The following is a 72,089-nucleotide window of genomic DNA, read 5'->3' on the forward strand; positions in this document are numbered from 1 at the left end:
GCTATTACATACCCTTGAATTTGGCGTGATAGTCCCCAAAGGTATCTTTCCACCTTTTTCGATTCCAGGGTTATCATCCCGGGACATAGTACAGAGAGATCACAGAATCTAGTCGTATAAGTAGCAAGATCAGATCCATTCATTCTAAGAGTCCACAGTTCATGTTCCAATTTTTCCACTTCACCTCTTGGACAGTACTCTTCTAACATTAGAATTTTCAGATCAGAGAGTTACAGCCTTGACATGGCTCTTCCACCAAGTAAGAGCTCTGCTAGAGAAAGTACATGCTGTAACATCCGGAATTCCATGTATCAAATGTTAATTAATTATTTTGTGTCAAGAAGAGGGACTCGACGAGTTGACGCCTAGACTCGTCGAGTAGGATCGCGATTGCTGACTGGATTTAATGAATGGACTCGACGAGTCGATGAGTCGACTCGACGAGTCCGCACTATGGACAGAAACCCTAAATCTTCGGGTCTGAGCCCTATTTAAAGGCACTTATGGCCTTCATTTGCGGATACCATTCCAGAGAGAGAACCCCCATCGAGCTTGAGTGTGTAGAGCGAGAGAGAGAGAAGGCCATTTGAGCTTTTAGTGTGATTTTGCAAGAAAGGAGAGGAGCTCCAACAAGAAGGGTCAAAGGAGGTTGCTATTCTGAGTTAGTCAAGCAAGAAGTTTCATCTTGAGGTACCAAATCAGAATCCTCTTTCTCTCTATTGTATGGATTTCATTATTTGGGGTTAGGGCTTGAATCATTCCTTTTGGGGTTTTGGATGCCTCAAACCCCCCTCATTCGAGTTGTGTTAGAGATCTGGACCCTTTTGGGTCCAGGGAGTCCCAAGCATCCTTTATGCATTTCCAATGGAGTTTTGAACCTAGGTTGCCATTTTAGGAGCTATTTCACCAAAAAGAGCCTTATGAGTGTTGCATGAGTATAAAGGTCAGACCTTTATGTGACTTTCGAGTGTTTAAAGGTCAGATCTATTAGTTAGAGAAGCAGATCTGACCTCAGAAGGTCATTTGAGTATGGCTATGGAAGGAACTCGCTGAGTCCATAAGAGAACTCGACGAGTCGAGTCGCGGTTGCCTCGCGATTCATGACAGAGGTAACCCGTCGAGTGGAAGGTTCACTCAACGAGTCGAGTGAAGCCTTAGAAGGATTCGGAGGACACGCTTGGACTCGCCGAGTCACCCGAGTGCACTCGACGAGTCGGGTCAAAGTTTGACCGTTGACTGGAGTTGACTTCAGTTGACCTTAGGGTTTTGGTCAAGCTGGTTCATGAGAGATCAGGGAGGGGTAGAATGGTCTTCTACCCATCCTTTAGACGTAAGGACATGAGAAGGTATTGATTAGAAATGTTATTATGTTAATAGGAGGAGGCTAGGTCGGGTTATCAAGCATGAGAGGTTATCCGACATCGTACGAGGTGAGTCTTCTCACTATACTTTACCTAGAGTGGTAATTATGTGTGACCGGAAGGTCTTATGTGCTATGAGTAGAATGTGATGTATGCTGTTATATGATATGTATGTGCTATGTATGTTTTGAATAGTATGGTATGGACCGGAAGGTCAATACGATGTGGACCGGAAGGTCAACAATGTATGGACCGGAAGGTCAAGATGACGAGGACCGGAAGGTCATCAAGGTAGGGCCGGAAGGTCTACCCGAGTTGTGGAGCCAGAAGGTCCACTGAGACACATTGGCCGGAAGGCATCATAGATCTATAGCCTCGAGTGGCTAATCGATATGAATGTGGTATTTTGGGGAACTCACTAAGCTTTTATGCTTACCGTTTGTCTGATATGTGTTTTAGGTACCAGTGAGGATCGCGGGAAGGCGCCGGCATGATCTGTACACACTGGAAGAAGAGTTGTTGGAGATTCTGGGATTTGTTATTATTATGACATTTGACATTATGAGATTTTGAGAACTATTGTATGAGTTATGGTTGTTTCTAAAAATGAAAAATTGTTTTAAATTTTTACGTTGTTACAAGTTGGTATCAGAGCCTTGGTTTGAGGGATTCGGATGCACCTTCGGGCGTATCTGAACTCAAACTGAGGATTTGAGAAAGTTTTCTCATAAAAGAAACAATTTTTCTAAAAAGAGTAAAGGATTTTCAAGAAAAGCAGAACGGAGCAGTGTGTACGATCAGCCAACGCCCAAACGGTGATTTCCCAAAATACCCTTACCTTATGTGTTATGAGATATTATGTGATATGCTATGCATGCTAGAGTAGGCTAGGTATTCCCATTAGGGCTAGAGTGGCCTGATTTGTGATGCCTTAGCCTAGGAGATTTCTGCTGCTATAAGATGCTTTGAGAGTGCGTAGGTAGAAGTGAGGAGCTTATGAGAAGTCTACCGAAGGGTAGCCTATGCTTAGCGAGATGTAGAGTACTTGCGATCTGGGATCCTAGGAGGAGGACTTGGAATGAATGCTGATGCGGTGTGGAAGGTAGTATAGGACCCGTACTACTGAAAACACCGGATCAGTGCGCAGTCCAAGTAAGAGTCCTTAGGGTACTAGGGAACAAGTAGGGTTGAGTTATCGAGTGCGAGTATACTCGAGCGAGTCTCTGATATTTTATGTTGTATTTCAGAGATATCATGGTTGGGACACGCCACAGACCAGGGACCAGCGGCGTGAGTGACGAGGAGCTTCGTCAGATGATCCACGATGAGGTGGCTGCGGCTATCCGCGCAGAGATACCGGAGATGTTTGGGTCTATCAAGACCACCCTGATTGAGACGTTTGACGAGAGATATGCAACGGTTACTGAGGCTGCGGCTGCTGCAACTACTGCAGCTGTGGCTGCTGCTAGACCTTAGGGGGGTGACTCATTGCTGTTCCGGGAGTTCAGCAACACGAAGCCACCAGAGTTTGATGGGATGCAGGATCCGATTGCGGCGATGAGATGGATTTCTGATATTGAGGGATGCTTCTACACATGTTCGTGTCCGGAGCATCTGAGGGTACGGTTCGCTCTGAACCAGCTCCACGTGGGAGCGAAGAATTGGTGGAAGTTTGTGACGGCAAACTTCACTCTTGCAGAGATCTCAGAGGTGACCTGGGAGAGTTTCACCACCATGTTCAAAGACGAGTATGTTCCCCCGGTGGAGAGGGAACGGTTGGCACAGGAGTTCTTGTCCCTCAAACAGGGGACAGAGTCCGTGACTGTGATTACACGGATGTTCCACGAGAGGGCGTTGTTTTGCCCTGAGCACGTGTCGTCTGAGCAGACACGCATGAGTCGGTATTTGAGCATTCTGAGGAGGGACATTCGGGAGTTCGTGGCGAACTCGACTTACCGGACATTTGCTGAGCTCCAGGCAAATGCCCAGAAGAGGGAGATTGAGCTAGAGACTCAGGCCAGGGAGGAGGCCGAGTCTCAGGGGAAGGATAGGCGGTCGGTACAGTCTCAGCCGGCAGCCAAGCGGACGAAGTCCGCTGATAAGAGATCTGGAGGCCAGAAGGGCCGCACTTGTGGGAAGTGCGGCAAAGGACATGATGGAGTGTGTCGACTGGGTGCTTGCTACAAATGTGGCAAGGAGGGGCATAAAGCCAAGGACTGCCCCAAGGGATTTATTGTTTGCTTTTATTGCAACCAGACGGGTCACCGGAGGGCCGAGTGCCCACAACTGTCACAGGGATCAACGTAGGGATCCGCCCCTGCTACTGCACGAGCTACTGAGGGTCGGCCAGTGAAGGCCGAGGCACCGAAGGCTCGCGGGAGAGCCTTCCAGTTGACAGCGGAGGAGGTCCGCGCAGCACCCGATGTCGTGGCTGGTATGTATTCTTTCATTTATTTATGCTGAGCTGAGGTATTATGCTTATATTATGATATGTGTAGGTACTTTTCTTGTGAGTTCGGTACCTGCTTTGGTATTATTTGACTCGGGTGCGAGTCGATCATTTGTGTCGTTAGCGTTTAGTCAGCACCTCAGCATTCGACGAGAGGCGTTGAGTCGACCTCTACGCGTTTCCATAGCTGACGAGCGAGCGGTGTATGCTACTGACGTGATTTGAGGATGTGTACTTGAGATCTTCGGTGTTGAGTTCCCGATAGATCTGGTCCTGATTGCGATGGGGGACGTTTGCGTTATAGTGGGAATGGATTGGTTGAGCCGATTTGGGGCGGTTATAGACTGCGAGCGTCAGATGGTGACGATACGAGACCCTAGTGGGGGAGTGCTGACTATATATGGCGAGGGTACCCGAAGTGGGTCAGCATTTTGTTCGGCTGCCAGAGCGAGGCAGAGTCTACAGCAGGGCTGCAGCGGGTTTGTAGCTTATGTGATGGATACACGAGTGGCCGCTGAGAGGCCGAGTTCGGTTGATGCTGTTCCGATAGTGCGTGAGTTCCCGGATGTTTTTCCCGAGGAGTTGCCGGGTGTGCCTCCTGAGAGGCAGGTGGAGTTCCGCATCGATTTGGTTCCAGGGGCAGCGCCTATTGCCAAGGCGCCTTATCATCTTGCGCCTTCAGAGATGCAGGAGTTATCCTCGCAACTATAGGAGCTGCTGGGGAAGGGGTTTATTCGACCGAGTAGCTCACCGTGGGGAGCGCCGATCCTTTTTGTCAAGAAAAAGGATGGTTCACACCGGATGTGCATTGATTACCGGGAGTTGAACAAGTTGACGGTTAAGAACCGTTATCCGTTACCGAGGATCGATGATCTGTTCGATCAGTTGCAGGGAGCATCTTGGTTCTCCAAGATAGACCTGAGGTCTGGATATCACCAGATGAGGGTGCGTGATGAGGATATTCACAAGACGACGTTTAGGACTCGTTATGGACACTACGAGTTCGTGGTGATGCCTTTCGGGCTCACCAACGCACCAGCAGCTTTCATGGATCTCATGAATAGAGTATGCAGACCGATGTTGGATAGATCGGTGATTGTGTTTATAGACGATATCCTGGTGTATTCGAGATCTAGAGAGTGGCATGAGGAGCACCTGAGAGAGATTCTCGGAGTTTTGAGGTCGGAGAGGCTTTACGCTAAATTCTCCAAGTGTGATTTCTGGTTACGAGAGGTCCAGTTCTTGGGACACCTCGTCAACCAGAATGGGATACTGGTCGATTCGGCCAAGATTGAGGCGGTTATGAGCTGGCAGGTGCCGAGATCCCCCACCAAGATCAGGAGTTTTCTAGGGTTGGCCGGCTACTATCGGAGATTTATTAAGGATTTCTCCAAGATTGTCGTGCCTCTCACCAGGATGACCCGGAAGGGCGTTGCTTTTACGTGGGATCCAGAGCAGCAGACCTCGTTTGAGACTCTTCACCAGAGGCTGTGCGAAGCCCCGGTGTTAGCCCTTCCAGAAGGAATAGAGGATTTCGTGGTGTATTGTGACGCGTCGATATCGGGGTTGGGTGTGGTACTTATGCAGAGAGGGCACGTGATAGCGTACGCATCGAGGCAGCTGAAGCCTCACGAGGCGAGGTATCCCACCCACGATTTGGAGTTGGGGGCGGTGGTGTTCGCTCTCAAGATATGGCGCCATTATTTGTATGGGGTTCGGTGTACCATATACACGGACCACAAGAGTTTGAAGTATCTGATGGATCAGCCCAACCTAAATATGCGCCAGAGGAGATGGTTGGATGTAGTAAAGGATTATGATTGTGAGATCCTGTACCACCCGGGCAAGCCTAACGTGGTAGCCGATGCCCTGAGCCGTAGGGCGGAGGATGCCCCGATACGAGATATTTGTATGAGGATGATGGTGACGACTCCGGTGTTGGATACCATCCGAGAGGTACAGGCAGAGGCTGTGAGACCAGAGAACCGCAAGAGAGAGCGGGTGATTGGGCAGGTATCTAAGTTTGTTACCGATAGCCGAGGGCTTATGACCTTTCAGGGTCGGATTTGGGTGCCGTTTACGGGCGGGGCACGTACCATCCTGATGGAGGAGGCGCACAGATCGAGGTTCTCGATCCATCCCGGGGCCACTAAGATGTATTTGGACCTGAAGAGAGAGTATTGGTGGCCCTGTATGAAGAGGGATGTGGCGTGGTTTGTTGAGAGGTGCTTGACCTGTCGCATGGTTAAGGCCGAGCACCAACGTCCGCATGGCAAGTTGCAGCCACTCGAGGTTCCCCAGTGGAAGTGGGAAGAGATTTCCATGGATTTCATCACCAAATTGTCGAGGACCGCGAGGGGTGTCGATGCAATTTGGGTGATCGTTGACCGGCTGACGAAGAGCGCTCACTTCCTTGCTATCAGCGAGAGCTCTTCCGCAGAGATACTGGCAGAGGTGTATGTGAGAGAGGTGGTATCGCGGCATGGAGTACCGATCTCGATTGTGTCAGATCGAGATGTACGTTTCACTTCCAGATTCTGGAAGAAATTCCATGAGGAGTTGGGTACGAGGTTGCATTTCAGTACCGCTTACCACCCACAGACGGACGGACAGAGTGAGCGGACGATTCAGACGCTCGAGGACATGCTTCGAGCATGTGTGTTGGACTTCGGAGGAAGTTGGGACACGTACTTGCCATTGGCTGAGTTTTCCTATAATAACAGTCACCATTCGAGTATTGGTATGCCTCCCTTCGAGTTGTTGTATGGAAGGAGATGTCGGACTCCCATTTGCGTATGGCTATGGAAGGAGATCTATTAGTTAGAGAAGCAGACCTGACCTCAGAAGGTCATTTGAGTATGGCTATGGAAGGAACTCGCCGAGTCCATAAGAGATCTCGACGAGTCGAGTCGGGGTTTCCTCGCGATTCATGACCAGAGGTAACCCGTCGAGTGGAAGGTTCACTCAACGAGTCGAGTGAAGCCTTAGAAGGATTCGGAGGACACGCTTAGACTCGCCGAGTCACCCGAGTGCACTCGACGAGTCGGGTCAATGTTTGACCGTTGACTGGAGTTGACTTCAGTTGACCTTAGGGTTTTGGTCAAGTTGGTTCATGAGAGATCAGGGAGGGGTAGAATGGTCTTCTACCCATCCTTTAGAAGTAAGGACATGAGAAGGTATTGATTAGAAATGTTATTATGTTAATAGGAGGAGGCTAGGTCGGGTTATTAAGCACGAGAGGTTATTCGACATCGTACGAGGTGAGTCTTCTCACTATACTTTACCTAGAGTGGTAATTATATGTGACCGGAAGGTCTTATGTGCTATGAGTAGAATGTGATGTATGCTGTTATATGATATGTATGTGCTATGTATGTTTTGAATAGTATGGTATGGACCGGAAGGTCAATACGATATGGACCGGAAGGTCAACAGTGTATGGACCGGAAGGTCAAAATGATGAGGACCAGAAGGTCATCAGGGTAGGGCCGTAAGGTCTACCCGAGTTGTGGAGCCGGAAGGTCCACTGAGACACATTGGCCGGAAGGCATCATAGATCTATAGCCTCGAGTGGCTAATCGATATGAATGTGGTATTTTGGGGAACTCACTAAGCTTTTATGCTTACCGTTTGTGTGATATGTGTTTCAGGTACCAGTGAGGATCGCGGGAAGGCGCCGGCATGATCAGTACACACTGGAAGAAGAGTTGTTGGTGATTCTGGGATTTGTTATTATTATGACATTTGACATTATGAGATTTTGAGAACTATTGTATGAGTTATGGTTGTTTCTAAAAATGAAAAATTGTTTTAAATTTTTACGTTGTTACACATGCTGCATACTTAACCTTACTTGCTTCTGGGCAAGTACATATTTCAAAGACTGTTTCAGTCTTTTCAAACCACTGCATTAATGTGATTACTCCTCCACTTTCGTTGAAAGTGATGGGTTTCCCATTAGTAAAGTCTTTATATGAACACTCCTTAGGGTGTCCAGGGTTTTCTCCATGATTCGGAGGATTAGCACCATTGCCTGTTCCACTGGCATTGTTTGTGTTTATTTGATTCATAGCGGCTGTTACAGCAGCTGTTACTGCTGCTTGAAACATGGCAGCATCAAACTGAGGTGGTGGCGGTGGATTATTGTTGTTAGGTCTGGGATTCTTTCTTGGCGGCATCTTTTTCTACAAGATTTTATGAGGAAATAATGATAAGTTCCTTATGGTAGTTATAAGTCAGGTGATATTGAACAAGATACATCTTAATTTTAATTCTATCATATCCTGACTGATATAATGTTTTATTTAGTGATTTAATAAAAATCTACTAATGTAAGTAAACAATCGCAAGCAATACTTGTAATGAATTTTGTCATGAGTAAACAAAATTTTATGAAAATTATGCTAATTTCCAAAGAAATAAAGTACTTGTTATTTGATACATGTATATTTTTGTTACATACTGTTGGAAACAAATATATATCTATGTAATTTACATAAGGAAAATTACATCATTGAGAATTACGAGTAGTGTAAACACTACCTACGACGAGTACTACGCCGATTACTGGATTCAGCCTCATCTTTATTCTTCCAATACCTTTCTTATGTAGTCTGATATTCTCGTAGAGCCTTTATCTCTGCTTGGGCATCATTCATTTTCCTTTGAAGTGCTTCAATATGATTTTGGGTATCGTCCTGAAGTTCATCTAAACGGAGAATGTCAACAGTGTTGGTATGTGCAATAGCATTCACTTCCAAGATTCGATTGATCGAAATCCGTGCTTGATCAGTTTGATGGGCTATACAGTGTACGATGACTGGTAGAGCTCTGTCAGCTGAACCTCCTCTGGAGAGGTCATAATAGCCTCTTGCCATTCCATAAGGTGGACGTAGTCCTCGTTGCTGACTCCAGTGGTTCAAGTGTTCGCCCCATATTGGTATAGGTCCTTGAAAGTCTTGTCTTACCACAGGGTGTTGTCCAGCTTGAGGTGGATTGTATATTTGAGGCTCTGTGTCTGTACCACTAGATTCACTATCTTCAAATGGTTCTTCATCCGAATCCACATCCCAACCCCCATCTTGTTGGTTGTAGGGGTCTCCGGGTAAATTATATGCAACCATGTTGTCTTATACGAGAAATAGGGATAAATGTATATATGTATCTCAAAATACTCCTATAGTATTTTATATGATGAAGTTCTTTATATAATTTATTGGTAAGTCTTAGAGTTGTTATTCACTACGACTATTTTTCGGTATATACTAATCATATTCCGGATAAATATAGTTGATCAGGCTATATTCATCCCAAACATGATTATATACACCAAGACTTAATCATAGTGTCCAACTCATCATAAAAACTTTTTATTTTAAAAAAATGTTACTTCAGAGATTTTAGTCCCTTTGTATTTATAATTTGTATATCTTATGTGGTTAGATATACTTAGTTCACTATAAACAATAAGCTCTGATACCAATCTGTCACACCCCCAAACCAAAATGGCGGAAACGTCCGGGGGTGGATGACTTTATGTATAGGATCACAACAATTGCATAATAGTAAACGAAGTACAACAACCATGCATTTGATAAAGTCAAAGTTTTACATATGTGTTCAAACTATTGTATATTGACACCAATATATATATATATATATATATATATATATATATATATATATATATATATATATATATATATATACACACACACAAAAGTTAAGAGTCTTAATGCTCAGTCTTCTCAAAAACTTGAGGGTGTACCTGATTACTGGTTTCCTGAGAATACAAGTTATTTGAGAAAAAGTGTCAACAATTAAGTTGATGAGTTCATAAGTATTTTTATGAAATTAAAAATACTATTTAAAGAGATGAATTCACATTTGTTTCCAGAAAATCCGATATTTTCTATAAAATTGAGTTGTAAACTGCTTGTTTGTAAGAAATCGTATTTATCCAGGAAAATCCTATATTTTCCATAAAAACTGAGTTGTAAATAGTAGTCTTAATTGTATCCAAGACTAAGACATGTACAAGTAATTCACTATACTTGAATTAATGATATATGTATTTATTCGAAAATAAAACTATTTGAAGAGAAGTGTTTATGTATATATTCATTTTCCCTATGTGGATTTTTATAACCATACTAACAAATGATTTGCCTGCTTCGACATTCTTCAGGCGTCGTACTGTCTGATATTTGTCACCCCGGGGACTGTAGCTAACAGTCAGGGTGCGGGGTTATCAATCTCGTATAGATCTATACACAAGTATCACGCTCTCTGGGAGGAGACTCGGGTTATAAAACAGGACTTGCTGTTATACCTTGATAGGTACCATGAAGACGAATGACTCATAATTTACCAACGAAATATATATACTTGTATATGATAATATTCATATAAGAAATTGTTACTCTTTTCGTAATGTTTATAACATATAAAAATAATCATATTTTTATATAACTGTTTTATTTGTCCTGAAAGAGTAAAATATATTGAGAATGTAACCCAAACTATATCTAATATAGTTTAAAATATATTTCAATTAAATTGATAATTGTTGTGTCATAAGATGTTCCATATGTATATGTTTTCATATAAAAGTTATATAAACGTAAAGAAAATATAAACCACGATTTATATTTAAACACTAGTATTCTAGTGTTTTACTTGTATTTTCCTCCTTTGAAATTTATAAAAAGTTATAAAAAGTGTAGGAGTATGAACTCACTTGGTAAGAGTGACGATTTGATGAAAAACTGGGCTTTACGCGGGCAACACTTCGACTACAAAGAGGTTAGCTTCTTGAGAATTTCGGAGCTTCGGGCTTTCGTCAGAGCTTAGATATGTCACCGGGGCGTCGGGGTAGTTAGGAGGGCTTAAAAGTGTGTAAAGGCAGGAGAGAGGTTGTGAATTTGCAACCTAAACCCGGAGCTCTCGGTTCCTATTTATAGGAGGCTGAAGCCTCCGAGTACGTTGGGCGTAGCGTACGTGTCCAGCCTACTAATTACGCGTCGAAGCTACTACGTTGCATGGAACGCATGCGAGGGAGGGGTGACGAAGGGTCGACGTGGCCAATCTGAGGCCGAGCCTTCGGGTACGCTGGGCGTACACCATTACGCGGGGCGTACTCCTTCGAGAATGATTTTTCAAACTTCAGAAATTCATAACTTTCGCCTACGACCTCCGTTTTTGACGTTCTTTATATCCACGCGTAGGTGAGATTATGATCTACAACTTTAGTTTAAACTCCGTCGGCTAATTTTGAATTTATTTTTATTGTTATATTTTTAATAGGCCGGGACAGGAAAAGTCCGTTAAAAATTCATAACTTCTTCATGCGACGTTTGTTTTCGTCTGTCTTTTTATCGTTGTACTACTATTGACGAGACCTTCAATTCTCGTTTAGGTTGTGTCGGCTAAAAATCACTCGATCTTTATTTCGAGTTTTTAGCTGTGTACTGCTATGTCGAATCTTAGAAAAATCATAACTTCTTCATATGAAGTCAGATTTTGGCGTTCTTTTTATGGAGACTCTCAGTTTAACGTATACTATAACTTTCATTTAGACACTAAAGGCTAAAAAGCATTTTATTGAAATCTCGCTTTTTACGCCTAACAGTGTTTTGCCGGTTTTGTCGCGGATCTTCGATTGATCATAACTTCTTCGTTATAACTCGGATTTCAGTGTTCTTTATATTTTTGGAAACCTTGTTACAATCTCTACCACTTCATTCATCCCAATCAAGATTATTTAATACTTCATTTTTGACGCTACTTTTTATCTCAATTAATTTCTATTCTTATTATTTCAAAATAAGTTACAGTTTGACCTAGACTATTACATTGACCTGAAATATCGGGTTGTTACACTAATATTTAACAAAATTTCAATAAAATATTAAGCTCGTGCTCCTCCTAAGAGTAAGATTGAAACTTTAAGTTCTTCAGCTTTAACGAATGCTCCCCTATCAGCTATCAGCTTGGCTCCCCCTTAGAGTTTGATTTTGATTCTCTTCTGATCAATAACACTTAGTAGTTTCAAGTTTCTCCCCCTTTTGAAATCATCAACAAATATGAAATTTCATCAGCGATCAGTGTATCAGAGTTGCAGCTTGTAACTCGGTAAGTTTGTGATGTCTACTGATAGTATAGGTTTGAACTACCATTCACTGACATACTATTGCAAAATTTCATCAGTGTGGTTTCATACACTGACTCATTAATCACTTTTATTAGAAGAAAAGGAAAAGAGTGGTATGATGCGTGTGATAAGTTGTGGTGTTGTAGCTTAACTATCGACATAGATTTTTCAAGCTCTCATTAGCGTATGGTACATTATGTTGAATCATAAAGCCTTAACAAAGAAAATATGGATAGAATCGATTGTTTCAGTCACGCGAAGGTGGAATTAGTGTGAATCATCAACAGTGATAACCCACCAATAAGAAGTGGTTTAATCCTTGCATCATAGAGTTAGTTGTAGTTTAGAATCATAGATCTTCCATCAATTCATAGTGGTACCATGTCATACCTCGGACTAGGAGGTCAAGGACATGAATAACCCGTTTCATATAAGGACCAGACAAGTAACTCTTACACTGATGACTATGAAATCAGGGTAAGCCATTAGGTTATGTTCAATGTTTCAGCAGAACATGAGACTTGATGCATACGGCAGTCATGCTTCCAAGGACAAGAGTCAGGTAAGATTAGACACCCAAGCCTTTCTATAATTTTTTTATTTAGAGCAGGCAATCTCACTTAGAGAGTTTAGACGATGCTAGACAATCAGTGTGAGGGGGTGACTCAATGTCATCTCAGTAGATGGTCTCGCTGATGAAATACTTAGAGACATTTAGGCACATATAGCAGCATGCTTCTAGGGACGATTATTTGTCAAGAGTGACATACTTGGCTTATTAAATCCCACCGTTAAATCTTTAAAAAAATGGTACAAGACAGAATAAATAAGAATACAAAAAAAAAGTTAGTCAAACAAGGAAATATTAAAAGCAATATTTTACAACTTTTTTCAGAGATTCTTTATGTAACCTTTTCAGAAGAATCATAAAGGCATAAAATCTTTTGAGTAAAAACTCAAAAGAAGGATCTTTTGAAATAAATACTCATTAATTAATTTCCTTTCTTCAAAATATCCGATCTTTAAATCTGGTTATAAAAGATAACACAATAAAGAACAAAAACATTAGTATACAATACAAATGACTATAAACAAGAATGATGAAACCATTTATCGTTGATATGTTGCAAATGGATTATAAGCTTCATGTTCATCAAGAGAAAGAGAGGAGCAGAAAATAGTCTTTGTAACCAACGAGTTAACTGGCTCAAATCCATGAAACCATCGTGTCTACAAGATCAACATGAGGGCATTCAAGGTTTTATTACATTATGAATTGGTAGATGAAAACAAGACTCATTGCATTGATGCTTGCTACTTGCATCCATAATAATGAGTGGAGGAGAAGAAAGGCATTATCAATAAGAAGAGGACATGATGCCAATATTCTTCTCAACAACGTGAGCATTCAAAACATTCAGGATAACTCCAGCTCTTTCTAATTACTGATAAGAATAACTACAACTAAACCTTAGATAGGCCTGAAGGATAGATAATAGAAAGAAACTAGAACACTTGTAAATATTAGAAGCAAAGTATGTAAAGTTCTAAAGACATAATAAAAGTAGCACTTGTTTTTTGTGTTTTTTTAGAAAGCAAGTAAAAGTGAGTTAGAAAATGATTAAGTCATTGAAAGCATTCCAAGATCTACAATCAGTTTATTTAGATTCTTCTCGTCTCGTCCAATGCCTTAGTGAAAATTTTAGCCATTTGATCAGTGGATGGGATAAAAAAAACCGCTCCACTTTTCCTTTTTGAACAATGTCCCTGATGAAGTGATGCCAGGTATCAATGTGCTTGGTTTTGGAATGTTGCACTGGTTTTTTATCATTTGAATGGTGCTGGTGTTGTCACAACAGATAGGAGTCTTTGAGAACTTTAGACAATAATCTAATAGCTTACTCTAAATCCATAGAATCTGAGCCTAACACCTTCTAGTAGCTACATATTCAGCTTCAGTGGTAGAGCAAACCACTGATGTCTACTTCTTGCTGGACCAGCTCAACAATCTTTCTCCAAGCATTTGAGCCCCTCATGAAGTACTTTAACGATCAACAACTCATCCACCATGATCGGAGTCAGTGTATCCCACCATCTTGAACTCAGAATCGTGAGGATACCATAACCCAAGATTGGGTGTATGCTTTAAGTAACAAAAAATCATTTTTACATCAAGAAGATGAGATTCCTTAGGATTGTCTTGATAACGAGCACACAATATGGTAGCAAACATAATGCCACAACGACTGGCAGTAAGATAGAGTAGTGAGCCTATCATTCCTCGATACAAAGTTGAATTCACATTAGCGCCATTTAGATCAACACCAATAGATGCTGATGAGGACATTGGAGTCTTTGTCGGATTGCAATCAGAAAAATCAAACTTCTTCAGCATGTCTACAATGTATTTCGCTTAACAAAAAAATTCTCATCAGTTAGTTGTTTATCCTACAAACCTCGAAAAAAAAAGTTAGTTCACCCATCATGCTCATCTCAAACTTCTTAGCCATGATCTTAGCGAATTTTGAACTTAGTTTCTCATTAGTGGATCCGAAAATGATATCATCAACATACTCTTGAGCAAGAATGATGTGAGATACTAAATGCTTGATGAATAAGGTATTGTCAATCTTTCCTCGTTTGTATCCACTTGCAAAAAAATAGCTCGTCAATGTATCATACCATGCTCTAGGTGCTTGCTTTAAACAAAAGACTGTTTTATCAAGACAATATACATGATTTGGAAACTCTTCACTTCCAAACCCTGTAGGTTGCTTTAGAAAGACTTATTCTTGAATAATTCCATGTAAGAAAGCATTCTTAACGTCCATTTGATAGACTTCAAATTTCTTGAATGAAGCAAAAAGCAAGAAAAAAACTAATTGCTTCAAGTTAAGCAACAAGAGAAAATGTTTCATCATATTCTAACCCTTCCGGTTGACAAAATCTTGAGCTATAAGTCTTGCTTTATTTCTTATTACAATCCCATCTTCATCCATCTTGTTCCTGAAAACCCAGCGAATGCCAATGATAGTTTTTCCTTGTGGCATGGGAATAAGATTTCACACACGGTGACGTTCAAATTCATTTAGCTCATTCTGCATAGCCTTGATCCAGTCAACTTTGAGGGCGTCGGTGACATTCATTGGTTCAATCATAGAGACAAAACTCACAAACATGTAGAAGTTGTTGCTGACTCTGCTACGAGTGAGAATCCCAGAATTTACATCGCCAATGACTTGAGATTCAGGATGATCTCAAAGAATTATAGGATTAGAACATTCATTCGTATTATTTGGAATAGAATATTCTTCATTAAATGGCTCAGCTTCTTCAGAGATGAGATGTTGATCTTCAGATATAGGTTGGGAGCTAATAATTTGATCAACATTGGGAAAAATAGGCTCAGTGTCATTTGGCAATAAATCAGGAATAGGGTCTGAAGGACTGTAAGTAAGTTCATTCAGTATTGATAAAGGATGACCAGTCCGATCATGAATGAATGAGTCTTCATCAAAAGTGACATGAGTATTTTCCTCAACAGTTCGCCCTGAAAGCCTTGGATACACTAGAGTAACCTATAAACACTCCATCATCTTTTTCCTTAAACTTAGACCACTGATCTCTTTGATTCCAGATGTAACAACCACACCCAAACACATGAAAATAAGAGATTTTTGGTTTCCTTCCCTTAAGTTTCTCATAAGTAGTTTTCCTATGTCGCTTAACAATGATGTACCTGTTTTGGGTATAACATGCAGTCTTGACAGCTTCAGCCCAAAAGGACAAAGAAAGACCAGCTTCAATGACCATGGTTCTTCCATCTTTAATGAGAGTTCTGTTTCTTCTTTCGTCAATGCCATTTTGTTGGGGAGTTCTAACAACAAAGAAGTTCTGAGAAATTCCTGAGATTGAAAAAAATTCTTCCAGTGATGAGTTTCTAAATTCAGTTCCATGATCACTATGTAATAGCCTGACTTTGTGATCATAGAGAACTTCACGTTGCTTAATGAGTGAAATGATTTCATCAGCAGTATGAATCTTCTTTCTTAAAAAGACTAAACAGGTAAATCTTTAAAATTCATCCATAATAATGAGAGTATACTTCTTCCCAACTCTTGACTTAATCAGGACCGATCCAAAATGATCCATGTGAAGGAGGTGAAGTGGTTTGATAATGGAAGAAAAAGACTTTGGCTTGAAATAAGACTTGGTTTTCTTTCCCTTTTCACACATTGAGCATAAATTATATTTGACAAATTGCATCTTAGGAATTCCTCTTACAAGCTGGCTCCTCAAAATCTTTGATATGTTCTTGAAATTCAAATGAGATAACATCTTGTGCCACAACTAATTTAGATGAGACTGAGCATGAGAGAAGAAGCACTGACGAAGAGAGTTGTCAGGATAAAACATATCCAAAACATAAATGTTATTCTGTCGATTTGCAGGCAAAACAGTGACATTCTTTTGATCAATAATCTTTCCTTCTCTCTTATTGAAGAGAACTTCATAGCCAGCGTCACACAGTTGGCTGATTAAAATGAGATTATGTTGAAGACCTTTCACATAAGAGACATTCTTGAATACAACGGAATTACACTTAATGGATCCATATCCCTTTGTAGCTCCCTTGCCATTATCTCCATATTTAACAGTAGGACCATCCTTCTTTATGAAATCTTAAAGAAGAGACTTGAATCGGTCATGTGTCTTGAGAAACCGCTATCTAGATACTAAATATATTCTTTACCCTAATATGTTGAGGTTACATCCCATTCTGACTTAAGGTCTGTAGCAGCTTGAGAAGGATCAACATCAAGAGTGCTAACGCTGTCAACATCAGCGTGAGTGTGAGATTCAACGATATGGGCTATGAGACACTTACCTTTTGAAGCTTCATCATCTAAGAGGTTTTCTTTTTCAAAAGCAGATGACAGTGTGATCACCAGCTCTTGAGCAGTATAGCAATTTTGAACCAATCGATAGACAGAATAAGGGAGTGAGTTTCCAATAGCAACTCTCGCCTTTACGTCGAGATTCACCACCCTTTTCTCTTCCTTGTTGTATCCTGGAACAGATTTATTCATTAGCTTACTATCGGATTCACCATCATTGGATGAATGATGCAAAACGGCGATGAGACCTTTGTTGACGATGTCGAGCATGTCAAAGTCCATCATCTCAAGAGCATCCATGGCCTTTGATTTCCAAGTAGTGAAGTTGAATTCATCAAACAGAGGAATCTTGTTGCAATCAGTTGATTTAGGATTATTGGAAGTCGATGTAATTACTTGAGTGTATCGCCAAGAAAGGGATTGTTTTCACGAAGAAAACAGGTTGTCACAAAGAAGGTCACCATGACGTTAACATTAGGGTTTCACCCTAATGTTGAATATATACTAAACTATACTACTATCCCTTGATTCAAGGGATTGTATCTAATCTATACTAAGAACCGATCCTCATCACAAAGATATCGGATTTGCTATCTATTTTATATACATCCGTATAATTACCTAATATACAAAGATTACATAAGATTACTATCTACACGCTGACGTTGATAAGGCTTGAGGGGATGACACTGATGCTGATGTTGGCGCTGGCACTGACACTCAGCGTATAGAGTGTTTGACTCATCAGATCATAAGGTGTGACTTACAAGTAGTTTGCTATTTGTTGTATTTAGTAAAAACTTACAGATTTTATATTCGATGAGGTAATGGCTGAATATCGAGTGAAAGATGAATCCAATAATGTTATAAATAGAGTGATAAATTTGTTTAGGTTTGGGATTCTTTTGAATGTTTCAATTTATCCCTCTTCTCTATAAATTAAAAGTTGTTATAATTAATTTCTCTCTCTCTCTCTCTCCATCTCTCAAAAGATAATTATTCAATTATTATGATATTTCTGAACTTATACAAGTCTTTAGCCCTATATCTCAACAAAAAGATTTATATGAACAACCATTATTTCCAAGTGTAAATGAAGTTCTAGAAGGCTTTAATTGCACCATTTTTGTTTATGGATAGATTGGGACAGATAAAACTTACACCATGGAAGTAGAGATGGCAAAAAAAACCCGTACCCGATGGGTACCCGAACCCGAATTGACCGGGTAAATCCCCGAATTGATCAGGGATGGGTACGGGTATGGGTATTACCCGAATGCAAAAAACGGGGATGGGGACGGGGATGGTTCTACCTATCGGGTACCCATACACGTACCCGAAACCGTACCCGATGGGTACCCGAAATATATATATATATATATATATATATATATATATATATATATATATATATATATATATATATATATATATATATATATAATTCATTTATGTTATATTTTTAATCAATTCAAAAATCTTATACGTAATTCAAATTGTGAAAGTGAAAATTCATTTATGTCAAGTGTAAATTCAATCAACCTTCTGTCAAGTGTAAATTCATTTACGTTATATTTTTAATCAATTCAAAAATCTTGTAATGCGTCGCCGACTCACCTCACTGTGAATTGTGAAACTAAGTCAAATAGTCAATAGGGTTTTTTTATTCCTTAATCAAACTTGTAATTCGCTATGGTAAATCATAATTCATAGATTCATAGTCATCGTGTCTTCAAGTCTTCGTCGAGTCCCGCTCCCGCTCCTGTTGTGACGTTGTTTGCCCTCGCTCCTGCCTTCCTTCATCTGCGAGACTGCGACTCTGCGTTTCGACTTCCAAGTTCTAACCGACGTCCGGCAACCATCTTCATTCTCCATCGACGATGTACTGTACCACGACTCCAGTGTAACCATCAAACGACGGGTAATCGGCGGTCAATCGAGTACATTGACGTTCAATCAGGTTTGTCCGTTCGATTTTTAACTTACTTGATTTGTAACTTTTGAGTTCGGTTGATGATTTTGCATCAGTCGATTGTGTATGAGTGTATGTGTATCAGTGGAGATTAATTGTTTTCTATTGTGAATGTCCATTGTGTATTTATGTATGAGTGAATTAGTGAATATCTATTGTGATGAATGTTTATATGCTGAAGTGTTGTGTGATTAATTTGTTATGGGCAGAAAAATGGAAAAGATTTACTCAGGGAGTGAACAACCGTCAACACCAATTGGTTCTACAAATTTTAATGTTGAACCTGATAATACAAGTCCAAATGTTCCTTCCTTTGAAGAAGCACTTCAATCAGATGCGGTAAATCCTCCAAACAAAAGACAAAAAAGCATTGCTTGGGATCAATTTGTTATTATTTCTATTTGTTTTTAATTTACTAACTTTTTGTTCTATTTAGATGAAGGTGTGCAATGTACCTCGGATAATCATGCAACTATTTTTGATGATTACGATACGGATAGTGAAACTTGATGGTAATAATGAAACAATTTTTTCATGATTATAATCGATTAAATTAAAGTTTTTTGTTTCATACATTTGTTTATACTTTGTCTTTGTTTTGTTGGTAGGTGAATATATGATAAATGATGATTCAATGCGAAAGTTGGAATTGAAATTTGGTGAACTTGATTGTTATTGTTTGGATGATAGGCGATGTTTGACTACTTTTTGGATGACTTTTTATGTTTATGTTTTTTTTGTTGCAAAAAAGTAGTTTAATTTTTAAACTTGAATGTTATTGTTCGTTTTTTAATACATTCGATGATTGAAGTGCTTTAGATTATTTCTATAGGTTTTTTTTTGTTTGTTAATATATAGCTATGACTTATTTTTTCATAAACTTTCAAAACCTTGTAATGGGGAAAATTCCCCGATTACCCGCTGGGGATCCCCGTTCCCCATTAGGGATGGGGATGGGGATGGGGTCGGGTATGGGTATGGGGATGGGGAACATGAAACCCGGTACACCCGTGCCCATTGCCATCCCTACATGGAAGGTTAAATGAATTATGCTTAGATGACTCTAAATGTATCTAGTTGTCAGAAGTAATTTACAAGTAGAAGTATATTTGATGTTTATGATTCCTAACTTTTCTGATTGATTACCTTTAGATATGTATCGTATTAAGTTCAAAACAAGCTGGTAGAAAAGGATTTGACCAAGTTGGTGTGTTGACTCTTAAAGCAATGCCATGATAGAAGTCTTTAATGATAATAAATGGTTCTATTAAGAAAAAAACACCATATATTTTAATGGTGGTTGGCTCTAGTTTAGGAGCTATTTTAGGAATTCAAGTTGATCTTAAAGCTTGTGCTGCAAGATGAGTATACTCCTGAACTGTCATCGTTGTTGTTATTGCCAAGAATACCTTGGTGTCCAATTTTAAAAGCAATTTTTCTTTTTATAGTTTTATAGTATGATGTAAATGTTTCTTTACACTTTTTATTTGTTTATTTATATATTTAAGTAGTTTTTTGTTTTTGCTATTTCTTAGGATGTGATCATTCTTTTAGAGGAGTTTGTTGCAGTACAGTTGAAATCTTTCATTTCAGATATGCAGGTTGAAGTTGTAAGTTAGTTGTAAGAAAATGTTAATTGTATGACAAAATTATCTTCATTCATGATTTGTTGGATGATGATTCCCAATATTATTTGATTTTTTGGTAGTTAAAGTATTTGGTGGGTATGATATTTGAAAAGATACAATTTTTTCCCAAAACTGAACCTTTTAATTGAAACTTATTCTTACTGAAAAAGGATGTAGGAAATGGTATAGTGATGGAATGATTTACAACTAATTTCTATCACTTTCTGATATCAAACGAGAAGGGTAGTGTCTGATTGTTTGGTAAAAATCAAGGGGTATTTTTTCTCATTTCATCTAAAATTTAATAGCTTTGTCCTTTGAATGTTTACGGTTCATAACCAATGGAAAGGTATAAAACTTTATATATGGATGTTAAAAGGAATAAAATAATGAAGCATCAGAATGGTAATTTTAAATTATAAAGTCGATTTAATTATATAATAATTGGTATGTATGGGTCATGTTGTGATGGTTTTGTAGGAACTCATTGATCTGCTCATTGATAAATCGTTATCGACTGAAGATCAGAAGGATGCCTTCAAGATAAACAAACTTCTTAATTGCTTGAGTTGTCATGGCTAAATGCAAAAAAGCAATAACAATAGCAATATACTTACAATAATTTCTACATTTCTAGGGCTATAAATGAACCAAATGAACATGAACGAAGCTTGTTCATGTTCTTTCGTTTAAGTTATCCGAAGAAATTAACAAACACGAACAGATAATTGAATGAGTTTTCTTTTTCATGTTCATTCGTTTAGCAAATTATATTGTTCATGTTCATGCGTTTATGTTCATTAACATGTTAAACGAACATAAACGAACATAGATAAAAAAAACATAATTGAACATATATGAACATAAAAAAAATATAAAATATAGTATTGTAATTAAAGACAATTGAACGTATATGAACATAAAATGAACTTAAATGAACAGATACATATGAGCATAAACGAATTTACATAAACAAATGTTCAAGAATATAATTGAACGAACAAGACAATTGTTCTGCTTGGTTTAGTTATTTAATTAAACGAATAAAAATTTGTTTTCATGTTCCTTCATTTAGTAAATAAACGAACATCGATAAACTTCCTGTCGACCGATTCACGAACAATTTGCTGAATATTCGGTTCATTTACAGCCCTATGTATTCCTATTACAACATTGCACTTTCTAAAATCCATCCACCTTGACCTTTTTCTATTAAGTCCTTCTTCCAGCATTGGGTCAAAGGAAACACCTATATATTGCATACCTTATTAAGTCCATCCATATTCCCTTGTTAAGTAAAAAAATATCAAATTTTTATAGTTTAATTCATTGTATTTTTTGTATAAGAACATGTCAAGGAAAAGGTTGAAGAATGAAAGAGAGTTATCCTGCTTGCAAGGGTAAGGTGGGGTATCTTCGTCTAATTGTTGCTGATGAAAATCTGTACACCTGTTTTGCAGACTCAACAAAGTGGTTAGAATATATTTATGTGCAGGAGACTCTTCTTAATTCACTTCCTAAGTTAGTTAGTTTGCTTTCATCAAATGCCAAGGGGTAATTTTGTAAATTGTAACTCTTTCTATCCTTTTCCTTTAAATGTTCCATTAATCATTGATTATACTTTGAGGTCAAACTTAGAGAGATTCTTTGTATACATGATATTTTTGTATATTAATGAAATTATTGAATATGATTCCGTTTGAATGTTAGTACATTTATTGTATGACATGGATTGTTTGTTATATATGTATTTTATTTTGTATTACTAGAAACTTCCATTTAATTTGAAAATTAGTAAATGTATAAAAGAAATTTTAAAACAATTTAAATTGTGACGTGCAAAATGTGTGTCTGAAATGCATGTCGTAAATGTGTGTCGTAAACTTATAACATGAAAATGTGTGTTGTTTTCCTTTATGATTGGGGATTTAATTACACATATTTGCATGTCATATGTATCCTTTTATGACACATAGTTAATGTTATAAAATGCTTTTTTTTTGTCTAGTAGTGAGCTGATGAAGTATCAATGCTTATGGTTATAACTACAAATAATAGTAAATGGGTGCTTTGAGGTAATCGAAGTGCAACACCCCAAAAAATTTCAACAAATATAAACTTTTCAAAACAACCCATTTCCTAAAAGAAGTGTTTACAATGCCATTGTTTCCAAAACGTTGTTTAAAAATCAGAGTCCCCCAAGATCCAATCAGACGTAAAATCAAGGATGTATACAGTCACGCCTTCGCCTTGCCACAATCATCTGAAGCACCTGAAACAATAAATTGAAATTGTAAGCACGGAGCTTAGTGAGTTCTCCCAATTCACCATCAAATACACATAACAAACAACAGCATACATACAGATCCTTCAGCCTGAATAAACGTTGCGTCGGCCTACAAACTATCTGGACCGCTCACAAAACCTTCAACATGAGTGGACGGCCTTACCGACCTTCATTCTATTCGGACCGCCCTGGGTCTATTGGCCTTCAGTCTCCGCTGGTCTGCCTCAACCCAGTCACACATAACGACATATCGATATAAACATTAGCGAGTTTGTTGACTAACAACACAAAGCAGTACAGTCTCAACACAACCACACTATGTCGACACATGCAACAAATAAACATATAGCTACTAAACAGATAACAGGCAGATCTAACACATCACTACAACATAGAAACATCCTATATACCAGGATACAGATCTAACAGATCACTACAGCATATATACATACGGTAAAACAGGTTATCAATCCAATGGGCCGGCCTTGGTGCCTTCGACCCATAAGTACAGTGAGGAAAACTCACCTCTCGATTTGATCAATAATTGATGAGGTCCTGACTCTGAATCTTAGCTTTTTACCAACACCTATCCAACCAAATACCAATTCTAAATCACCATCTAAAAGACCAGTTCTCAAATACCAACCAAATTACCCAAAATACCCCTTGGTCAAACTTGGTCAAAGTCATAGTCAAGCTGATCCAAATCCATAAGTCAATTGAGTCAACCCAACCGAGTCAACCCAGTCGGGTCAACTCAGAAGACGTATGCGAGGCGTACCCGGTCGTTAAACATCATCGGGGCCTTGACTACGTACGCGGTACATACTCAGATTATGCAGGGCATATGCCCAGATCTCCCAAACTTCATTAAGTGCTTAATGCCAAAAGCCCTTACATCCAACTTCCAGATCCAAGGCTAAAATACCCTCCAGAGTCATAAATTTTCCAACTTTATGAATTTTCATGTCCATTAAGAGCTTAACTCAACATCTTAATCCATTAAGACCCTATAAATGATGCGTGGAATAAAACCAACCATTTAGACCCCATTTTATGACTTAAGACCCTTCATATGGTCTGAAAGGACAACTTAATGGGTCAAGAACATGCCATGTTCATGTGTCACCATATTTGGGAATTGGGACAAAAGGAACCAAAATTCAAACCCAACACAAGATCTAAATGAAACTTCACCAAGTCTAGAACTTTATACCTCCAGACGATGCGAACACATGGTGAGAATCTGGATCTAAAGAGCTTCACTCCTCCATGATGGCCTTTACTTCCTTCCTTCTTCTTCAAAGGCACAAGAACACACTCACTCAAGTTTAGAATTGTTTCACAAGAAGGATTAGGGTTGCAAAAACGATTAAAGAGGATGGAGGCTGATGAAGTGAGGGGAAATAAGAATATAATGGGGTTTAAATATGAGCCAACCCTTAAAAATTAGGGTTTGCATGTCTGACATGTACGCCCAACGTACTAGGGCACGCTCTAGTACTCTCAGCATACATACGTATGCATGACATACTCCCCTCTACAGCCCAAATTATGAAAATGCCACTAGGGCATATTTTGCACTCTTTCTTTTACTTAGGGACCAAAATGCAATAAATCTTAATATAAGGGTCAACAATGAAAGTGCCTCAAAACAAGATGTTATAATTCTCCCCACTTGACTTAGACTTCGTCCTCGAAGTCTCCTGCTACAACTAACCCAAGGTAGTGACTCCATATCTCCACCTCGGGTCATTCAGACGGTCCTCCCTAGAACCCGATCTGAACTAAAAGTCGGCTCAATTAGGCGGCTGGCTACCCCTTCCATCCTTGACCTGCTAACTTCATCACTGAAGAAACCATCACAACCTTCTCAAAATCCGGAGATCCAATACCTCGACTGACTCTTAAGCAAGCAAAGTTATCTCGGAACACAATTATTACGATACCTTACCATCCGAACAATATAGAACCCTTTCGACCCTGACTTACCTTGTTGATTCGACAGGGGAATCAGGACTCCTGTGGAACCCTTCATCCGATAACAAGGTGGCTCCAAACACGAGCCTCGACTAGATAACCACTTGCAGAAAGGCACAAACAACGCCAACATACTCCACTATTCCCGGCTAAGACTGAAAGTCCAGAGAGGGATCCATAAACCCGGGGACTCTCAAGGATACAAAAACCGAATTAAGTCTATCAATATGCTCCCCAAGATCAGAAGCTTATCAGATCTAAATTTCAGAACCTATAATCCAGGACTGACATTCATCCATTCGTTGAATCCACCCCTTGCCCTTGAGTATGGCCACTACCAAACGCACTGAAAAGAACCCAAACACATCAATCGTGGATTTACACCAATTCCAAATCCATAATATGCATCAAAAGCCGTAAATAAACCGTTAATTCCTTGATCTTCAATCCAGTGTCTGACCTCCCTATTTCCAAAGAATACGGACCCTTGATCGCATCACAAAGCATCGATACCACATCAATCCCCCTACGCATTCCCATGCTGACATAATGTCGCCAACCACCACGACCAACAGAACTCATGCAGGGTTACATCCTAACTCTGATAGACACAAGCCTACGCATTCCTTCTCTGAACTCGGAAAAATGAAAGGGAAAAATCCCCGCTATAGATAGCGACATTCCAATCCATCAATCAATCACTCACTTCCAGCTGCAATCCCCAAGCCGATCATAACAATCGTTTCCTTCTTGAGTCCCGCGACTAAAATGCATGACCTCGAGCAAAACCCTCGAGACCTCAAAACCAACAAACACATCTAGGTCTGCCCATTCAATCCAAAACGATATCGCCACTGGGGCCCAAAACAATTACCAGACCCATCCCCATTCCAGAGCAACCATAGCCAAAAGATCGACAGATAAGGAACCACTGCCACGAATCATGGCATCAAACCATGCTATCTCTCCCGACCAGGCCTTAGAATTCCCGAAACTCTCCTCGATTCGAGTATGGATCCTGTGCTTCCAGTAGTACAGGTCCAATACTACCTTCCAAACCTATCCATACTTTCCTCAAGAATCGTCACGGGTCCTCTAAGATCTACTCATAACAATACTCCCAAAACCTACTTAACAGCGAAACCACTTGACTAAATTACTTCCTAAGATCTCCTAGGATCCCCCCACCTCCCCTACAATGAGCTGTTGAAGAACCCTTACTAATGTCAGCTAACCACTTCATGAATACAATTACATGCAACAAAGCTTAGATAATCTTTCGACTAAAGGACTCAACCCTACAACGATTGGACTCAGACAAGAGCTGCGCAATAGGTCCAAGTCCTTCATTCTAATATTATTTAAACTTCATAGCATGTAATTTAATGTATTCATTTGATGGTTAACTCACATCAATATTAGTCCCACAAAGCACAAAGAAAGCAACATTCAGGCAGAGGAGCCGACTGGCACTAAGACACAATAACATCAGACAGATCCTCATATGAAATTCTCGATCTCTATCTCCTAGCATAATGGATACACCTTCGTCCTGCCCTCACTCTCTCAAGAGTGGCTAATCATTCCTCATGCTTACCAACTATGAACTGCACCCACTCATGAAACTTCCACCAACCCTGCAGCCACTCGTGCATGCTAATCATACATAACGCTAGATCCCATAGATAGTCGAATACTTGACTCTACTCTAAGCCCTTAATCAAACAAGAATAGGAAGTAAAGCTAAATCAAACATTCTCAGGCTATAGAAACTTTTTTTTATGTATAACTATGATGCACACTAAGTGACCACAGTAATGATGTCAATTTCATATAAGAAAGAACCCTAGGCTATCAAGCATCATATAATCAGGAAATTCTATCATGAAATTCCTAAAGATCCTTAGCCTATCACTAGCATGAAGACCTAACATATCATAATATCAAATAATACTGTGGTAATTTGGGGACTACTTACTGGTTCCGGCTGATCGTAAACATTGCATCCTTTCTTGATTATTTTGAAAACAATTTTTGAAAAATCATTTTTTAAAATATTTGCAGTTCCTTAGTTTGAGATTGGATTCACACAGGTGTTCCTCCAATTCACTCAAACCAAGACTCTGATACCAACTAGTAACACCCCAAAAAATTTCAACAAATTTAAACTTTTCAAAACAACCCATGTGCTAAAAGAAGTGTTTACAAAACCATTGTTTCCAAAACATTATTTAAAATCAGAGTCTCCGAAGATCCAATCAGACGTAAAATCAAGGATTTGTACGGTCACGCATGCGCCTTGCCACAATCATCTGAAGCACTTGAAACAATAAAGTGAAATTGTAAGCACGGAGCTTAGTGAGTTCCCCCAATTTACCTTCGTACACAAATAACAAACAACAACGTACATACAGAGCCTTCAGCCTGACTAGAACGTCGCGCCGACCTACAGACTATCTGGACCGCTCACAGAACCTTCAACATGTGTGGACCGCCTCACTGGGCCTTTAGCCTATCTAGACCTTTCTTCGGGCCTTCAGCCTGAGTGGTTCGCCTCACAGGCCTTCATTCTATCCGGGCCGCCCAGGGTCTCTTGGCCTTCAGTCTCCATTGGTCCGCCTCAACCCAACCACACATAACGACATATCGATATCAACATTACCGAGTTTGTTGGCTGGTAGCACAAAGCAGTACAGCCTCAACCCAACCATACTACATCGACACATGCAACAGATAACAGGCAGATCTAACAGATCTCTACAGCATAGCAACATCCTATATACCAGGATACAGATCTAACAGATCACTACATCATAGCATCATACAGTAAACTTAGATATCAATCCAATGGGCTGGCCTTGGTGCCTTCGACCCATAAGTACAGTAAGGAAAACTCACCTCTCGATCTAATCAATAGCTGACGAGGTCCCGACTCCAAATCTCAGCTTTAACCAACACCTATCCAACTAAATACCAATTCTAAATCACCATCCAAAAGACCAATTCTCAAAATACCAACCAAATTACCCAAATTACCCCTTGGTCAAAGTTGCTCAAAGTCAAAGTCAAACTGATCCAAATCCATAAGTCAACTGAGTCAACCCAACCGAGTCAACCCAGTCGGGTCGACTCAGAAGACGTATGCGGGTCATACTCCCAGGGTACGCGGGCATACCCCATATGTAACGCCTGTAGATCCAGGCTAGTCAATTTAAAGACAATAAGTGTCGAAAACGACTTTTTGATAGAATATTATTTAGAAGGATTAATCTTAACCAAGTTATAGTATATGTTACAAGGGTTCCGTACATATAAATAACGCCGAAATCCGAATTATAATGAAGGAGTTATGACCTGTTGAAGTTTCGCGACAGAACCGGCACGGCACCGGGAGACGTAAATAGTGAATTTACGATAGAGCGACTTCTAGCCTTAGCAATCTAAACGAAAGTGGTTGAATACGTTAAACCGAGAGCGTGCATGAAAAGAACGCCCAAATCTGACTTCGTATGAGGAAGTTATGAATTTTCTAAGATTTGACTTAACAGTGCACGGCCCGAAATTCGAATTTTAGTTCGAGCGGTTTTTGCCTTACGCGACCTAAATGAGAGTTGAATATCTCATTAGTAGGAACTCAACGATAAAAAGACAGACGGAAACGGAGTCTGTACGAAGAAGTTACGAATTTTACGCGGACATTTAACAGTGTAATCTTCTCATACTATTAAATTTAAAATCGGTCAAGAATTAGCCGATGGAGTCAAAAGGAAAGTTATAGATCTTGTCTTTACCTACACGTGGATATAAAGAACGTCAAAAATGGAGTTCGTATGTGAAAGTTATGAATTCTTAAAGATTGGTTGTTTTACCTGCGTCCGGCGCCACGTGTCAGCACCAGACTTCGCCTTGGAGCCTACGCAAGGCTCACAACGTGAGCACCCTTTCTCACGACGTGAATCGGCCCAGACAGCCTGTAAATAGAGGCGTAAATCACCCCTAAAACTCACACCTTTCATACTCTTTTCTCTCTCATTACCCCCAAACCATCTTCCCCCTTCCCTAGCACCTCCTAGGTGTTAGAGGCGAGTCCCGGAGCGCCGGAAGGCTCCGAGAAGAAGAGCTTTCGGCTCGGAAGTTCTGCCCCTGCAGAGCCCGACTCCTAGCCAAACCCCTGGAAGTGAGATATGCTTACCCTACCTTAAGTATAGCTTATGTTTAAATAGAGTAATGTTATTAGGACCTTATAATAAAGATTTGGGCTATTATTATGAGTTATATAAGTGTCGTTATAATATTTTTTTTGACCACTCGCGGTACGGGGAATCTGGTTTAAAGGGCCGCATAAGGTTGTTGGATTTCAGAAGTGCTATATGCCAAAATGGTCATGCCCTCCGGTGTTTTATGTCTGGCCCCTGTCTGTACATAGTGGTTGGAAAATATTGTTTAAACGCTTATATAATAATAATAATGCTAAGACTAATAATTAGTCGCAATGAATATTAGACTAAACCCTAGTGGTAATGATACTAGGTTTTGTCGAAGGAAATTGTTTTAAGAGTAACGAAGTGCTGTCCAAGTGCAGAGTCACCACCTAATCAGGTGAGTGCATAGTTACTTTCATCTTACACATAGATATGAAGTATTTTATATAATCTACGTGCTATGTGTGCATAATATCCGTATACTTGCTATCTATGCTGGATGAATGATTTTATACATGTTTTAAATGATTTAAACTGTATATGTATTTTATATCTACAAAATATGTTGGGTAAAACATGGGTAGATTAGAGATGAGATAAATGATGAGCGATGAAAGATGAGATGAATGATGAGCGATGACATATGAGTGGTAAATTATGGTGAGAAGCGATGAACTAAGCGATGACCCAAGTGTTGGCCCCGTCATTCAGCAGAGTATGGATGACAACCACAGACTATTCTAGACAGTCCAGTGGAACACTAGCAGGCTCGCAACCTGTAGGCGTTGTGAACAATGTGTTCACCGGTGTACTCTAAACCCTGGCGACTATGCAGACTTAGTGCCTAAACCCTGGCGATCATGCAGACTTGGTGCCTAAACCCTGGCGACTATGCAGACTTAGTGCCTAAACCCTGGCGATCATGCAGACTTGGTGCCTAAACCCTGGCGACTATGCAGACTTAGTGCCTAAACCTTGGCGACCATGCAGACTTGGTGCCTAAACCTTGGTGATCATGCAGACTTGGTGCCTAAACCCTGGCGACCATGAAGACTTGGTGCCTTAACCCTGGCGACTATGCAGACTTAGTGCTCGTTGAGTAAACCATGGCAACGATGAATTTCATGTCGATTCCTTAGGATGATCCTTGGGAATGAATGAACAAGGAATAGCTAATTCTTAGGGTAGATCCTTAAGAGTAAAGAAGATAATGGGGATGGGTAATTGGGTTGATTGTTTGATGTTTAAACATAATAATTATATTATTATGGGTTGAAAATCCTATGTACTCACCAGGTTTCCCAACCTGACCCACTCAAGCTTATTTGTATCACAGGTGTCGATATGAAGCTACTTTACACTGAGAGATTTAAAAGAGATGTAGATCACTAGTGTAAATGAATGTAAGTTCTGTTTATGGTTATGTTTCTGTATTGACGATGACATCCCAAATGTTTTAAAATGAATAAAAATACATTTCTTCGGAAATGCTTTGATGATATATATTTATCATGTTTTTCTGGGAACAAATTCCGCAACATTTTTATTAAAAGAAGTACTCTGATTTTTATAAAGCATAAACAAAATCGGTCTTTTCTGGCCGTGAAAATGGGGATGTCACAGTTAGTATCAGAGCATTAGTTTAAGAGAACTAGGAATAAGGATTTATTTCTAGTCTTAAACTTAGAATGCTAAGAGATGATCGTGAGGAGTGTGTCTAATAAAATTTAGGTAATACACCTGAATTGACACAAGCACTAGCTTATTTAGGGAAAATGCCTAACATGCTTTATGTGATAAATGATTTATGATATGCATTATATGATCGGATCTATGGTCTGTTGCCGACCATATCTAGAAACTTTATGTGTTCAGAATTCTAAACGTTTAATTACGGTATTAGAACTGGCATGTAACTTTTCGGAGTAATAAGGAGGATTACACGTCTAAATCTTCTATATCTATATTCTCGTCTCGATGCGCTGAACGCATGCTTCCGTAAACGTAACGTCATGGTGAAGGCTCGTAGCAAATTGAGTAAATGGAGGAAATGAAAAGGCTTATGATAGTGAATGACACCTATCGGAACATATCGTAAGAGTGTTATCTTGCCTTTAGAATATGTATGGTAAAATAACATTGTGTTTAGAAGAGTACGGCACGTCCGAAGTACACCTTCTATCGGTGAGATGATGGAACGATTGGTGTAATTCCTGAAGTTGTCCCATCGTATGGAGTTTCCACCGCCAACCGGGTTGAAGTAGAATTAATGATTGAACATACGCATGGAAGAAGTCCTAGTAGAGTCTAGCGAAAATTTTACGATTGTTTGGACACATTTATATGTGTTAAAAATTGTTTTTTTTTGTGATAATGACTTGGAAAACTACGAGACAATACTTGGGACGAGTATGAGTAGGTGTGAATGGTAGTAGAGGCCTATACTACCGGAAGCACAGGACTCACACTTGGATCAGGGAAAGTCACAAGGTTACCAAGAAGCTAGTAATTGATTCCGTTTTGTTCCTGTATGTCGTTACCATCGTTTCGGTAATGACTAAGAAGATGATTGTTATTTCGACCCTAGTGGTCATATCAAATTAAGTCCGGCTACGATGAGTATGTTACGTGGTTCAGAGAACCAAGTTCGATGTAGCATCTGACTTAAGCCAAGAAGATTGAAGTAAAAGATAATCGAAGCAGTATCGCGCTCATAGTTAAAAAATTTGGTAGCTAGAAATGCTACATGCTGCAATGTGATTATATCACATTAGAACACGAAGAAAATTATATTCCATTCCGGAATTTGACTCTAAGAGACCTGAGTCTAAGCATTGCAACATACGTTGAGAGGTCATTAGAACGTGACCCATCGGTCTATTATGGAAATCGAATAACTTATCTTAAGTTTGTTAAGAAGAAGAAGGAGTCTCCAATAAGGATCGGGAGTGTTAATCAAAGGTCATGATTAAAGGTCTAACATGAGACAGAGAGCGGGAGCGAGATCGAGCGCCGCATGCAGTCAAGAAGTCAAAGAGTTAGATACGCATTCGAAGGAACATAGAAGTTACGATTATTACCTAGGATGAAGAGATAACGTATGGAGTCATTATACAACCCTGTTTCGTTGATGATTCTGGGACGTAATCATCCTAAGGGGGAGATAACTGTAACGCCTGTAGATCCGGGCTAGTCAATTTAGAGACAATAAGTGTTGAAAATAACTTTTTGATAGAAGATTATTTAGAAGGATTAATCTTAACCAAGTTATAGTATATGTTACAAGGGTTCCGTACATATAAATAACGCCGAAATCCGAGTTATAACGAAGGAGTTATCACCTGTCGAAGTTTCGCGACAGAGCCGGCACGGCACCGAGAGACGTAAATAGTGAATTTACGATAGAGCGACTTTTAGCCTTAGCAATCTAAACGAAAGTCGTAGAATACGTTAAACTGAGATCGTGCATGAAAAGAACGCCCAAATATGACTTTGTATGAGGAAGTTATGAATTTTGTAAGATTTGGCTTAGCAGTGCACGACCCGAAAGTAGAATTTTAGTTCGAGCGGTTTTTGGCTTACGCGACCTAAATGAGAGTTAAATAACTGATTAATAGGAACTCAACGATAAAAAGACAGACGGAAACGGAGTCTGTATCAAGAAGTTACGAATTTTACGCGGACATTTAACACTGTAATCTTCTCATACTATTAAATTTAAAATCGGTCGAGAATTAGCCGATGGAGTCAAAAGGAAAGTTGTAGATCTTGTCTTTACCTACACGTGGATATAAAGAACGTCAAAAACGGAGTTCGTATGTGAAAGTTATAATTTTTAAAGATTGGTTGTTTTACCTGCGTCCGGCGCCACGTGTCAGCACCAGACTTCGCCTTGGAGCCTACGCAAGGCTCACGACGTGATCACCCTTTCTCACGACGTGAATCGGCCCAGACAGCCTATAAATAGAGGCGCAAATCACCCTCAAAACTCACACCTTTCATACTCTTTCTCTCTCATTACCCCCAAACCCTCTTCCCCCTTCCCTAGCACCTCCTAGGTGTTAGAGGCGAGTCCCGGAGCGCCGGAAGGCTCCGAGAAGAAGAGCTTTCGGCTCGGAAGTTCTGCCCCTGCAGAGCCCGGCTCCTAGCCAAACCCCTGGAAGTGTAATATGCTTACCCTAGATGAATGATTTTATACATGTTTAAATGATTTAAACTGTATATGTATTTTATATCTACAAAATATGTTGGGTAAAACATGGGTAGATTAGAGATGAGATAAATGATGAGCGATGAAATATGAGATGAATGATGAGCGATGACATATGAGTGGTAAATTATGGTGAGAAGCGATGACCTAAGCGATGAGCCAAGCGATGACCCAAGTGTTGGCCCCGTCATTCAGCAGAGTATGGATGACAACCACGGACTATTCTAAACAGTCCAGTTGCACACTAGCAGGCTCGCAACCTGTAGGTGTTGTGAACGATGTGCTCACCGGTGTACTCTAAACCCTGGAGACTATGCAGACTTAGTGCCTAAACCCTGGTGATCATGCAGACTTGGTGCCTAAACCCTGGCGACTATGCAGACTTAGCGCCTAAACCCCGGCGATCATGCAGACTTGGTGCCTAAACCCTGGCGACTATGCAGACTTAGTGCCTAAACCTTGGCGACCATGTAGGCTTGGTGCCTAAACCTTGGCGATCATGCAGAGTTGGTGCCTAAACCCTAGCGACCATGCAGACTTGGTGCCTTAACCCTGGCGACTACGCAGACTTAGTGCTCGTTGAGTAAACCATGGCAACGATGAATTTCGTGTTGATTCCTTAGGATGATCCTTAGGAATGAATGAACAAGGAATAGCTAATTCTTAGGGTAGATCCTTAAGAGTAAAGAAGATAATGGGGATGGGTAATTGGGTTGATTGTTTGATGTTTAAACATAATAATTATATTATTGTGGGTTGAAAACCCTATGTACTCACCAGGTTTCCCAACCTGACCCACTCAAGCTTATTTGTATCACAGGTGTCGATATGAAGCTACTTTACACTAATAGATTTAAAAGATATGTAGATCACTAGTGTAAATGAATTTAAGTTCTGTTTATGCTTATGTTTCTGTATTGACAATGACATCCCAAATGTTTTAAAATGAATAAAAATACATTTCTTCGGAAATGCTTTGGTAATATATTTATCATGTTTTTCTGGGAACAAATTGCGCAACATTTTTATTAAAAGAAGTACTCTGATTTTTATAAAGCATAAACAAAATCGGTCTTTTCTAACCGTGAAAATGGGGATGTCACACCATAGTTGACTGCCATCTGGGCCTTGACCACGTACGCGATGCGCACTTAGATTACGCAGGGCGTACGCCCAGATCTACCAAACTTCATTAAGTGCTTAATGTGATAAGTCCTTACGTCCAACTTCCAGATCCAAGGCTAAAATACCCTCCATAGTCATAAGGTTTCCAACTTTACGAATTTGCATGTCCATTAAAAGCTTAACTCAACATCTTAATCCATTAAGACCCTCTAAATGATGCATTGAATAAAACCAACTATTTAGACCCAATTTTTATGACTTAAGACCCTTCCTAGGGTCTGAAAGGACAACTTAATGGGTCAAGAACATGCTATGTTCATGAGTCACCACATTTAGGACAAAAGGAACCAAAAATCAAACCCAACACAAGATCTAAATGAAACTTCACCAAGTTTAGAACTTTATACCTCCAAATTATGCCATAACATGGTGAGACTCTAGATCTAAAGAGCTCCACTCCTCCAAGATGGCCTCTTCTTCCTTCCTTCTTCTTCAAAGGCACAAGAACACACTCACTCAAGCTTAGAACTGTTTCACAAGATGGATTAGGGTTGCAAAAACATTTAAAGAGGATGGAGGCTGATGAAGTGAAGGGAAATGAGGCTATGACAGGGTTTAAATATGAGCCAAATGCTAAAAATTAGGGTTTGCATGCCTGGCACATACGCCCTCCGTACAGATGTACGCCCAGTATACTAGGGTGTGCCCTAGTACGCTCAGCGTACATACGTACGCATGACGTACTCCCCCCCACCCACATCCCAAACTATGAAAATGCCACTAGGGCCTATTTTGCACTCTTTCTTTTACTTAGGGACCAAAATGCAATAAATCTCAATATAAGGGTCAATAATGAAAGTGCCTCAAAACAAGATGTTACACGAAGCATGTGGTATTAAGAGTTGAAGGGTATATGGGATAAAGAATGCAACGTTTCAAATAAGTCCTAAAAGTAGGATTATAAATAAAGAATTGAATTTGGTTTTGAATTAAAGAATTATAAACGTCGAAGCTTTGTACTAATCAAAAGACCAAATACATTATAACATGTAAAATGGGGATGAAATTACAATTTTATTAAGAATGAAATTTAAGTGTTAACGATTATGAAACAAGTCATTATATGGTTAATAATTAGATATGTATGATGTTCATTAAAAGTGACATCGAGCAAAGGGTTTAGCACTTGAAAATTACTACTAGAAAATAGCAAAGTAAATTGCTATAATGAAAAAAATATAGTTGAAGTGAGCTTGAAAACGGATCATGGAAGCATATTCTAGGACAGATGCGAGAAACGAAAGTCAAAATGATGATCTTGTAGTTTATGAAAAGGTTCCAATGACAGAATCTTCTTTACAATCACTCCCTCCTTAAGAAGATTCCGTTATCACAAAAATGAATGATCCAAATCCTATTCTAATGATCACAAAATAATTTCCAAATATCATTTTATAATATAACAAGACATTAACCAAACTTAGTGCTTAAACTTTTATAACTTTTATCACTTTTGACCAAATTTTCCTTTTTCATTAAAACTCAATACATAACTTTTCATTAAAAAATTAAGAGATGTTACAATTCGTAACATCCCTAAAATTTTAAATGAAAAGTGATGTATTGAATTTTAATGAAAAATGAAAATTTGGTCAAAAGTGATAAAAATTATGAAAAGTTAATCACTAAGTTTGGTTGATGTCTTGTTATATGATAAAATGATCTTTGAAAATTGTTTTGTGATCATTAGAACATGGTTTTGATCATTGATTGTGTAATTTTTGTTAAAAGAGTAAAAATGGAAGAATTGGCTAAGTACTAAAATTTGTAGACTAGAACGCGACACATAATCTTAGATAACGTAACGCATAGAGGCTTTTTTCATGTCAAATGGTGTTGTACATTGCTATAATAGGAAAGCATAACATATTATGTAAAACACAACACCTAAAGTGCTATTACACGACGTGTTCGAAGTACGAACCGAACAGAAAGAAGCGTACATGCAAGGCATGCACATGGGCCGACACATCACAACTTAAATACTTACAAAACACGTACATAGGGGTTACGTTGCGTACCCTAGCTTCAGATAAAAGCCTTATCATGTTCTTAATCGGTCATTTGTTATTTTATCCATTGGAGAGACCCATGAAAAAGATAAACATTTTGAATTTGAGCCAAGAATTCAGGCTACAATCACGGATTTGCAGGGAGGAGCAAGAATCATGCAAATTGAAGTGAATCAAGGTATCCTCTTCCTTCCCTTTCATAAATATATGTGATTCCTTAATGATGGAATTATAAAAATTTCTAGAAATTGGTTCAAATATTATGAATCTCTAGTACTCATGATTTTTTTCTAATTAAAGTTTTAACTTTTTTACTTTTAGCTAAAATACAAATTTCAACTAACAGTTATTAGCTATTTTTGTCAAACATATCATCTGACTATGTTGACTTTGTTGCCATACTAATTAAAAAGTTCGATAGTAGATCAAAGAACTATGGTCTAGTTAAAAATTTTAAAAATTAGTTGTTACGTGATAAACATGATTTTTGTTTAAAAAAATAACAAATAAACTAGATGAAATAATTAAAATAACATAAAACAATATGTACAATAATGATTCAATTTCATAAGATAAATATATAGTACATGTTAATAAATAAAAGTAAATAGTATCTTCTTTTGATTATACATATTTTAGTAAAAGAAATGAAGGTACAATCATATTATTATATATATATTAAAGTTGTGGAAGAAAGGAATAGTAAACTTGGGATACTTTGTCCAAGTTTGGTTTCTTGATTTACATATCCGGTCCCTGTACTTCTTTAATTAATTTATTCATGTCCTTTTGTTTGTGTTCCATTCAACTTCCCATTTTTTTGGCAGAATTGGTCCCTGTATTATTGTTGGAAGTTAGGAATACTAAATTTGGATGTTTTTTGGCAACTTTGGTCATTATTCTTTACCCATTTTGACACTTTTGGTCCTTGCAATCAATATTTTTACAATTTTTGGAACCTTTTAATATTTAAAGTTTGGCCACAAAACTTTAACGGTTTGACAACTTTGATCCCTTTTCTAAAAAGTTGCTAATTTCTACCCCTTTAATTCTTTAGCCATTTTCACACTTCTGGTCCTTAAAGTCAAAACTTTTACATTTTTTGTCTGGGGCAAAGCCCGGACTTTTCATCCTTGCACTTTCTATGTCTGTCATATTTATCAATTCGGAAACAACATTGAAAGCTTCTAGCCCCCGCGTAGCGGGGGTAACCTTTCTAGTTCATAATATTATTAAGTATTTTTTGAATCTAAAACAAAGGTTGTAGAACTCGCTACTCAGTACCTGTTCGGCCGACTACCGAGTAGCGAGTAATGGGGAGTAATCGGGGAGTATTCGGATTTGTTAAATCATGTAGAAATATTTTTAGGGAAATTATATATATCAAAATCATAAGTAGAACTCGCTACTCGGTACCTGTTCGGCCAACTACGAGTAGCGAGTAATGGGGAGTAATCGGGGAGTACTCGGATTTGTTAAATCATGTAGAAATATTTTTAGGGAAATTATATATGTCAAAATCATAAGTTGATTGAAATATATAATAAAATTAGATACATGTGAATACGCAAAAACTAAAATACACACAATGGATTCACTTTGTGAATAATTACTAAAAAACTAAGATATATATGTAGTAATAATCACATGTGTGTGTGTTAAATAATAAATCATAGTGTATATTATACATATTAATCACCGACTTTGTCGAGTTTTACAACATTGTTCGCTTCAGTAAGGGGCCGATCATGGCGTACTTGAATTCTGTAACTCGTCTTGGTAAGGGCCGAATAGGGAGTACTCGGCTGAGTAATCGGTCATCTCGGTGAGTTTTACAACACTGTCTAAAACCATGTCATCACGATTATATTTAAATAAAATACGGCTATATAACAGTCGTATAAATGTCATATTAATATATTTAACATAATTGGCTAGCAACTTACATGAAATTTTTTTCTATAAACTAGTGATCTTAACATACCATAAAGCTTAAGTAAAATTAATAAAAAAAATATGTTATTCTTTTATAGTTATAATCATTATTTCATTTATAGAAATAATTTTACAATCGTAAAAACTTTTAAATTTTTTTTTTTTGAAAACTTAAAAGAGAAAGAGAGTCCACATATTTAATGCGATTTAAAATGTATACATAATTGATATTTTAATATTAGAACATTATTTTTAATATTCTTTTATTTTATTAAACACAACAATCATGACACGTAATTACTTGTTTTTATAATTAAAACGGATATATTTTAGGGGTAATTCAATATTTGTTAAATAACTAGAAAGTTCCCCCCGCATTGCGGGGAGCGGAAGGTGTTGTTTTTGCGTGAAAGTAAAGTACATTGCATAAGTTGTTAGCGACAATAAAGTACGTTGCCATTGTAGGAGATTTGTCCATTTACAAACGTGTAAATACAATCCAATAATTGGATAGAATTTTTACAGGACCATGTGTTAATAAGAAAAGATATCAAAGTGTTGTAGTATGCTATAAAAAAAAGAATAAAAAAAATGTACATTGCTAAATTGAAAGAGATCATAGAGGCTGGAAAAGACTAAACACTAAAAACCAACGTGCTCATGCCTATAAAAACAAAAAAAAGTAATGTATAATAAAAATCATATAAATTAATATATAATCATTATAAATCCATATTTCATAAATAAAAATCGTTAAATATTTAATAGAAATCATATTTACAAGCATGTGAAGGTAAGGTCCCTTCTCATTTTCAACACAATGACCATATTTTTTATTATGGCAGATCCTTTATAACGAACATTTAAATACCCACAACTATCAATACATAAAACAAAAAATTATTGCAACAATATTGCACTTGATTTGACAAAAAAAATGTTTTTTACTTCAAATCAATGAATATATTAACACAATTTCAGTCAAAACTCATGGTAAATACATAAGCTACAACTTTATGTAAAATCATATAATAAAAAGAACACATACACTTCCATACTCTATAAATCTGAGGGTGATTGAGGTTGCGGTGGCTAAATGGCCCAGAAACTCGGATTAGATGTCATACATTCATCTTTCAATATCTTTTCCCGGGACAATATCAACCAAAGTGGATTTGCCAAACTGTGGAGTAATATGTCCCAACAAAGTAAATTAAGTACAAGGACCAGATTACACATAAATGTACATATTAGATGACACACATATAGACATAAATTCATATCATATCACACAGATACTAATCAGATATCAGATTATATACACATACAATTACAACCATTAGTTTCAACCTATGAGAAGACCATTGGGTGCAGCATGGTGAAAGAAAGTGAAATCAGGTGTGGGTTGAAAGTCAACATAAAACATGGAAACAAATTCATAATCTCTAATATAACACCTGTGAACAACATTTGTACCTTTATTTTTCCATTTATCAACCTTGTCTGTGATCAACAGTTGGGTCGTAGGGTTATCATAATCTTATCAATGGGGAAGATTCAGCTATCGCTTCCTTGTAGAATTATCTATCTCCAAAAAACCAACAACAACAATCGGTTTTTCTGAAATGGAAAGAAAAGTGTAGAAAGAAAGCACAAAATTACCAACCTCAGAGCAGAACCTCAACGAAGATGATGGACAAGACGGAAAATCAAGGACTGGAATGGCAATTTCAATACAATTTAGACGAAGACGGTTGTCACACCCCAAAACCGGAACGGCGGAAACGTTCTGGGGCGGAGGACGTCATGTACAGTATCATAACAATGCAAAATAGTAAATAAGCAACAATATCATCCATTGCACTAATAGTATAATTTCATACAAGTGTGTTCTTTAATAGTAATAAGACACCAAAAATGAATAATCAAAATAAAAGACGAGTCTTGAAGATGCTCCGTCTTCTCAAAACCTGGCATCGGTACCTGTCTACTGACGACCTGAGAATACAAGTTATTTTGAAAGCGTAGATCAGCATTTAAGCTGGTGAGTTCATAAGTATTTAATGTCAATGTTTGTATAAGTTTGAATGTAAATGTTTGTAAAAGTTCAATGTAAATGTTTGTACATGTTTAAAAACCCCTAGAAAATCCCATATTTCCTACTAGTATAAAAAGTAGTCTTCTGTCAAGACCCAACTGTTTTGAATGTTTGTTTCTCTATAAAAGTGGATGTTTTTCCCCTAGTTTATAACTATCTTAACTCGAAAATAGCTTGCATTGACTTTCAAGTAGAACTGTCACTATATAAAAGTAATGGGAAAAGTAAGTACTCAGGGGTCTTCAGAATTGACAACCTGCAGTACTAATTACCTGAAAACATATTTGTTTTATTAAGGTCATAATGTGATGAGTAGTTCCCATACTAAACGTTCTCCCTACAAGAGATTCTGGGAAACAAGGGTGACTTCCGCAACGAATTGCTAGGTCGTAATATCCACATTAAAGTTATATGATCATGTATACCCAATTTATTATCACCTTTTGTTTAGAACAATGCGTTAGTGATCATTGGTATAGTTAGATCCTGTAGTTGTTCCATGCTATAGCATCTTAGTATGTTCGTTCTGTTATAGTATCTTAGTATGTACTTGTATATGATAGTATTCTCTGTGTGTACTGTTATATGATAGTATTCTCTGTGTGTACTTGTATATGATAGTATTCTCTGTGTGTACTTGTATATGATAGTATTCTCTATTGTAGTATTCTCTGTTATAGTATTCTCTGTCTAATATTTGTTTATGATAGTATTCTCCTAAACTATACCTATAATAGCTTACTAATAATTTCTGTTATAGTATTCTTCTTTGTAGTATTTGAATGATTGACTCGTACTTTTATATCTACATATGTATACATAATATATAACTAATGTTTAGACGACCTTCGGACAACTAACCGATTACTCTAAGTACACATTCAAACAAGAAAAAGGAAATAAAGTGGGTTAGCAGTTCTAAGTCCTTTAAACATTACTTACATAACTATACATATATAGACATGCATTTGACGATATATAAGTTAAAAAGGAAGTTTTGTAAAACCTTTTGAAGAGTTTAATAATAAATATTGATGACTTGATGTCAATTTATAAAATGATTTAAAAGTAGTTTGTTTGATAACACAGTTTGAAGTATATGAAATCCTATTGTTTGAAACACAGTTTGAAGTATATCAAATCCTATTGTTTGAAACACAGTTTGAAGTATATGAAATCCTATTGTTTGAAACACAGTTATAAATCACATATGATTGATTAAATAACAACAAGTATAGCAAAAGATTGATGTTTTTCACACGAGGATAATCGTGTGTTTACTTGTATCCCCCCCCCCTTTAAAAGTGTATAAAAGCATTTACAAAGTATTTGAAAACATAGTTGTAGGGGTATGAACTCACCTGATAGAAGTGACGATGTGAAGAAGACGTTGTTTAACTCGGGCCGCGCTTCGACTGGTAAGAAAGCAAGTTTATCGGATACGTCGGGACTTCGGGTCTTGCGTCGTGAGTTAGAGGTGTTACCGGGGCTTCGGGGCAGTCTCGGGATGCTTAACACAGAGCAAAAGTAGCAAGGAAGGTAGAATTGAACAGCCAAAACCCAAGACCTTCGGTTTCTATTTATAGGGCTGATTTCTTCATTTCCACGTCGTGGACACTATTTCCACGTCGTGGGCTTGACCGTCACTGCATGTGTCATCGCAAGTTGGGTCTGGCAGACTCCAGGAGGCGTCAGAAGTCATGCCACATCGTGGGCACTGTTTCCACGTCGTGGCCACTGACAGTTTTGGGGTTTCGCGCCCCGAACTTCAAAAATTCATAACTTTCGCATACGAACTCCGTTTTCGACGTTCTTTATATCGACGCGTAGGCGAGATTATGCTCTACAACTCTAGTTTAGACTCCATTGGCAAATTTTGACTTTATTTTTAATATATTATCAATATATTATTTATATATTATTTTTAGTAGGCCGAGACAGGAAAACTCCGTCAGAAATCCATAACTCCTTCATCCGACGTCCGTTTTCGTCAGACTTTTTACCGTTGCGCTACTATTGTTGAGATCTTCGATTCTCGTTTAGGTCATGATGGCAAAAAGTCGCTCGATCTCTAATTCGAGTTTTTAGCTATCTACTGCTATGTCCGAAACTTCGAAAAATCATAACTTCCTCATATGAAGTCAGATTTGGGCGTTCTTTTTATGTATGTTTACGGTTTAATGATATCTAAAAATTTCATTTAGACACCTAAGGCTAATAATTATTATATTGAAACTTCGCGTTTTACGTTTACCAGTATTGCCGGTTTTTGTCGCAAATCTTAGATTGGTCATAACTTCTTCGTTATAACTCGGATTTTAGTGTTCTTTATATTTCTGAAACCCTTGAAACGATATCTATCATTTTATGCAACCCAATAGAAACTTTTGAACATTTTATTTTTGACGCTAATTTCATTATATCAAAAGAGATTACAATTTTTGACTTTTTAGGTCATTATATTGATTCGAAACCTTAGAACCTTGATTATGTACCACCCTTGCGTATACATTCCTCAGTGATAGATTAATCGTATGGGCCTTCGGATTGAACTTGACGTACTATACGAGTGGTATTCCGGGGAGGTTTGCTGAGGTTACTTCGGGAAAGCTACGAAACATAAGGCAATCTACGCATGAGTGCCTCGGAGTTCTGGAACTCCAGCTTTGCTAAAAAGTCGATTACAGGGAGAAAAATTTCCGCACGAAACTGGCACTGTGAGGATCGAATCGACTCATGTCAAATGACAATGTTGGACTACTCGGAATAACTGGCATTAGACTAGTTCAGAACGGTGTTACAAGAACACTACTGTGCAACTTATGAAGGAGTTTCAGTACTTTAGTTTTACCTATGATGCTGCTGCTGCGAATAAGGTATACTGCGTAAAAGCAAGTACAAGCAGCACGAGAGTCCCTTGAACTGATGGGACCTCGCAGAAAGATATGACTCGAGTTGCACTAGTTTTATACAAGTGTTAAGATTTGATTCGACCGAGGGTATAATTATAAGTGTAATTAATTACTGCGATTCAGAAGTGTACCCATATTACAGCAGGATCCTTTGATGCCTTTTTGTTATTCTGAGGTCAAACTCCTCCTGTTCCCTCGTCACTCTTCTCTGTTGGGCAGTCCCTCTTGAAATGTCCCATTACGCCGCATAGATGGCATATTCGAGAAATTTCGACATTGGTGGTCGAAGTAATGTGTTGGATCCGAGTCCGGCAGAAACGGGTAGTGTGCCCGTTCATGTTGCAGTCCTTGCAGTGTAACTGTTGGCAACTACCTAGGTGATGGAAACTGCACTTATTGCACTTCGGCAAATTTCCAGCATACTGCCTGGCTGGGTTAGGGATAACCGGGATACTAGTAGGGATGGTAGTAGGAGTTACAGACGTCGTGGCCGCGAAGGCTGCCACATGTTGTTGTCTTTTGGTCGTCCGTTGGGGTGATTTGCACTTAAATCTATCCCAGAACTTCTGTTTATCGCTCTTACGTTTGAGATTTGGAGTCTCGTGGTAGTTTGATACTCGTTGATGTAATTGGTTGTTACTTTGATTGGAGTTACTGATAGCAATCCCGCTGACATTTGCATTGTTAGTGTTGAGGTGAGTCATGACAGCTGTCACGGCAGCTGAGACCGCAGCTTGAAAAGTAGCTGCATCTATCTGAACAGTCGGTGTTTTGTTGATGGGTTGTTTACTTTTCTTCGATGGCATGATTCTGTTACACGATAAGAAAATGAGTTCGTGAGCGATTGTGGTTAGCCTCATATGTATTCTAATCATTCAGGTAAATGTAAATTTTCCGTTTTGTTAAACTGTTCTCGATGGTTTGACCTACATCCCTATGATGTAGTACTGGTAAAGAATGGAAGAAAGTTCATAGAATGGTCGCCAGACGATTTTTATCCAATCTAGGCTATCATTGGTTGGTGGATAACATGATCCAACATTCGAAAAGAATTGGAAGTGATCCATGAGCTAAGTTATCATAGTTCAATAAATTCACTAGGGTGAGATTTAGATAGAGTTCTAACGTTAAAAGGATGAAAGTATTTGGACAAAGGTTTTTCGGGAACTAGCCAACTGTCACATCATTGATATTTAAGATGTAATAAGTTTGGGAGAAATGACCTTGGAGTAGGTCTTACATCATATCCGAAGTAGAAAAGTTTTGACAGCATAAAGGCCTAACTAAAAAGTACTTACAGTACAGGGATAGTTACATGGAAAAGTGCTACTTGGAGCATAGATAGGAAGACTATTCCTTAAACCAAGGAAAGAAAGGTAGAATATCTCCTACTGGTGACGGTTATCCCTCGGGTGAACACTTAGTTCGGCCAGCTGACGCTCCACATCGAACAGGTGCCTTTCGTATACCCTTTGGCGTACTCGGAGCTCTATGACTTCAGCTCGAGTTTCAGCTAGCTCTTGCTGCAGGGCCTCGTGGTTTCCCCCAGATCTGTCACAAGCATCTTCCAGATGAATGGTGCGGATGGTATGCATTCTCGCATTGGCGTTAACTTCCATGATTCGATGGAGAGTTGTCCTGCTCTTGGCTCCATGTTTCCAAGCATTCCACCCAAGAAGGCGTCGGGCCTTGAAAAGCCAGACGAGGGTTAGGATTTGGGATTGGAGCCACTGGGGGTAGATTCTCAACTTCTGGCTCGAGATCAAGATCCTCTAGAAGGTCTTCTGCCAGATCATCATCTAAGGGAAGTTCAAGTTCTGCTTCTGGTTCTGCATTTAGCCCTCCTCCATTCTCTTGGCCGGGAAAGTAATGGTCGTCAGGGAGGTGGAGTTCAGCCATTTATCTAGACGAGAAATGAGGGTAAGAAATTTATCTAACAATTCTTAAATGCATCGATAAATAAATAAAAAGTTTCTATAATGGAAACTTACTGCTACTCCTAAGAAGTTTGTTCTTTGAATGAATAGTGTCTAAAACACTCCTATAGCATTTTAATTTATGTTTTGTTCTCATGTTCTTCTGTATAAGAAGTTGTATAATTTGGTAAGTTTTAGGTTTGTTGCAACACCCCAATCGCTCCCAAGCACACGTTCACCACATCTTAAATGAATATAGTTGATCAGGCTATATTGATCCTGATGGGTTTTGAGCATTCTAACACTTCCTAAGTGTACATGCAACAATAATAACCTTGGATTAATTGAGTAATAAAAATGAAGACTCTAGACTCTTCATTTTTATAACTCTTGTGTTCTTTTAATGGCTTTAATAAAAGTGAGACTTTTGGTTTTCCATAACTTGAGGACAAGTTATGGACTCCATTAAAACACATTATGATCATGAATTAAACTACCATGAAGGTTACAAACAATTCCTATGATCATCTAATCTTCATAAGTTCAAGAACATGAATATGAACACTTTCAATAATCAAAAATTACACTTAAAAAACTTGTAATTTTGATAATTGCCATTGTAAATGGATTAGCATAAACATTACACCATCTAAAACAAGTTTTAAAACACCAAAACAGTTTAGGGTAATGTTTCTAGTCCATTTCCAGCAACAAATGTCGAAATTCTGAAAACTGCAGCCTCTACTCGTCGAGTGCAAGAACAGACTCGACGAGTAACTTGCACAAAAAAAAACAACAAACAAACCTAGGCTCTGATACCACTGATCGGTTTTGAGCATTCTAACACTTCCTAAGTGTACATGCAACCCTAATAACCTTGGATCTATGTTTGTCTAATTATCATGCAAAGTTGAATTCCAAGGTTATATTCCTATCTAGCATACATGGGGAACATTTTTAACTTGAATGAAAGATAGAATAACTTACCTTGTTGTTGATTATGATCCTTGAAACCTTGTGAGCCTAGCACCCCAAGTGTGATGGCTCAAATGCTTCACACAACACCAAATGCAAAGGAGTAAACTTTGAGAGAATCTTACACTTGCAAAATCGGCTCTAGCCCTCTTGTTTCTTAGTGTCGCAATTTTGGGGAGAACACCTTTGTTTATAAAGTGTGTTGCATTAGGTAAACCCTAATGTAACATGACTCTTCATTTCATGATCCATGGGTTAACTCCATGGAGCATCCATGGAGCATCCTATGGGTGGAACCCAACTTGATAATCCATGGAGCCTCTTGGCCCACTATATAAGATATGAAAGATTTACATAATCTACCCATATATTTAATTAGTTATTTTTTGATCACTTAATTAATTCTAAATTAATTCTTGATCAAACTAATTAAATAATATTATTAATATATTAGAACTTATAATATATTAATAAACCATAAGTATTATTTCTCTCATTTTAGTTTATCCAATTGCATGGTGCCATGCAACCCAAATAGACCATGTCGGGTCGGGTCAAGTACATACCAGAAATAGTTATGGACTTAGACACCTTATCCAACAGTCTCCCACTTGGATAAGTCTAATAACTATAACTGCAATACTTTAGGAACCGATCGACAATCGTAGCTCTTTCAAGGTCTCTCGGAACTGAGAAGATGATGATACGCCATTTAAGATAAGTGATCATATAATCCTCTGTTCTAGATATCAGCCGGACAAATACATGGAACAATGTCTTACTTATTTTCCTGCAGTTTGTTTCCCGATTTCCGATTTGTTTGACAAAGAACTTAATTGAACACATCAACTTAGTTCTGACCGGGTCCGGTACATAGGTCAAAACAAAATCATCGAGGGGCCCAGATATCAGCTTCTAATCCAAGAAGGAACATATAAACTTCGACTCATATGTTTGTTCTACTACTCATTGAATTATACACAAGAGCACGTTTTATAACATCGAGTTACCAATGCGTTTTCATACAATCAATGCATAACCAACTCATAAGTAACAAATCATATATCTAGGTTTGAAGACTTATATGATATTACCGTCTCATGATCACTCGAGATAAATTCCATGAAGTGATTCTAGTGAGCGTGGGTTGAGTCCAATGCTCAGAACTTATGAGCACTCATGAGTGTTGTAGCCATGTCCAACAACTTAGACCTCTGCAACCAATCATGACAGTCTTGATTCATACCTACTTCCGACATATGACCGACTGTGGAGGTTCGAATAATATGATATACCAAACATAATTATTCTGGAAGTCAAAACATGCAAAAGAAATATAGTAAACGATCGACAAGAGATAACAACACTTTACTCATAAATAAAACACCTTTTATTCATCATCTAATGTCAATTACACTTTACAAATTTCAAGGTTATCTAACTACTAAATCTAATATCATCCTTCAGCCCTATGCTCCGAGCATGCTGGAGATGCTTAACCCAAGTCAGTCCCTTCGTGAGGGGATCTGCTGGATACTCATCCGATGATACCCTCTTTGCCACGAGGAGTCCGTCTTCTATTCGATGTCTGATGAAATGGTATTTTCTGTCGATGTGTCTGGATCTCCCGTGATCCCTTGGTTCCTTGGCTAAGGCAACTGCACTTTCACTATCACAGAAAATTTCCATTGGCTCTTTAATAGCTGGTACAACTCCAAGGTCTCCAATGAAGTTCTTCAGCCATATCGCCTCCTTTGCTGCCTCGCTAGCTGCTATATACTCTGATTCGCAAGTTGAATCAGCCACTGTCTCTTGCTTGGAACTCTTCCAAGAAATTGCTCCTCCGTTTAAGGTAAAGACCCAGCCTGACTGAGAGCGGAAATTATCCCTATCAGTCTGAAAGCTAGCATCACTATACCCTACAACTCTCAAGTCTTCACTCCCACCGAGGGTAAGGACCCAGTCCTTAGTCCTCCGTAGGTACTTGAGGATATTCTTTACCGCAATCCAGTGTGCCTTGCCAGGGTTCCCCTGATACCTACTAACCATGCTCAAAGCAAAGGGTACATCAGGTCGAGTACACGTCATAGCATACATGATCGATCCTACAGCCGAAGCATAAGGTATTCGAATCATTTCTGCTATCTCAGCCTCAGTACTAGGGCTTTGTGTCTTACTCAATCTGGCGTTACTCTGGATGGGTAACTCTCCTTTCTTGGAGTCCTGCATGCCGAATCTCTTCAGCACCTTATCCAAGTAGGTACTCTGACTAAGTCCAATTAGTCTTTTACTCCGGTCTCTCAAGATCATTATCCCTAGAATATAGGCAGCTTCTCCTAGGTCCTTCATAGAGAAACACTTCCCAAGCCAGGACTTAACTTCCTGCAGAGTTGGGATGTCATTTCGTATGAGTAGTATGTCATCCACATAGAATACCAAAAAGTTAACTATACTCCCACTAGCCTTGACATATACACAAGATTCATCTTCACTCCTAGAAAAGCCAAATTCTTTGACTTTCTCATCAAAGCAAAGATTCCATCTGCGAGGTGCTTGCTTTAACCCATAAATGGATTTCTCAAGCTTACACACTCTATTAGGGTACTCTGTATTGACAAAACCCTCTGGCTGACTCATGTAAACATCCTCAGCCAACTTTCCATTAAGGAAAGCGGTTTTGACATCCATTTGCCATATTTCTTGAAGATCCATTTGCACCATACATTCTTACGACCTGGTACATTCTCAACCAAGTTCCAAACTTGATTTTCATACATGGACTGTATCTCGCTGTCCATTGCCTCTTTCCACTTGGCTGACTCAGGGCCTGCCATGGCTTCCGCGTAACTGTTAGGTTCATCCAGACCTATCAGTGTCTCATCACTGATAAGTGTATCACCTTCCGCAATAATATGGAATCCATAGTAATGCTCAGGTGCATTCCTAACCCTTGTGGAACGCCTCAGAGGTACAGACTTGTCAATTGGCTCAACAGGAGATTCCTCCTCAAGTTGAGTGCTAGGGTTTGAAGTTCCTTCACCACTTGACTCTTGAATTTCTTCAAGGTCAACTTGCCTCCCACTGTCTCCTTGGCTTATGAACTCTCTCTCTCGAAAGAAAGCCCTCCTAGCTACAAAGACCACATTCTCACTAGGTCTGTAGAAGAGGTAACCAAAGGATTTCTGTGGGTAGCCGATGAAAATACACCTCTCACTTCGAGGTTCGAGCTTATCATGAGTCTCGCGTCTCACGAAAGCCTCGCAACCCCAAATCTTAATGTGGTCTAGTTTGGGTACTTTACCAGTCCACATCTCATGAGGAGTTTTGGCAACTTTCTTTGTGGGAACTAGATTAAGGATATGGGCGGCAGTCTCTAAGGCATACCCCCAAAATGAGATTGGTAGCGAAGCTCGACTCATCATGGAACGAACCATATCCAACAAGGTTCGATTACGCCTCTCAGCTACACCATTCAACTGCGGTGTCCTGGGAGGTGTCAATTGTGAGACAATCCCACATTCCCTAAGATAGTCGAGGAACTCTGAACTAAGATACTCACCACCTCGATCGGATCGAAGCATCTTAATGTTCCTGCCCAATTGATTCTCGACTTCCTGTTTAAACTCTTTAAGCCTCTAAAAAGTCTCTGACTTATGCTTGATTAAGTAGACATATCCATATCTCCGGTAATCATCAGTAAAAGTCAAATAATAACGATTAGCATCCCTTGTGGCATGTTTGAAGGGCCCAGACACATCCGTGTGTATAAGATCCAACAAACCTTCACCCCTCTCACAAGAACCTGTGAAGGGTGACTTTGTCATTTTTCCAAGTAAGCATGATTCGCAACTATCATCTGACTTTAGGTCAAATGACTCCAATACTCCATCCTTTTGGAGTTGGCCTATGCGTTTCTTGCTTATATGTCCAAGACGACAATGCCATAATGATGCTTTATCCAAGTTATTATCATTAACGGAATCAATACACAATACATTATTTCCTAAGTTATCAACCACAGATACAGTTTCATACACACCATCACAAGGTAATGCTTTAAAATAAAGAACATTATTAAAGAAAGCATTAATCGAACCAACTTCATTATCAAATGAAAAGGTGAAACCTTGTTTATACAATGCATGAAAGGAAATAATATTTCTTGCCATTTCTGGCGAATAACAACATTTATTCAAATCTAAACTAAACCCACTACTTAGCGATAGAGTATAAACTCCAATCTTGGTGACAGGTAAATCTTTCCTATTCCCCATGATTAAGTTTATTCTTTCATGCTCCACATTCTCACTTCTTCTTAGTCCCTGCAAATCAGAACAGATATGAATACCACAACCGGTATCAAGGACCCAAGAGTTAGAATGGGGTGAGTTATTAGATAAGATAGTGTAAATACCTGCATGGTTGGGTTTAACTTTCCAATCCTTCACATCTTGCTGGTACTTTGGGCAGTTCCGCTTCCAATGTGACTTTTCATGACAATAGAAGCATTCAGCCTCTTTAGGGTCAGAAGAAGGAGTTGTTGGATATAGTGTCTAAGTCCATAACTTTATTTGGTATGTACTTGACCCGACCCGACATGGTCCATTTGGGTTGCATGGCATTGCAATACTTGGATAGACTAGATGAGAGAATAAGGCACTTATGATTATTAATATATTATAAGTTCTAATATATTAATAATAGTATTATTTAATTAGTATTGATCAAGTATTAATCTAGTATTAATTTGGTGATCAAAGTGAGACTAATTAAATATATAAGGTTGATTATGACAATCATCAATTCTTTTATGGTGGATTAATGATCCATGGTTTATGGGTTTGGTTATAACCATATGGAGCTCCATGGATAGTCCATGGGAGTTACAAACCCATGGGTCATGAGAAATCAAGAGTCATGACAATTAAGGGCATTCATGTGTAAACCCTAATTGTGACAACACTATAAAAGGAACCCTATGGCTAGCAAAATCGTGACCTAGTGTTACTAGAGAGGGCATAACCGATTTTGAGTGCTAGAAGTATTCTCTCAAGTTATTCCAAGTCTTGTGGTGTTGTGTGAAGCATTTGAGGCACAACATTTGGGGTGCTAGGCTCACAAAGTCTTGAAGGAATCCAACCAACAACAAGGTATGTATTTCTACTAGTTTTATGTTCTATATAATCCCCATGCCATGCTAGTTAGGAAATAACCTTGAAAAGAAATTTGCATGTATATAGAGAAAACATAGATTCAAGGTTATTAGGGTTGCATGTACACTTAGGAAGTGTTAGAATGCTCAAAAACCCATCAGTGGTATCAGAGCCTAGGAGTGTTTTCTGTATACTTGTTGCAAAACTGCTTAAAAATCGAAAATTCTGCACTCTGACGACTGGACTCGCCGAGTCCATGGGGAGGACTCGCCGAGTCCATGAACAAATTCATCCTACTCGACGAGTAGAATAATGCACTCGGCGAGTAGGAGCGTGCTGGGCAGTTTTTTCGAGTTTTGTTGCTGGAAATGGATTAAGATCATTATCCCAATCTGTTTTGGACTTGTAAAATCTGTTTTTCAAAATGATAATGATTATGTTAACCCATTTTACATGACTTTTATCAATTTTCAAGTATTGTATATGTTTATATGATTTTCTTGAAATTACTTGACATGAATTTGTGTTCATATGAGTTTAGAAGATCATAGGAATTATGTGTAACCACCATGTGTGTTTAATTCATGATCTTAATGGCTATGATGGTGTCCATAACTTGTCCTCAAGTTATGGATAACCAAAAGTCACTTCTTTTAATTATGATTAAAGAACTAAAGAGGTTTCATAAAATGAAGAGTCTTCATTTTTATGAACCATTAAAACTCATAAGTTACAAATTGAAGAGACTTGGAATAGTTTCAAATCTTGCCCTCAAGTTTTGGAATTTGAAAAGTCTTACACTTTAATACTTTAATTCCAAATTAAACCTTAGATTTTTAAAAAGTTTAAAAATCAACACTTATACTATTATTATAATTTTATTATATAGATATGTATAAGAATATGTCATTCTTACCGTTAGTAGGCCTCATTCACGAAGCCGGTCTATAAGGGGGGTATAAGGTTGTTGCCTATAAAATGGTGACTTAATGGGTGTCCACTCTCACCCACCGCTTCCTTGATCGGTGGAGGGTCGTTAGCCGAACGGGTAGGATACGACTTTAAATACTCGTTAAAAGTATAATGAATTATAAAGTAACTATACATTATAAATTCCCAATCTTAGTTACTTTAGGAAAAATGTGAAATTGGTGCTAGCCCATAAAATTACACTTTGTACCTTACCAAGTCGTTAGTGGAGCGTGTGTGGTTAACCGGCACACTAACATGGACTAGTAAGAGTGGCAAAGGGTAACTTAACTTTATTATAGATCGGTGGAGCGTGTGTGGTTAACCGGCACATCGATTAGGTAATATTGTTGAGGGTACCAAGTCAATTTGTATGGTTATTCACACCTTGTTTGTGATCCTCGGCATCCCAGTCACAAACTTGAGAGGGCACAATCGAGATTCAAACATGCCATTGAAAAGTTCAATGTATCTCAAAAGATCTAGGAGTTTCAAAACCAATAAAACCTAATAATAAAATATTTCGTTCTTATGGTGGAAATTGGTAAATCGTCATTTTCCTACCTTCAAATATTTTATAGTATGGGTTACGGCATCCCTCTTCCAACTATAAATAGTTTGTTGGATCCTAGCCTTAATATTTCATTTGGGTGAATTATTAAGGATTCCTAATCTAATGAAACTTGTCTTTCTTTCTTTCAGATGTCTTCCAACAATGCTTCTGGCTCAAACCCAACAGGCTCCTTTTCCCTTATGAACTTGTGTGGTAAGGTCATCTTTGATGGATCCAATTTCAATGAGTGGATCAGAAACATCAGAATGATTACCCGCTATGAGGACAAAGAATATGTCCTCGATAGGGAGCTTAAGGTTGTGAGTCAAGCCACTGCTACTCCTGAAGAGTTTGCGGAGTTTGTTGCACATGAAAAGGATGCTACTAAAGTAGCATGCATCATGATGGCCACCATGACTCCTGAACTTCAAAAATCCTATGAAGATTTCTACCCCTATGAGATTCACCTGGATCTGATGGAAAGGTACCATCAGAGCGCGCGTCAGGAGAGGTATGAAATCATCTCCTCCATGATAACCGCAAGGATGAAGGATGGTGAACCCATCACCGGTCACTTGCAGAAGATGCAAAGGTTCGTTGACCGGTTGCTGAAGCTAAATGTTGACTTTCCTGAGGAAATGGCGATTGACATCATTCTCCATTCCTTACCTCCAAGTTATGATCAGTTTCGTATGACTTATCATATGAACAAGGAGGAAGTCACACTTAGCAAACTTCAAGGACTCTTAAGGACAGCTGAAAATGGCCTTAAGGGTAAAGTGGTTGCTACTTCTACTCCTTCAACAGCCCCTGTTCTGGCTATTGGGCAGGGAAAGGGTAAGAAGAGGAAAAACCCTTCGAAGGGTACCAAGGGTAAGACTCTTGATGGTTCCTCTTCAAGTGGGACAAAGAAAGGTCCCATTACTCCTTCTTCAAACCCAAAGGAAGCACAGTGCTTCTATTGCCAGGATAAGGGGCACTTCAAGCGAAGCTGCCCTAAATATCTGCAAGATGTAAAGGATGGGAAGGTTAAACCCACCCATGCAGGTATTTACACAATATTGTCTAATAACTCGTCTAATGCTAATTCTTGGGTGCTTGATACAGGTTGTGGTATTCACATCTGTACTGATTTGCAGGCGCTAAGAAGAAGTGAGCAAGTGGAGCACGGGAAGATAAACTTAGTCATGGGCAACAGGAAAGCATCACCTGTTACCAAGATAGGAGTTTATTATTTATTGCTTAATAATGGGTTAATGTTAGATTTGAATAAGTGTTGTTACTCGCCCGAAATGGCGAGAAATATTATTTCTTTTCATGGCTTGTACAAACAAGGTTTTTCATTTTCATTTGATAATAAAAATGGTGATATTAATGTTTATTACAATGATGTATTTTACTTTAAGCATTACCTTGTGATGGTGTATATGAAGCCGTGAATGTTGTAGACAATCTAGGAAATAATGTGTTGTATATTGATTCTTCAGATAGCTTGGATAAAGCATCCTTGTGGCATTGTCGTCTTGGACATGTTAACAAGAAGCGCATAGGCCAACTCCAAAAGGCTGGAGTCTTGGAATCATTTGACCTCAAGTCAGATGATAGTTGCGAGTCTTGTTTACTTGGAAAAATGACAAAGTCACCCTTCACAGGTACTTGTGATAGGGGTGAAGGTTTGTTGGACCTTGTACACACGGATGTGTGTGGGCCCTTCAGAGTTGCTACAAGGGATGCTAATCGCTATTATGTGACTTTTACTGATGATTACAGTAGATATGGATGTATTTACTTAATCAAGCATAAGTCAGAAACCTTTGAAAAGTTCAAAGAGTTTAAGCAGGAAGTGGAGAATCAATTAGGCAGGAACATCAAGATGCTCCGATCCGATCGGGGAGGAGAGTATCTTAGCATTGAGTTCCTTGACTATCTTAAGGAATGTGGGATTGTCTCACAATTGACACCTCCCAGAACACCACAGTTGAATGGTGTAGCTGAGAGGCGCAATCGAACCTTACTGGATATGGTTCGTTCCATGATGAGTCGAGCTTCGTTACCAATCTCTTTCTGGGGGTATGCCTTAGAGACTGCCGCTCATATCCTTAATCTAGTCCCTACTAAAAAGGTTGCCAAAACACCTCACGAGATGTGGACTGGGAAAGTTCCCAATTTGGACCACATCAAGATTTGGGGTTGTGAAGCTTTCGTGAGGCGTGAGACTCATGATAAGCTTGAACCTCGAAGTGAGAGGTGTATTTTCATCGGCTACCCACAGAGATCCTTTGGTTACCTCTTCTACAGACCCAGTGATAATGTGGTTTTTGTAGCAAGAAGAGGAGTCTTTCGTGAGAGAGAATTCATAAGCCAAGGGGACAGTGGGAGGCAAATTGACCTTGAAGAGCTTCAAGAGTCAAGTGGTGAAGGAACCTCAAATGCTATCGACCAACCTGAGGAGGAAACTCCTGTTGATCCGATAGATGAGTCTGTACCTCCAAGACGTTCCACTAGGGTGAGGAACACACCTGATTTTTATTATGGTTATCACATCACCACTGAAGGTGATACATTTATTAGTGATAGTACACTAATAGATTTGGATGAACCTAATAACTACAGGGAAGCCATGGCAGGCCCTGAGTCTGCTAAATGGAAGGAGGCTATGGACAGCGAGATTCAGTCCATGTATGACAATCAAGTTTGGAACTTGGTTGACAATGTACCAGGTCGTAAGACAGTTGGGTGCAAATGGATCTTCAAGAAGAAGACCGACATGGATGGGAAGGTACATACTTACAAAGCGCGACTGGTTGCAAAGGGCTTTACTCAAACTCCGGGAGTTGACTATGATGAGACCTTATCACCAGTAGCTAAGATTAAGTCTATTACAGTATTGTTAGCCATAGCTGCATTTCATGATTATGAAATATGGCAAATGGATGTCAAAACCGCTTTCCTTAATGGAAAGTTGGCTGAGGATGTTTACATGGCTCAACCAGAGGGTTTTCTTGATACAAGATACCCTAATAGAGTGTGTAAGCTTGATAAATCCATTTATGGATTGAAACAAGCATCTCGCAGATGGAATCTTTGCTTTGATGAGAAAGTCAAAGAGTTTGGCTTTTCTAGGAGTGAGGATGAGTCTTGTGTGTATGTCAGGGCTAGTAGGAGCATAGTTAGCTTCTTGGTGTTGTATGTGGATGACATACTTCTCATAGGAAACGACGTCCCAACCTTGCAGGAGGTTAAGTCCTGGCTTGGGAAGTGTTTCGCTATGAAGGACCTTGGGGAAGTTGCCTATATCCTAGGGATAAGGATATTGAGAGATAGGAGTAAGAGACTAATTGGACTTAGTCAAAGTACTTACTTGGATAAGGTGCTGAAGAGGTTCAGTATGCAAGATTCCAAGAAAGGAGAATTACCAATCCAGAGTAATGCCAAGCTGAGTAAAACTCAGAGTCCGAGTACAGAGGCTGAGATAGCTGAAATGAGTCATATACCATATGCTTCCGCTGTGGGCTCGATCATGTATGCTATGACTTGTACTCGCCCTGATGTGGCCTTTGCTTTGAGCATGGTCAGTAGATATCAAGGGAACCCTGGCAAGGCACACTGGACAGCGGTAAAGAACATTCTCAAGTATCTGCGGAGGACTAAGGATTGGGTCCTTACCCTCGGAGGCAGTGATGACTTGAGAGTGGAAGGATATAGTGATGCTAGCTTCCAGACTGATAGGGATAATTTCCGCTCTCAGTCAGGCTGGGTCTTTATCCTAAATGGAGGGGCAATTACTTGGAAAAGTTCCAAGCAGGAGACAGTAGCTGATTCTACTTGTGAATCAGAGTACATAGCAGCAAGTGAAGCAGCTAAGGAGGCGATATGGCTAAAGAACTTCATCGGAGACCTTGGAGTTGTACCAGCTATAAAGGAGCCAATGGAAATTTTCTGTGACAGCGAAAGTACGGTTGCTTTGGCTAAGGAACCAAGAGATCACGGGAGATCTAGGCACATTGACAGAAAATACCATTTCATCAGACATCGAATAGAAGAAGGACTCCTCGTGGCTAAGAGGGTATCATCAGATGAGAACCCGGCAGATCCCCTCACGAAGGGACTGAGCAGGGTTAAGCATTTACAGCATGCGAGGCGCATTGGGCTGAAGGATGATATTAGTTTCAATAATTAGATTCCTGAAACTTGTAAAATGTAATTGACATTTGATGATAAATAAAAGTTGTTATTTATTTATGAGTAAGGTGTTACTATCTTGTGTTGATTGTTTACTATGTTTCAATTTTGCATGTTTTTACTTCCAGAATAATTATGTTATTATTCAAACCATCCACAGTCAATCAAACTTTGGAAGTAAGTATTGATTTAAGACTGTCATGAATTTGGCTTGTATGATTTGTCTGAAAGTGCTTTGGACAATGCAATGGTTGCTACAACATTCATGAGTACTCATAAGGGCTGAGTATTGGATCCAACCCACGCTCACTTGCATCGCTTCATGGAATTTATCTCGAGTGATCGTGAGACGGTAATATCATATAAATTTTCAAACCTAGAGATATGAGTTGTTGACTATGAGTTGGTTATTCATTGATTGCACGAAAACGCATTGGTAACTCGATGTCATAAAACGTGCCTTTGTGAATAATTCAACAAGTAGTTAGTACAAGCATATCAGTCGAAGTTTATCTGTTCCTTCTAGAAATAGAAGCGATATCTGGGCCCCTCGATGATTTGGTTTTGACTTATGTACCGGGCCCGGTCAGAACCTAATTGATGTGTTCAATTTAGTTCTATGTCGAAACAAATCAGAGATCGAGAAACAAATGCTGGACAATAAGTAAGACCATGTTCCATGTGTTTGTCCGGCTGATATCATGAGAACAGAGGATTATATGATCACTTATCTTAAATGGTGTATCATCATCATCTCAGTTCCGAGAGACTTTGAAAGAGCTACGATTGCTAGTCGGATTTTGAAGTCATATTTGCAAATATAGTTATTAGACTTATCCAAGTGGGAGACTGTTGGATATAGTGTCTAAGTCCATAACTTTATTTGGTATGTACTTGACCCGACCCGACATGGTCCATTTGGGTTGCATGACATTGCAATACTTGGATAGACTAGATGAGAGAATAAGGCACTTATGATTATTAATATATTATAAGTTCTAATATATTAATAATAGTATTATTTAATTAGTATTGATCAAGTATTAATCTAGTATTAATTTGGTGATCAAAGTGAGACTAATTAAATATATAGGGTTGATTATGACAATCATCAATTCTTTTATGGTGGATTAATGATCCATGGTTTATGGGTTTGGTTATAACCATATGAAGCTCCATGGATAGTCCATGGGAGTTACAAACCCATGGGTCATGAGAAATCAAGAGTCATGACAATTAAGGGCATTCATGTGTAAACCCTAATTGTGACAACACTATAAAAGGAACCCTATGGCTAGCAAAATCGTGACCTAGTGTTACTAGAGAGGGCATAACCGATTTTGAGTGCTAGAAGTATTCTCTCAAGTTATTCCAAGTCTTGTGGTGTTGTGTGAAGCATTTGAGGCACAACATTTGGGGTGCTAGGCTCACAAAGTCTTGAAGGAATCCAACCAACAACAAGGTATGTATTTCTACTAGTTTTATGTTCTATATAATCCCCATGCCATGCTAGTTAGGAAATAACCTTGAAAAGAAATTTGCATGTATATAGAGAAAACATAGATTCAAGGTTATTAGGGTTGCATGTACACTTAGGAATTGTTAGAATGCTCAAAAACCCATCAGGAGTGACGAAACCTTTCTTGGTTCCACTTGAAGAAGAGCCATCAAGGGTCCTAGCCTTGGTACCCTTCGAAGAGCTCTTCCTCTTCTTCCCTCGACCTTTCCCGATTGCCAAAATCGGGGCGGAGTTTGGAGTAGGAGTGTTAACAACCGACTTACCCTTAAGACCTGTTTCTGCGGTCTTGAGGAGTCCCTGAAGTTTGCTGAGTGTGACCTCTTCCTTATTCATGTGATATGTCATGCGGAATTGATCATAGCACGATGGTAAGGAGTGCAAAATGATATCTATTGCAAGCTCCTCAGGGAAGTTCACATTAAGCTTCAGCAACCGATCCACATACCTTTGCATTTTCTGCATGTGGCTCGTGACGGATTCCCCGTCCTTCATCATGGTTGTTATGATAGAGCATATGATTTCATACCTCTCTTGTCGTGCACTTTGATGGTATCTTTCCATCAGATCTTGGTTCATTTCAAAAGGGTAGAAGTCCTCATAGGACTTTTGGAGTTCCGCTGTCATGGTGGCCAACATGATGCATGCCACTTTTGTAGCATCCCTTTCATGTGCCCGGAAGTCAGCGATCTCCTGGGGAGTTGCAGTGGTCTCATCAATCTCCTTAAGCTCCTTGTCAAGGACATATTCTTTGTCCTCGTAGCGGGTAATCATCCTGATGTTTCTGATCCATTCATTGAAGTTGGATCCATCAAAAGTGACTTTCCCACACAAGTTCATAAGGGTAAAGGAGCCATTAGGATTAGATCCAGAAGCAGCATTGTTTGAAGACATCTGAAAGAAGAGAACAAGATTAGTTTAGATATTAAGAGAGTCCTTAATAAAACACCCAAATGTAATATTAAGGCTAGGATCCAATCATAATATATTATAACTTAGAAGAGGTATGCCGTAATCCAAGCTATAACATATTTGAAAGGTAGGTGAATAACGATTCACCAATTTCCACCATGAAAAACGAAATATAGATATTAGGTTTTTAATTGGTTCTTAGAAATTCCTAGATTCTTTTGAGATTCAATGAACTTTTCAAAGGCATGTTTCAATCTCGAGTGTGCCCTCCAAGTTTTGTGACTGGGATACCGAGGATCACAAAACGAGGTGTGAAGTAACCATGCAAATCACTTGGTACACTTAATGTTTATTACTCAATCGATGTGCCGGTTAACCACACGAGCTCCACCGACCTATAATAAACTTTAAGTCACCCTTTACCTTCCTTGTTAAGTCCAAGTTAGTGTGCCGGTTAACCACACGAGCTCCACTAACGACTTAAACAAAGTGTAAAGTGTAATTTCATGGATTAGCACCTTATTCACATTTTCCTAAAGTAATTAAGATTGGGAATTTAATAAAAGCATTTAGTTACTTTATAATATTCATCATACTTTTAATGAGAATTTATAAGTCGTTGTCCTACCCGTTCGGCTAACGACCCTCCACCGATCAAGGAAGCGGTGGGTGAGAGTGGACACCCATTAAGTTGCCATTTTATAGGCAACAACCTTATACCCCCCTTATAGACCGGCTTCGTGAATGAGGCGTACTAGCGGTAAGACGACTTGATCTTATACATATATATATTAGTAACTTATAATATTATAAAGTATAAGGGTTGAATTTTAACTTTTAAAATTCTAAGGGTTGGAACTAAAGTTTTAATCAAGACTTTACTTGTTCCAAAACTTGAGGGCAAGTTTTGTAAACTTCCAAAACTTTTTATTTCTTATAACTTATGAATTAATTGAGTAATAAAAATGAAGACTCTAGACTCTTCATTTTTATAACTCTTGTGTTCTTTTAATGGCTTTAATAAAAGTGAGACTTTTGGTTTTCCATAACTTGAGGACAAGTTATGGACTCCATTAAAACACATTATGATCATGAATTAAACTACCATGAAGGTTACAAACAATTCCTATGATCATCTAATCTTCATAAGTGCAAGAACATGAATATGAACACTTTCAAGAATCAAAAATTACACTTAAAAAACTTGTAATTTTGATAATTGCCATTGTAAATGGATTAGCATAAACATTACACCATCTAAAACAAGTTTTAAAACACCAAAACAGTTTAGGGTAATGTTTCTAGTCCATTTCCAGCAACAAATGTCGAAATTCTGAAAACTGCAGCCTCTACTCGTCGAGTGCAAGAACAGACTCGACGAGTAACTTGCACAAAAAAAACAACAAACAAACCTAGGATCTGATACCACTGATGGGTTTTGAGCATTCTAACACTTCCTAAGTGTACATGTAACCCTAATAACCTTGGATCTATGTTTGTCTAATTATCATGCAAACTTGAATTCCAAGGTTATATTCCTATCTAGCATACATGGGGAACATTTTTAACTTGAATGAAAGATAGAATAACTTACCTTGTTGTTGATTATGATCCTTGAAACCTTGTGAGCCTAGCACCCCAAGTGTGATGCCTCAAATGCTTCACACAACACCAAATGCAAAGGAGTAAACTTTGAGAGAATCTTACACTTGCAAAATCGGCTCTAGCCCTCTTGTTTCTTAGTGTCGCAATTTTGGGGAGAACACCTTTGTTTATATAGTTTGTTGCATTAGGTAAACCCTAATGTAACATGACTCTTCATTTCATGATCCATGGGTTAACTCCATGGAGCATCCTATGGGTGGAACCCAACTTGATAATCCATGGAGCCTCTTGGCTCACTATATAAGATATGGAAGATTTACATAATCTACCCATATATTTAATTAGTTATCTTTTGATCACTTAATTAATTCTAAATTAATTCTTGATCAAACTAATTAAATAATATTATTAATATATTAGAACTTATAATATATTAATAAACCATAAGTGTTATTTTTCTCATTTTAGTTTATCCAATTGCATGGTGCCATGCAACCCAAATGGACCATGTCGGGTCGGGTCAAGTACATACCAGAAATAGTTATGGACTTAGACACCTTATCCAACAGATCCGAGATACGATTACATAACTGCCCAAGTTTGACTGTTGTGCCCAACAATTAAATACTTTTGTTATGTTCTAGTATGACACTGTTCTATAGTAAGTATGTTGGTATGTAATTAGGTATACTTTTAGTTAAGTATTTTAGTACTTAAAAGTATAAACCCCTTGTCAGAGTATTTTAATCCCATTGTGTTTATAGTTTGTATATCTTTTATGGGTTGATATACCTGATTCACTATAAACAATGCTCTGATACCAATTTGTCACACCCCAAAACCGGAACGGCGGAAACATTCTGGGGCGGAGGACGTCATGTACAGTATCATAAAAATGCAAAATAGTAAATAAGCAACAATATCATCTATTGCACTAATAGTATAATTTCATACAAGTGTGTTCTTTAATAGTAATAAGACACCAAAAATGAATAATCAAAATAAAAGACGAGTCTTGAAGATGCTCCGTCTTCTCAAAACCTGGCATCAGTACCTGTCTACTGACGACCTGAGAATACAAGTTATTTTGAAAGCGTAGATCAGCATTTAAGCTGGTGAGTTCATAAGTATTTAATGGCAATGTTTGTATAAGTTTGAATGTAAATGTTTGTAAAAGTTCAATGTAAATGTTTGTACATGTTTAAAAACCCCTAGAAAATCCCATATTTCCTACTAGTATAAAAAGTAGTCTTCTGTCAAGACCCGACTGTTTTGAATGTTTGTTTCTCTATAAAAGTGGATGTTTTTCCCCTAGTTTATAACTATCTTAACTCGAAAATAGCTTGCATTGACTTTCAAGTAGAACTGTCACTATATAAAAGTAATGGGAAAAGTAAGTACTCAGGGGTCTTCAGAATTGACAACCTGCAATACTAATTACCTGAAAACATATTTGTTTTATTAAGGTAATAATGTGATGAGTAGTTCCCATACTAAACGTTCTCCCTACAAGAGATTCTGGGAAACAAGGGTGACTTCCGCAACGAATTGCTAGGTCGTAATATCCACATTAAAGTTATATGATCATGTATACCCAATTTATTATCACCTTTTGTTTAGAACAATGCGTTAGTGATCATTGGTATAGTTAGATCCTGTAGTTGTTCCATGATATAGCATCTTAGTATGTTTGTTCTGTTATAGTATCTTAGTATGTACTTGTATATGATAGTATTCTCTGTGTGTACTTGTATATGATAGTATTCTCTGTGTGTACTTGTATATGATAGTATTCTCTATTGTAGTATTCTCTGTTATAGTATTCTCTGTTATAGTATTCTCTGTCTAATATTTGTTTATGATAGTATTCTCCTAAACTATACCTATAATAGCTTACTAATAATTTCTGTTATAGTATTCTTCTTTGTAGTATTTGAATGATTGACTCGTACTTTTATATCTACATATGTATACATAATATATAACTAATGTTTAGACGACCTTCGGACAACTAACCGATTACTCTAAGTACACATTCAAACAAGAAAAAGGAAATAAAGTGGGTTAGCAGTTCTAAGTCCTTTAAACATTACTTACATAACTATACATATATAGACATGCATTTGACGATATATAAGTTAAAAAGGAAGTTTTGTAAAACCTTTTGAAGAGTTTAATAATAAATATTGATGACTTGATGTCAATTTATAAAATGATTTAAAAGTAGTTTGTTTGATAACACAGTTTGAAGTATATGAAATCCTATTGTTTGAAACACAGTTTGAAGTATATGAAATCCTATTGTTTGAAACACAGTTTGAAGTATATGAAATCCTATTGTTTGAAACACAGTTATAAATCACATATGATTGATTAAATAACAACAAGTATAGCAAAAGATTGATGTTTTTCACACGAGGATAATCGTGTGTTTACTTGTATCCCCCCCTTTAAAAGTGTATAAAAGCATTTACAAAGTATTTGAAAACATAGTTGTAGGGGTATGAACTCACCTGATAGAAGAGACGATGTGAAGAAGACGATGTTTAACTCGGGCCGCGCTTCGACTGGTAAGAAAGCAAGTTTATCGGATACGTCGGGACTTCGGGTCTTGCGTCGTGAGTTAGAGGTGTTACCTGGGCTTCGGGGCAGTCTCGGGATGCTTAACACAGAGCACAAGTAGCAAGGAAGGTAGAATTGAACAGCCAAAACCCAAGAACTTCGGTTTCTATTTATAGGGCTGATTTCTTCATTTCCACGTCGTGGACACTATTTCCACGTCGTGGGCTTGACCGTCACTGCATGCGTCATCGCAAGTTGGGTCTGGCAGACTCCAGGAGGCGTCAGAAGTCATGCCACATCGTGGGCACTGTTTCCACGTCGTGGCCACTGATAGTTTTAGGGTTTCGCGCCCCGAACTTCAGAAATTCATAACTTTCGCATACGAACTCCGTTTTCGACGTTCTTTATATCGACGCGTAGGTGAGATTATGCTCTACAACTCTCGTTTAGACTCCGTGGGCAAATTTTGACTTTATTTTTAATATATTATCAATATATTATTTATATATTATTTTTAGTAGGCCGGGACAGGAAAACTCCGTCAGAAATCCATAACTCCTTCATTTGACGTCCATTTTCGTCAGACTTTTTACCGTTGCGCTACTATTGGTGAGATCTTCGATTCTCGTTTAGGTCATGATGGCAAAAAGTCGCTCGATCTCTAATTCGAGTTTTTAGCTGTCTACTGCTATGTCCGAAACTTCGAAAAATCATAACTTCCTCATATGAAGTCAGATTTGGGCGTTCTTTTTATGTATGTTTACGGTTTAATGATATCTACAAATTTCATTTAGACACCTACGGCTAATAATTATTGTATTGAAACTTCGCGTTTTACGTTTACCAGTATTGTCGGTTTTTGCCGCGAATCTTAGATTGGTCATAACTTCTTCGTTATAACTCGGATTTTAGTGTTCTTTATATTTCTGAAACCCTTGAAACGATATCTATCATTTTATGCAACCCAATAGAAACTTTTGAACATTTTATTTTTGACGCTAATTTCATTATATCAAAAGAGATTACAATTTTTGACTTTTTAGGTCATTATATTGATTCGAAATACCGGGTTGTCACAACGGTCGTTGTTGATATCAAACTTTTGTTCATAACAGTTGCCACCCGATTTCTAGATGTTGGGTGATCGCGTCGAGGACGTCTGTGTGGCGATCAGATTCTTGGCGGATGTCGAGTTTGACTAAGGAGAGACCGAATGTTGTCGCCACATGTGCATAGGGATCGGTAGCATACCTCGAGGGGTTCCAAGAACTGTAAAAAAAAAGTTGTTAAAGATTTGAGCAAATGAAGGGAAATTTGCATATGGTTTGAAACATTGTAGGGCATCCCTCAACGGGGGGTCATTGGCCAATGCCCAGACCACCGATCAAAGAAAGTTTGGGGGTATTCAACTATTTCTCTATTCAATGAAGCAATATCACAAACACTTCGTGTGCAACCTTAGATAGAAATATTAGGATTGAAATGTTACCCTGTAAAAGAACCGCTCAAGTAAGGGAGTCAGGGGGCCGAGGGAGAGACAGTCGACCGAGGCGTTCCGGCCACCGGAGAGGATGCTGGAGGCCTCGGAAGTTGCGCCACCGGAGCTGAAGATTTATCAGCGGTGATAGACCATATGTGACAGCTCTGTATATCATGTAAACCATTTCACCGCCTTTAATTGCCCCCATTTTGGAATCCGTTTTGAGTTCAAGCGGGTCTTTACTGAAGTCAGTGGAGTGGACCTATAAAGCTTTACCCCAGTTTCACTCAAATATGGCTGATGACATGATTGGATAAAAAATTAGGGCTCACTTGGGTACATACCTTCAAAATCGAAGCCAAGCATGAATTCACCTTCCATTTCTTCCTGTTTTTATTTGAAAGCGTTCAGGGAAGAGAGTAGTGGAGACGATCGAAAAAACAGTATCGGAAGCTTTGCTTGAGGCTGCAGCCGGAGAGGTGGTGGGCGGCGGGAGAAGAGAAGAAGATCACCTGCGATAGAAGGAACCAACGAAGTCTGGAAAGAGAAGGCCACGAAGAAGGAAAGAGATAGAGAAAAGAAGAAGAAGGAAACACATTTGAAAGCGTTCAGGGAAGAGAGCAGTGGAGACGGTCGAAAAAACAGTATCGGAAGCTCTGCTTGAGGCTGCAGCCGGAGAGGTGGTGGGCGGCGGGAGAAGAGAAGAAGATCACCTGCGATAGAAGGAACCAACGAAGTCTGGAAAGAGAAGGCCACGAAGAAGGAAAGAGATAGAGAAAAGAAGAAGAAGGAAACACGTGGAAAATAAAGGAAGCAGAAGAGAACACGTGTAAAGTCAAAGGCAGGAAAAATCTAAAAGAAATAGATTTGACACACTAACGACAAAAAATTGAAAAAATAAACCACAATAGAAAGACGCAAAGCAGAATTAACAAAGTGACACACAAACAAAAATAGAGGGACCGGAAATGTAATTTAAGGGACCAAAATTGGCCAAAATGTCTGAGGTTTACTGTTAAAACTTTTCATAACTTTAATATATATATAATAATTATTATAATTTTCATTATAAAACTTAACATAAAACTAAATATATGTAAATGGTTTACATATATTATGGATTTTTTTCTTTTTCTAAAAGATAAGAAAATTGATTATTTTTGTGGTTGGCTGTTTAAAAATATAGAAAACAAAAAACTGATTATTTTAAGACTAAAAAAATATGTTTAACTTTGATGAATATAAACCCCAATTATACAAAAACAGAAAAAATTAATTTGTTATTTTACCTAATGTTTTAAAAATTGGTTTTTTAGTTGAACTGGTATGGTGACCGATTTCCGGTTTCACCGCCATTTAAACCGGCTTTTATAATTTTCATATTTTCCTACACATTCATATATACATAAATCATGAAATTGATATTCATAAGTTTAAACATTAAAAATATACATAAAAACAAGTTGTAGATCAATCTAAATACATTAAAATTAGACATAACTATAAGTTTTACATCAATCCACTGCATTAAAAGCAAAAAAAAAAAAAAATTAAAGTCCTACATGAATACAAACGCATCAAAAAAACTTCATAATATTTATCATGTGTTTTTATTTATAAAAATCTTAATAGATGTGAAAAAATCACCAAAGTTTATTATGTAAAATGTTTTAATTCCATGTGTTTTTATTCGATTTAACTGGTTCAACCGGTTTAATTTAACTGGTTCAATCGGATTTTTGTAAAAACCGGCAGGTTTGTTCCAGTTCAGAAATAGACATAAAATCGGTGAAGTCAAATGCAAAATGTATAAACGAATGTTGATTTTTCATTCACGATTTAACCATTGCCTTTTCCGTTTCCCGATCCAACCGGTTCAACCGGCCAATTCAAACCGATTTTACCTCGTATTATTCCAATTATATGATAGAAATATGGATTTAATGGCACTTGGAAATCTGAGAATCGTGATTATCACTATCAAATCGAAGTATTTGGGTGGTACTTCCAAATCCCCAATTGGATAAGACTCAGAAAATTCAGAGAGAAAAGAAAGAGAATGAAAGTATATAATTTCGTGAGTACCAGAAAAAGAGACCAAAACTAACTTTTAGATCCTTGTCTAAAAACTGTCATATGACAGTTTAAAACTGTCACAAAACCACCAAAATGGTCTTAAAACGAGTATTTTGGAAGGAAATCAAAATGGGTCAATTCTCTAAAATTCGGGTTTTTAATGCATTTTTTATATAGTAACATAACCTATATAAAATTCGATCCTTGTCAATTCTCTAAAATTCTTGTCAATTCTCTAAAATTCTCTAAAATTCGGAGACAAAAACTAACTTTTAGATCCTTGTCAATTCTCTAAAATTTAATCCCAGCCAGGGGCTCTGCCCCTTGGACCCCGCCAGGGGCTGCCGCCCCTTGGACCCTGCTCCCAGGGGCGCTGCCCCCGGACACTCGTTCGTTCAGGGGCTTCGCCCCTAAATGACATTGTATTTTGATACTTGATCAAATTTAAACAAGTATGTACTCCACACCTTCCTTACTTGTTTAATATTTATAAAGATCACTTTTGGTCAAGAAAATAATGTCATTATACTTAAATAACATTGATGATTACAAATCACCAACGTTATATAAAATGGAAAAAAAATATTTGTTATTTTAATTTGTACATCGTTTTATTCCACGACGGACGCTTACAGACAATCGTTCTATTCACACCTCCATGTGCGGGTCCCACAAACTGCATGTGCAGCGCCTTCCAAGGACTTTTCTCCCATTATTTTAAAACATAATAAAACTAGTAACCTACTGCCCTAAGTAATCCACCAAGATCTGTCAAATATAATTTACAGTAAATTACAGTTTTGGGTCTTATGGTTGATAGCATTATGCACTTTTGGTCTTAGTTTTTTTAATCTGACACAGATGGTCACTATGGTTGGCAAATATTACGTTTTTGATCGTTGCTTCCATTTATCATCTAAGTTTATCTGTTAAATATATGTAAAATTACCATTTACCCCTGTTTTGGTTTTCAAATTTTAGTTTTTATTGTTGTTATTTGTTTAGTAGATGGACCCCACCATTGTATAACACCACAATCATCATTTTTCTTCACCACAACCAAACCCCACAATATGCTCACTCATACAACTCCCTCACCCTCACTCACCTTCACATTCACTATGATGAAGTCAATAATCTCTCCAACCATCACCGGTCTTCTTGTCTAGCCTTCTCAAGTCAAAAAATGTTTTTTTTTTTTGCTAAAAGAAAACTTGTTGATTAAAACATCCAAAAGGGGTCAACACTTCATATTTCAATAAAATTGAGAGGAGAAACCATAAGCAAGGTCAAGACGGAAAAGATGTTTGACATTGATTTTAATATAAAAATAGAAGAAATTTTATATAGACGTAGTGGGTAAACGAACAACAAGTTGTGCTACAACCCTTTTTTGGATGGCAAAACTAGTTCTTTTAAAAACAACATCTATAGATCTTGGGGTCATAACATTACTATGCATGACCCGTTGGACTCTATTGAGGAGCTCCACAGCTTCTAACGCAAGGAAACTGAAAGTATCAAATGCAAAATGTATAAATGTGTGTTGATTTTCCATGCACGCTTTCTCATGTTTTGCCAATTTAAATGATGCAGCTTTTAAAGCAGCTTGCCCCACAGTGAAAACCCCACTCCCCAAGCCCATAAGAGGGGAAACTCCTGTTAGATCCACACATTCATGCTTCCCTCCAGTCCATCCAAATACTAAAAAATCAGCTGGTCTGAGTGTTGATCTTCCTTTCAATGGATCACTCAGAAAGTTCACAGGTGTCTCTTTCTTGGCAGAAACCCCAGCACGCCTAAATATGTCGAAAAGAACATCCCTAACCAGATCGTGTCGGTACTTGAAACCCGGGAGCTCTTTACAATAAACTGCATGCTCCCCAAAGAAGTCCAAGCATGTCTTGCGACAAAAGAGCAAGTCTCATCAGCCAAAAATAAAGGGATCATAAGGTGATACTTGAGGATGACACGATACTCCAATTACGACATATACTGGCCAAGACCGTCAATAGGAATAGTCATAAGAAAATCTTTATCATGTGGGCCCTTAGACACTCAAAAATTGCTTTCTGCCTAATCGTCATGTCGAAGTGAACTTTCATGTCTTGGACAATTTTACTAAAAAGGGCACTCGCCAATGAATGTTGGGCTTTTGGAGGGGTGGTGTCCTTATTAGTGAAACCGCTGAATTCAAAGCCCGGAATCATATCATGAAGCAAGCCAAAGCACAAACATAATCTGAATCCATACCACATATGCCATTATCTCGTACGATGTGGTCTTGTAATACCCACGATTGAGCTCATGAGGCCACAAAAGCATCGGAGGAAGCCTCTACCGCTGAGTACAACCCCAAACCACCAAACCTAATTCGTAACGAAGCCAGTCGCCATTGAAGGTCCCCAAAGAACGGACCCCCACAAACCACAATGTCTTCAATTGATCCTCGTAACCCTTTATCAAAACACAAAGTAACATCTTTCATGTAAACGGGTTGGCACGTCCTCAAGCCAAAGAAAAGTTTGGCGATGCCCATGCAAGATCAAAGCAAAATGAGCTCACTCTGGGGGCCATGTAACTGTGGTAGAAGGCGCATCAAATCAACAGCCTTAGCAGCCCTCTTCATGGCTAACCCGCTAATAAAACTTGCATCTCTACTAGCAGCTCCCCCAAGAAGCTTCATACCCAATAACGGTCGCCTGATGTCAGCAAGGAACAAAGCTGTACGAAGCTTCCTACCATCACATGAAGGCCAAAATAGCTCAGTTTTCTTGATATTCAGCTCAAGACACAATCCTAGGCCGACCACCCTAATCATGTCCAATACTCTTTCCACCTCCTCTGATCTCCAATGACGGTCCCATCATCAAGGTACCAAGCATGAAGAAGAAGCTTGCAATTAGAGATAATTGCAAGGCGACCCTTTGAGATCCTTCAAAGCATTATTGTTATGAGAATATCAAAGCCTTGGTATTCACTGGTGAAATGCATGATTTTGAGAAGGTTCCTAAGAAGAGCTATGCCATGGAGAATACTGATTTCAATCAGTTGGATTTTCCAATAAACAAAATATTGTTTATGGCTGAGCAATACCAAATAGCTGATAAGTTTGAAGACAAGGATGAATATAAAAGAATGAAGATGCGTTTTCATACAGTCCTTGGAAAACGAGAAGAAGAAATCTGGTCACTCGTCAAGATAGTTAGAATTCTGAATATATCCAAAGACGTTTTATTCGAGGGTATTTTGCAGAACTATCGTTATCATGCTGTAAGGGAGAACAATGTGGCATTCGACTTCTCAGTGGCAGATTTTCCATTGATGAATGTCCATGATTTGATTAGTGTTGCCAAAATCCTCAAAGGGACTGATGCTTCGAAACTTCAACTTACAAACAAAGAAGACTTCTTTCTTAGGTTCGCTCACATCAAGCTATTCATAGATAACTACTATGAATATTTGGCTTTAACTAATTTTCAGTTAGCATTGGAAATTAAAAAGAAGATCACTGTGCCTCAATCGATGCTGAAAACTTAAGCAAGTTTGAAGAAGTACGAAGATGTGGAGATTTGTTTGAAGCCATTGGGTATTGTGTGTGTGGGGAAAAGCAAGAAATGGAAGATAACGAAATATATATTCCAAGCATGTGATGTAGAAAGATATACCACTACACATTCTACAAACCTTCTTGTTTGGATGAACAATTGTGCTAAGAACAATGATGGTGACAAGGCTGAACTTCGGAAGGTGATTAACCGGTATACTGAAATTCGACGAACTATTCACCAAGTTGGTCAGATGCTGAAGACATAGGTTCGACACTTCTCACAAAGGGGGAGAATGTTGAGGTCGAAGGTAGTTGTGAGGTTTCGAAGGTCATTTGTGTCTTTTGTAGAATCGAAAGTTTTGTTGTAAGTTTATTATAAGCGCACCTTGTATCGAAGGTTTTCATTGTCTTAGTCCCTTATATTTTTTGTATGCTTTCTTGATCCTTATAAATAAGGGATGAGTACTAGAGTTAGAGTAAGTTTTTGAAGAACAACTTGTATTCTCTATATTTCTCTCTATACTTCGTGAAAGCAATATATTGAACCAACCAGATTATATTTAGACTGAGTGTTCTAAATCATTTCTATATTCTGATTTGTATTTTAAACTTAATTCATTCAACACTACATAGGGTTATCTTGGATACACCTGCCTTATCCAATACCTTCCTAACACCTATATAAACCCTCCTTAGGGTTAAATTTCGGCATAACCCTTCATTCTAAGTGACTTGACCGAAATTTTGATCTACTTCTCTCTCTCTATAGTATTCCTTGGTTGCTTGAGTTTGTTTGTGAACCGTTATAGGCGCGACACTTGTGGCGCTTGCTACCAAAGTTCTTTCAAGCAAGGATTCAAGATTGTTTACAATAAAAATCTTAAAGGTATGTATTATAACCCTATTATGTGATTTTCGATTATACACTAGGGATCTAGGGTTTATACATTGTTGTTCATTATTGTATGTTCAATTAGAGAAAAGTTAGATCTTCAATTAGGGTTGCATGCACACATAGGATTGTATGTTTTGCTTAAACTCCATCAGTGGTATCAGAGCCTAGATGTAGTTTTCTATTGAATTGATGATAATATTAACTTGAACAAAGAGGAGAAAACAGAATCATCATTTTGTTCTTCGAACTCGTTGAGTTGTTTCTTCGGACTCGACGTTTTTTACTGCAACTCGGCGAGTTGGTCCTCCAATTCGGCGAGTTTATGTGCCAGATCCTGATTTCGGATTTTCTTGCCTAACTTGATTTATTTGGCTAATATTTGGTAATTATCTTTTATTAAATCTGCCATAATCCGATTTTTGGTAATATTAGATAATTAAATATGACCTAAATGTTAGGAGATA

Source organism: Lactuca virosa, chromosome 8, assembly GCF_052849685.1.
Source record: "Lactuca virosa cultivar CGN04683 chromosome 8, Lactuca_virosa_CGN04683_v6, whole genome shotgun sequence".
In the NCBI taxonomy this organism is placed as follows: Eukaryota; Viridiplantae; Streptophyta; class Magnoliopsida; order Asterales; family Asteraceae; genus Lactuca; species Lactuca virosa.